This window comes from Bubalus bubalis, chromosome 16, assembly GCF_019923935.1.
Source record: "Bubalus bubalis isolate 160015118507 breed Murrah chromosome 16, NDDB_SH_1, whole genome shotgun sequence".
In the NCBI taxonomy this organism is placed as follows: domain Eukaryota; kingdom Metazoa; phylum Chordata; class Mammalia; order Artiodactyla; family Bovidae; genus Bubalus; species Bubalus bubalis.
This window is the reverse complement of record NC_059172.1, coordinates 1,338,000-1,398,947: the sequence shown is the minus strand read 5'-3', so window position 1 is coordinate 1,398,947 and position 60,948 is coordinate 1,338,000. Positions and strand designations below refer to the sequence as shown.

General features: G+C 40.5%; 2 protein-coding genes and 1 pseudogene across 2 annotated transcripts; all 3 read right to left on the bottom strand.

Annotated features, from left to right (window-relative positions):
• Positions 1 to 12,139: 12,139 nt before the first annotated feature.
• On the bottom strand, positions 12,140 to 13,725 carry LOC123329582 (olfactory receptor 5AN1-like). Its single transcript, XM_044928932.2, has one exon. It carries the CDS (start codon positions 13,485 to 13,487, stop codon positions 12,474 to 12,476), a length of 1,014 nt encoding a protein of 337 aa, XP_044784867.2. The 5' UTR covers positions 13,488 to 13,725; the 3' UTR covers positions 12,140 to 12,473.
• A 13,899-nt stretch (positions 13,726 to 27,624) lies between these two features.
• LOC102391811 (olfactory receptor 5AN1-like) lies at positions 27,625 to 29,732 on the bottom strand. Its single transcript, XM_044928930.2, has one exon. It carries the CDS (start codon positions 29,205 to 29,207, stop codon positions 28,269 to 28,271), a length of 939 nt encoding a protein of 312 aa, XP_044784865.2. The 5' UTR covers positions 29,208 to 29,732; the 3' UTR covers positions 27,625 to 28,268.
• A 24,860-nt stretch (positions 29,733 to 54,592) lies between these two features.
• Positions 54,593 to 60,948, bottom strand: part of LOC102396922 — a 13,603-nt pseudogene continuing 7,247 nt past the window's right edge.

Genomic DNA, 60,948 nt, shown 5'->3' with positions numbered 1-60,948 from the left:
ATTAGATTTGCCAAATATCAAAATGAATCCGCCACAGGTTTACATGTGTTCCCCATCCTGAACCCTCCTCCCTCCTCCCTCCCCATTCCATCCCTCTGGGTCGTCCCAGTGCACCAGCCCCAAGCATCCAGTATCGTGCATCGAACCTGGACTGGCAACTCATTTCATACATGATATTTTACATGTTTCTATGCCATTCTCCCAAATCTTCCCACCCTCTCCCTCTCCCACAGAGTCCGTAAGACTGTTCTATACATCAGTGTCTCTTTTGCTGTCTCGTACACAGGGTTATTGTTACCATCTTTCTAAATTCCATATATATGCGTTAGTATACTGTATTGGTGTTTTTCTTTCTGGCTTACTTCACTCTGTATAATAGGCTCCAGTTTCATCCACCTCATTAGAACAGATTCAAAAGTATTCTTTTTAATGGCTGAATAATACTCCATTGTGTATATGTACCACAGCTTGCTTATCCATTCATCTGCTGATGGACATCTAGGTTGCTTCCATGTCCTGGCTATTATAAACAGTGCTGCGATGAACATTGGGGTACTCGTGTCTCTTTCCCTTCTGGTTTTCTCAGTGTGTATGCCCAGAAGTGGGATTGCTGGATCATAAGGCATGTCTATTTCCAGTTTTTTAAGGAATCTCCATACTGTTCTCCATAGTGGCTGTACTAGTTTGCATTCCCACCAACAGTGTAAGAGGGTTCCCTTTTCTCCACACCCTCTCCAGCATTTATTACTTGTAGACTTTTGGATTGCAGCCATTCTGACTGGTGTGAAATGGTACCTCATAGTGGTTTTGATTTGCATTTCTCTGATAATGAGTGATGTTGAGCATCTTTTCATGTGTTTGTTAGCCATCTGTATGTCTTCTTTGGAGAAATGTCTATTTAGTTCTTTGGCCCATTTTTTGATTGGGTCATTTATTTTTCTGGAGTTGAGCTGTAGGACTTGCTTGTATATTCTCGAGATTAGTTGTTTGTCAGTTGCTTCATTTGCTATTATCTTCTCCCATTCTGAAGGCTGTCTTTTCACCTTGCTAATAGTTTCCTTTGATGTGCAGAAGCTTTTAAGGTTAATTAGGTCCCATTTGTTTATTTTTGCTTTTATTTCCAATATTCTGGGAGGTGGGTCATAGAGGATCCTGCTTTGATGTATGTCAGAGAGTGTTTTGCCTATGTTCTCCTCTAGGAGTTTTATAGTTTCTGGTCTTACGTTTAGATCTTTAATCCATTTTGAGTTTATTTTTGTGTATGGTGTTAGAAAGTGTTCTAGTTTCATTCTTTTACAAGTGGTTGACCAGAGTTCCCAGCACCACTTGTTAAAGAGATTGTCTTTAATCCATTGTATATTCTTGCCTCCTTTGTCGAAGATAAGGTGTCCATATGTGCGTGGATTTATCTCTGGGCTTTCTATTTTGTTCCATTGATCTATATTTCTGTCTTTGTGCCAGTACCATACTGTCTTGATAACTGTGGCTTTGTAGTAGAGCCTGAAGTCAGGTAGGTTGATTCCTCCAGTTCCATTCTTCTTTCTTAAGATAGCTTTGGCTATTCGAGGTTTTTTGTTTTTCCATACAAATTGTGAAATTATTTGTTCTAGCTCTGTGAAGAATGTTGTTGGTAGCTTGATAGGGATTGCATTGAATCTATAGATTGCTTTGGGTAGTATACTCATTTTCACTACATTGATTCTTCCAATCCATGAACATGGTATATTTCTCCATCTGTTAGTGTCCTCTTTGATTTCTTTCACCAGTGTTTTATAGTTTTCTATATATAGGTCTTTAGTTTCTTTAGGTAGATATATTCCTAAGTATTTTATTCTTTCCGTTGCAATGGTGAATGGAATTGTTTCCTTAATTTCTCTTTCTGTTTTCTCATTATTAGTGTATAGGAATGCAAGGGATTTCTGTGTGTTGATTTTATATCCTGCAACTTTACTATAGTCATTGATTAGTTCTAGTAATTTTCTGGTGGAGTCTTTAGGGTTTTCTATGTAGAGGATCATGTCATCTGCAAACAGTGAGAGCTTTACTTCTTCTTTTCCAATTTGGATTCCTTTTATTTCTTTTTCTGCTCTGATTGCTGTGGCCCAAACTTCCAAAACTATGTTGAATAGTAATGGTGAAAGTGGGCACCCTTGTCTTGTTCCTGACTTTAGAGGAAATGCTTCAATTTTTCACCATTGAGGATAATGTTTGCTGTGGGTTTGTCATATATAGCTTTGATTATGTTGAGGTATGTTCCTTCTATTCCTGCTTTCTGGAGAGTTTTGATCATAAATGGATGTTGAATTTTGTCAAAGGCTTTCTCTGCATCTATTGAGATAATCATATGGTTTTTATTTTTCAATTTGTTAATGTGGTGTATTACATTGATTAATTTGCGGATATTGAAGAATCCTTGCATCCCTGGGATAAAGCCCACTTGGTCATGGTGTATGATCTTTTTAATGTGTTGTTGGATTCTGATTGCTAGAATTTTGTTAAGGATTTTTGCATCTATGTTCATCAGTGATATTGGCCTGTAGTTTTCTTTTTTTGTGGGATCTTTGTCAGGTTTTGGTATTAGGGTGATGGTGGCCTCATAGAATGAGTTTGGAAGTTTACCATCCTCTGCAATTTTCTGGTAGAGTTTGAGCAGGATAGGTGTTAGCTCTTCTCTAAATTTTTGGTAGAATTCAGCTGTGAAGCCGTCTGGACCTGGGCTTTTGTTTGCTGGAAGATTTTTGATTACAGTTTCAATCTCCGTGCTTGTGATGGGTCTGTTAAGATTTTCTATTTCTTCCTGATCAAGTTTTGGAAAGTTGTACTTTTCTAAGAATTTGTCCATTTCTTCCTCGTTGTCCATTTTATTGGCATATAATTGTTGATAGTAGTCTCTTATGATCCTTTGTATTTCTGTGTTGTCTGTTGTGATCTCTCCATTTTCATTTCTAATTTTATTGATTTGATTTTTCTCCCTTTGTTTCTTGATGAGTCTGGCTAATGGTTTGTCAATTTTATTTATCGTTTCAAAGAACCAGCTTTTGGTTTTGTTGATTTTTGCTATGGTCTCTTTTGTTTCTTTTGCATTTATTTCTGCTCTAATTTTTAAGATTTCTTTCCTTCTACTAACCCTGGGGTTCTTCATTTCTTCCTTTTCTAGTTGCTTTAGGTGTAGAGTTAAGTTATTTATTTGACTTTTTTCTTGTTTCTTGAGGTGTGCCTGTATTGCTATGAACTTTCCCCTTAGGACTGCTTTTACCGTGTCCCACAGGTTTTGGGTTGTTGTGTTTTCATTTTCATCCGTTTCTATGCAAATTTTGATTTCTTTTTTGATTTCTTCTGTGATTTGTTGGTTATTCAGCAGCGTGTTGTTCAGCCTCCATATGTTGGATTTTTTAATAGTTTTTCTCCTGTAATTGAGATCTAATCTTACTGCATTGTGGTCAGAAAAGATGCTTGGAATGATTTCTATTTTTTTGAATTTACCAAGGCTAGCTTTATGGCCCAGGATGTGATCTATCCTGGAGAAGGTTCCATGTGCGCTTGAGAAGAAGGTGAAATTCATTGTTTTGGGATGAAATGTCCTATAGATATCAATTAGGTCTAACTGGTCTATTGTATCGTTTAAAGTTTGTGTTTCCTTGTTAATTTTCTGTTTAGTTGATCTATCCATAGGTGTGAGTGGGGTATTAAAGTCTCCCACTATTATTGTGTTATTGTTAATTTCTTCTTTCATACTTGTTAGCATTTGTCTTACATACTGCGGTGCTCCCGTGTTGGGTGCATATATATTTATAATTGTTATATCTTCTTCTTGGATTGATCCTTTGATCATTATGTAGTGACCATCTTTGTCTCTTTTCAGAGTCTTTGTTTTAAAGTCGATTTTATCTGATATGAGTATTGCTACTCCTGCTTTCTTTTGGTCCCTATTCGCATGGAAAATCTTTTTCCAGCCCTTCACTTTCAGTCTGTATGTGTCCCCTGTTTTGAGGTGGGTCTCTTGTAGACAACATATGCAGGGCTCTTGTTTTTGTATCCATTCAGCCAGTCTTTGTCTTTTGGTTGGGGCATTCAACCCATTTACGTTTAAGGTAATTACTGATAAGTATGACCCCGTTGCCATTTACTTTATTGTTTTGGGTTCGAATTTATACACAATTTTTGTGTTTCCTGTCTAGAGAAGATCCTTTAGTATTTGTTGGAGAGCTGGTTTGGTGGTGCAGAATTCTCTCAGCTTTTGCTTGTCTGAAAAGCTTTTGATTTCTCCTTCATACTTGAATGAGATCCTTGCTGGGTACAATAATCTGGGCTGTAGGTTATTTTCTTTCATCATTTTAAGTATGTCTTGCCATTCCCTCCTGGCTTGAAGAGTTTCTATTGAAAGATCAGCTGTTATCCTTATGGGAATTCCCTTGTGTGTTATTTGTTGTTTTTCCCTTGCTGCTTTTAATATTTGTTCTTTGTGTTTGATCTTTGTTAATTTGATTACTATGTGTCTTGGGGTGTTTCGCCTTGGGTTTATCCTGTTTGGGACTCTCTGGGTTTCTTGGACTTGGGTGATTATTTCTTTCCCCATTTTAGGGAAGTTTTCAACTATTATCTCCTCAAGTATTTTCTCATGGTCTTTCTTTTGTCTTCTTCTTCTGGGACCCCTATGATTCGAATGTTGTAGTGTTTAATATTGTCCTGGAGGTCTCTGAGATTGTCCTCATTTCTTCTAATTCGTTTTTCTTTTATCCTCTCTGATTAATTTATTTCTACCATTCTATCTTCTAATTCACTAATCCTATCTTCTGCCTCTGTTATTCTACTATTTGTTGCCTCCAGAGTGTTTTTAATTTCACTTATTGCATTATTCATTATATATTGACTCTTTTTTATTTCTTCTAAGTCCTTGTTAAACCTTTCTTGCATCTTCTCAATCCTTGCCTCCAGGCTATTTATCTGTGATTCCATTTTAATTTCAAGATTTTGGATCAATTTCACTATCATTATTCGGAATTCTTTATCAGGTAGATTCCCTATCTCTTCCTCTTTTGTTTGGTTTGGTGGGCATTTATCCTGTTCCTTTATCTGCTGGCTATTCCTCTGTCTCTTCATCTTGTTTAAATTGCTGAGTTTGGGGTGTCCTTTCTGTATTCTGGCAGTTTGTGGAGTTCTCTTTATTGTGGCGTTTCCTCACTGTGTGTGGGTTTGTACAGGTGGCTTGTCAAGGTTTCCTGGTTAGGGAAGCTTGTGTCGATGTTCTGGTGGATGGAGCTGTATTTCTTCTCTCTGGAGTGTAATGAAATGTCCAGTAATGAGTTATGAGATGTCTATGGTTTTGGGGTGACTTTGGGTAGCCTGTATCTTGAAGCTCAGGGCTGTGTTCCTTTGTTGCTGGAGAATTTGCTTGTTATGTCTTTCCCTGGAACTTGTTGGCCCTTGTGTGGTGCTTGGTTTCAGTGTCGGTATGGAGGCGTTTGATGAGCTCCTGTCAATTAATGTTCCTTGGAGTCAGGAGTTCCCTGGAGTCAGGGATTGGACTTAAGCCTCCTACTTCCAGTTATCGGTCTTAATTTTACAGTAGTTTCAAAACTTCTCCTTCTATACAGCACCACTGATAAAACATCTACGTTAAAGATGAAAAGTTTCTCTACTGTGAGGGTCACTCAGAGAGGTTCACAGCGTTACATGGAGAAGAGAAGAGGGAGGAGGGAGTTAGAGGTGACCCAAATGAGATGAGGTGGAATCAATAGTGGAGAGAGTGGGCTAGCCAGTAGTCACTTCCTTATGTGCACTCCACAACTGGACCACCCAGAGATGTTTACGGAGTTATACAGGGAAGAGAAGAAGGAGGCAGGAGACAGAGGTGGCCAAAAGGATAAAAGGGGGAAATGAAAAGGAGGGAGACAGATCCAGCCAGTAATCAGTTCCTTAAGTGTTCTCCACCGTCTGGAACACACAGAAATTCACAGAGTTGGGTAGAGTAGAGAGGGATTAGGGAGGAGATACAGGTGACCTGGTGGAGAAAATGGAGAGTCCAAAGGGAGAGAGAGCAGTCAAGCCAGTAATCTCGTACACTAGTGAAAAATGGGTCCTGAAGATTGGGTTCTTAAAGGTACAAAATTGGTAACAAATACATAAAAACAAAAATTAGAAATCTAGAGTAGAGTTTGGAATTTCAAAAATGCGATGTTAATGAAAAGGAGAAGGAAAAGAAAGAGAGAAAAAACGAACAAAGAAAAACAAACAAGGTCGTGAAAGTAATAAAGAAACTACAGGTACAAAATTGATAACTAATACCAAACAGCAAAAATTAAAAATCTAGAGTAGAGTTTGGAATTTCAAAAATACAACGTTAAAAAAAAAAAAAAAGAAGAAGAAGAAAAATAAAGAGAGAAAACAAACAAACCAACAAAAACAATGTCGCAAAAATTATAAAGAAAATACAGGTACAAAATTGATATCAAATACCAAAAAGCATAAATTAAAAATCTTGAGTAGAGTTTGGAATTGCAGGTATACGATGTTATATAAAAGAAGAAGAGAAAGAAACAGAGGAAAAAAAGAAAGTCACAGCAATTATGAAAAAAACTATAGGTACAAAATTGATAACATATATCAAGAGGCTAAAATTAAAAATCTAGAGTAGAGTTTGGAATTTCAAAAATGCAATGTTAAAGAAAAGAAGAAAAAGAAAAAAGAAAAAAAAAAAAAACCACGGTCAAAAAATTATGAAATGTATATATGAAGTTTGCTGAAGAAGAAAAGAAAAAAAAAAAAATAGGGTCTTTTTTTTTTTTTTTTTTTTTGCAAAGTAATAGTTATAAAAGTGAAAATTAAAGGACAATAGAGGACTTAAAAAAAATTTTTTTTTAATTAAAAAAAAAAAAGAAAGAAAGATTGATCGTAAAAATAGTAAAAATATATCTAGGTCTTTCTCTGGTTTTGTTGTGAGTATTGTGGGTTCATTTCATTTTTGGCAGTTCCTTAGTCTGACTTATATTTCTCAAGATCTATAGGCCCCTTCCTATGTAATCCGTAGTAACCACAGGGTTTTAATCTATGGCCTGTAGCTTCCAAGGCGTTTCCCTCTGTTATAGCTTCTTCTGTTTGCTGGTCTCTTCAGTGTCTGGTTCCCGCCCTGACACAAAGGGGACGGTGGAGGACACTATTTATTTTATTTTATTTTATTTAGGCTCACTTGTTCAGCCGCGCTGTGGGGAGGGAGGGAGGGATGCTGCAAACAGATAACACTGGCGTGCGCTCGCAGTGCCTCAGCCACACTGGGTCTGCCCCCGCTCACGGCGCGTGTAGCCTCCCTGCCCACACTGCTTGGGCTCTAGGTTGTTCCGCCGGGAACAATCAGAGGCCGGCCCTGGGCTGAGCTCCCAGGTCCAAGCCGCTCAGGTTCCGGCACTCAGGTAGTCCTCAGAGGTGCAGACTCGGTTGGGCCTGCGTTTTGTGTTCTTCCCAGATCCGAGCAGCTCAGGTGATGAGGTGTTTGGTGGGCGCCAATGCTGCGACTTATCGCCTCCCCGCCACTCGGTTATCTGGGTGTAAAACCGGCGCACCTTCTCAGGCAGATGTTGACCGTCCAGACCCGCAAGAAGTTTTAGTTAGCAAAGAAGCCTGCTTACAGTTTTATAGATAGCGTCTCTCTGGGGCTGCGATTGCCCCCTTCCGGCTCTGGCTGCCTGTCACCGGAGGGGGAAGGTCTGCAGCCGGCTATCTCTGTTCAGTCCTTTGTTCTGTGCGTGGGCCTGGCGGTGTCTTAGGTTAGGGCTGGCTTTTCGCGTGGTAGATATCCCACAGTCTAGTTTGCTAGCCCAAATTATTTCGCTCAGATAGCGCTCAGGACATTCGCCCGATTCTTACTCTAAGGGACACAGCCCGCGCCGCACTTCCCTGCCCAGCCCCCGCTTGCTAATGCCGTGTGCAGGCGTCTGCGCTGCTTCTCCGCTGGGGGAGTTACCGTAGGGCTCACAATCCTCGATTTTTAATTGTTTATTTTTTTTTTCCCCTCCCTTTTATGTTGCCCTCTGTGCTTCCAAAGCTCAGCACAGATTCGGCAGTGAGAGGGTTTCCTGGTGTTTGGAAACTTCTCTCTTTTTAAGACTCCCTTCCCGGGACGGAACTCCGTCCCTCCCTCTTTTGTCTCTTTTTTTGTCTTTTATATTTTTTCCTACCTCCTTTCGAAGAGTTGGGCTGCTTTTCTGGGTGCCTGATGTCCTCTGCCGGCATTCAGAAGTTGTTTTGTGGAATTTACTCGACGTTTAAATGCTCTTTTGATGAATTTGTGGGGGAGAAAGCGTTCTCCCCGTCCTACTCCTCCGCCATCTTGGCTCCTCCCCCTGATTATATTCTTTGTAGCCAAAGATGGAGACGCTCTATACAGTCAGCAAAAATAAGACTGGGAGCTGACTGTGGCTCAGATCAGGAACTCCTTATTGCCAAATTCAAACTTAAATTAAAGAAAGTAGCAAAAACCACTAAACTATTCAGGTATGACCTAAATCAAATCCCTTATGACTATACAGTGGAAGTGACAAATAGATTCAAGGGATTAGATCTGATACACAGAATGCCTGAAAAACTATGGATGGAGGTTCGTGACATTGTACAGGAGGCAGTGATCAAGACCATCTCTAAGAAAAAGAAATGCAAAAAGGCAAAATGGTTTTCTGAGGAGGCCTTACAACTAGCTGAGAATAGAAGAGATGTGAAAGGCAAAGGAGAAAAACAAAGATATATCCACTTGACTGCAGAGTTTCAAAGAACAGCAAGGAGAGATAAGAAAGCCTTCCTCAGTGATCACTGCAAAGAAATAGAGAAAAACAATAGAACAGGAAAGATTAGAGATCTCTTCAAGAAAATTAGAGAAACCAAGAGAACATTTCATACAAAGATGGGCATAATTAAGGACAGAAGTGGTATGGACCTAAAAGAAGCAGAGGATATTAAGAAGAGGTAACAAGAATACACAGAAGAACTATACAAAAAAGATCTTCACAACCCAGATAATCACGATGGTGTGATCACTCACTTAGAGCCAAACATCCTAGAATGCAAAGTCAAGTGGGCCTTAGGAAGCATCAGTATGAACAAAGCTAGTGGAAGTGATGGAATTCCAGCTGAGCTATTTCAAATCCTAAAAGATGATGCTGTGAATGTTCTGCAATCAATATGCCAGCATCTGGAAAACTCAGCTGTGGCCTCAGAACTGGGAAAGGTCAGATTTCATTCCAATCCCAATGAAAGGCAATGCCAAAGAATACTCAAACTACCACACAATTGCACTCATCTCACAAAGTAGTAAAGTAATGCTCAAAATTCTCCAAGCCAGGCTTCAACAGTACATGAACCGTGAACTTCCAATTTTAGAAAAGGCAGAGAAACCAGAGATCAAATTATCAACATCTGTTGGATTATCAAAAAAGCAAGAGAGTTTCCAGAAAAACATCTATTTCTGCTTTATTGACTATGCCAAAGCCTTTGACTATGTGGAGCACAACAAACTGTGGAACATTCTTAAAGAGATGGGAATACCAGACCACTTGACCTGCCTCTTGATAAATCTGTATGCAAGTCAGGAAGCAACAGTTAGAACAAGACATGGAACAACAGACTGGTTCCAAATCAGGAAAGGAGTATATCAAGGCTATATGTTGTCACCCTGCTTATTTAACTTATATGCAGAACACATCATGAGAAATACTGGGCTGGGTGAAGCACAAGCTGGAATCAAGATTGCGAGAAGAAATATCAATAACATCAGATATACAGATGACACCACCCTTATGGCAGAAAGTGAAGAAGAACTAAAGAGCCTCTTGATGAAAGTGAAAGAGGAGAGTGAAAAAGTTGGCTTAAAGCACAACATTCAGAAAACGAAGATCATGGCATCTGGTCCCATCACTTCATGGCAAATTGATGGGCAAACAGTGGAAACAGTGACAGACTTTATTTATTTATTTATTTATTTATTTTTGGCTCCAATATCACTGCAGATGGTGACAGAAGCCATGAAATTAAAAGACGCTTGCTCATTGGAAGAAAAGTTATGACCAACCTGGACAGTGTATTTAAAAGCAGAGACATTACTTTGCCAACAAAGGTCTGTCTAGTCAAAGCTACGGTTTTTCCAGTGGTCATGTATGGATGTGAGAGTTTTGGGACTATAAAGAAAGCTTAGCGCCGAAGAATTGATAATTTTGAAATGTGGTGTTGGAGACGAATCTTGAAAGTCCCTTGGACAGCAAGGAGATCCAACCAGTCCATTCTAAAGGAAATCAGTCCTGAGTGTTCATTGGAAAGACTGATGTTGAAAGTGAAACTCCAATCCTTTGGCCACCTCATGCGAAGAACCAACTCATTTGAAAATGCTCTGATGCCAGAAAAGATTGAAGGCAGGAGGAGAAGGGGATGAGAGAGGATGAGATGGTTGGATGGCATCAGTGACTCAATGGACATGAGTTTGAGTAAACTCCAGGAGTTGGTGATGGACATAGAGGCCTGGAGTGCTTCAGTCCATGGGGTCGCAAAGAGTCCGACATGACTGAGTGACTGAACTGAACTGAACTAATACATTTGTCAAAACTCAGTGAATTGTAATTTTTATTTATTTTTTAGGAATTTATGTATTTGGCTGTTCCGGATCTTCGTTGCTGCACTCGAGCTTTTTCTAGTTGCCGTGAGCGGGGGCTACTCTCTCACTATGGGGCACCGGCTTCTTATTGCAGGGAGTAATATGTACTTTATATCACTTTGTTGAAGTCTGGGAAATCTGGCAAGTCAACAGTCAGTACACATCTTGTTCTTATTTTTAAACAGATCACAAGGGCCACAAATTTACATCCTCCTACTGCAGATGAAAATTGGCCAGAGTTAAGAACCCTGCCTATCTTCAATCTATTTCCGCTTTTGCAACTTAAGTTTTCCTGGCAAATATCAGCATTAAAGTAACTCTAACCATTCTATTCCAACCATTATATCACACCATGCAACCACAAGTTTCTGGGACATAAAATGTTAAACACAGATAAAAGAAAAGAATTTATACCAGTTTTTCATATTCGTTCTTGGTCTACAGTATGAAATATTTAGTAACTTTATTATGTCCATGAATTCTCACAATTCTCATCACATCAAACATGTTTAGATGCTTGGAATAGCATAAATTATTTGGTAGCATGATCACACTGTCTATGTCCAACAAGGGTGTGCTCAGCTGCATCTGATTCTGCCGTCCCATGCACTGTAGCCCACCAGGCTCCTCTGCTCATGTGATTTTTCCAGGCAAGTATACTGGAGTGGGTTGCCATTTCCTATTCCAAGGGATCTTCGCAACCCAAGGATCACACCTGTGTCTCTTGCATCTCCTGCATTGGCAGGCAGATTCTTTATCACTAGCACCACCTGGGAAGCCTGCCATCCAGGGTGAATTTTCCAAATTTAATGAGAGAGAGAGAGATTTGAATCCTACAATATCAGAAATCTCTATTGACTGTGACATAGATTTTTTAATATCATCCCCGTGAGAACTCCCCATTGTACACTACAGGCAAGAAATTACATCATGGAACTCATGAGGAAATGGCAATGAAGGGAACACATGCTTCATTCCTTTCCTCTTTATGATTCACATCACCTCTGCCTTATTACAGTGGTGGAGCCTAGGATATACTCCCAAACTATTAGGTAATTGTCCCTGAGAACTACTTACACAAACATAAGCTATGTCATACTGGTCTTTCCAGGAGGCACAATCAGGCCAATGAAGTGAAGTGAAGTAAAGTGAAAGTCGTTCAGTTGTGTCCGACTCTTTGCGACCTCATGGACTATAGAGTCCATGGACTTCTCCAGGCCAGGATACTGGAGTGGTTAGCCTTTCCCTTCACCAGGGGATCTTCCCAACCCAGGGATCGAACCCATGTTTCCCGCATTGCAGGCATACTCTTTACCAGCTGAACCACCAGGGAAGCCCAATCAGGCCAATAGTACACCTTGTTTCTGCCCAAAGGTATGTTCCCTCTCTGCATACATTCTCATCAGAAACACAGAACAAACACTGGCCACCAGCACAGAATTGCACCAGAATATCTGGGAGACAAGGTTTACACACTCCTGAGGCCTCTGTCAGCTGTCTCTCCTTCAGGGTCAGAAGCCCGAGATGGAACAGGGCTCCCTCTCAGAAGTGAAAAAGAAGCAACAAAACACTAAACTCCAGTGTTTCACAAATACTTGTGGATGTATCAATAGATGGGGAGGCCTCATTTCATGTAGGCTGAAAGTAATGAGGCCCTAGGATGTAAAAATACTGTTTGTGTAGCATGATCCAACTGTTCATCCATTTGGGGATATTATGTGTCAAATTAAGCTTTCTTGGTCCAAAAGCAGTATGACTTTTGTTATACTTCATTCATAAGAATGTTATTGTGTAAGGTGACTCTGACAGGAAAAATCCATCTGAAATCTCAGAATCTGTGGCCTCAGCAATACCTGCTCTTCTTTTGCAACCTTCTCAAGGCATCTTTGATTTCTTGGTTCCTCAGACTGTATATCAAGGGATTCAACATGGGAATCATCACAGTGTAGAAGAATGACGCAAATCTGTCAAAGCTGGAGGAACCACCAGAGCTGGAACTCAAATAGACAAACATACCTGAGGTATAGAAGAGAGTGACTGCTGTCAGGTGGGAGGCACAGGTGTTGAAAGCCTTGGACCTGCCGCTTGAGGTCGTGATCTTCATGATGGAGATGACAATGTAGACATAGGATATCATGATAACGGAAACATTTATTACCCCAAAGATCATTGTCAATAAAGCAGTAAAGAGTTGTACAAAAAAAGTGTCAGTGCAGGACAGAACTAACAGCTGGGGCAGGTCACAGAAGAAGTGGTTGATGACATTAGGCCCACAGAAGTGGAGCTGGAGCATGAAACACAATTGGAATACAGTAGCAGAGAGTCCAGCCAAGTAGGATCCCAGCACCATCCGACCGCAGAGAGCGGGCGACATGACTGATGAATAGAGGAGTGGGTTACAAATGGCGGCATATCGGTCATAAGCCATGGCAGTCATGAGGCAAGACTCACTCAGCCCCATGGTGGAGAATACGAAATTCTGAATAACACAATCCACATAGGTGATAATTTGACGCTCCTGGAAGAAGTCATGGAGCATCTTGGGGGCTGTGGAGGTCACGTAGCAGATGTCCATGAAGGACAGATTACTGAGAAAGAAGTACATGGGGGTGTGGAGGTGGGAGTCCATTCTTATTAAGATGAGGAGCGACAGGTTCCAAGTCAGGGTCAAAATGTATATCACCAGGAACACGACAAAGAGCACTACTATGATTCTGGGGAAATCTGAGAATCCCAACAGGATAAAATGAGTGATCTCTGTGATATTTTCTCTCCTAATCATTGGTTTGGTGCTCCTAAAATTAGAAGAGAGGATGCATTGCTGACTCAGGTGAGATGGTAGCATCACAAATCTCATATTTCCCCACTTTGAGCCCTGGAAAAGGGGAAATGCTTTACTGTCCTGGGGAAAGACACAGCCTTTAATCTTGTCCAGAAGTAACGTCTCGGTGTTTCAGGTTCTCAATTATCTCGTGAGGTAGATCTCATGAACATTAAAAGACATATTTAAAAAGCTGAAAAGCCACTACAATATTGTAAAGTAATTATCTTCCAATTAAAAAAGATAGATTAATTTTTAAAAATTCAAATAAAAAAACTTTGAAATAAAACAACAGGAATCCTGTGATTGCTATATATAAATAAGAGATCATTAATTAAAATACTAGGTTTTTAAGAGACCTCTGATAACTCAATGTATAACTGCTGATTTATAATAACAAAGCATAAATGCCTCATTCAGCATAAGTTCAAAATAGCTATTCTCCCCCAGATGGCCATCTGGATAGATTTTTTAAACTTTCTTCTTTTACTCACAAAATAACTTGTAAAACTTTTAAAAGTATATTTAACACAGCAGCTCCTAAATAGCTGGAAACTTATATCACGATTTATAAATCGGATATTTTGATGGGACTTAGAAGGTATGCTTATTTTCAAAAATGTAAATGAACTTGGAGAGTATTACATTTAGTGAAATAAGCCAGATAGAGAAAGACAAATACTATATGATATAACTTACATGTGGAATCTAAAAAATAAAGCAAATGAATAAAAATAATAAAAAGACAGAATAACAGTTACAGAGAACAAGCTGAGAGGTGCCAGCTGGGAGAGTGAAAAAGCTGCCATAAAACTCAGCATTCAAAAAACTAAGATCATGGCATCTGGTCCCATCACTTCATGGCAAGTAGATGAGGAAGGAATGGAAATAGTGAAAGATTTTATTTTCTTGGGCTCCAAAATCACTGCAGATGGTGACTACAGCCATGAAATTAAAAGACACTTGCTCCTTGGAAGAAAAGCTATGACAAACCTAGACAGCGTATGAAAAAGTAGAGGCATTACTGACAAAGATGTGTCTAGTCAAAGCTATGGTTTTTCTAGTAGCCATGTATGGATATGAGAGTTGGACCGTAAAGAAGGTTGAATGCTAAAGAATTGATGCTATGGAACTGTGGTGTTGGAGGAGACTCTTGAGAGTCCCTTGGACTGCAAGGAGATCCAACCAGTCCATCTTAAAGGAAATCAATCCTGAATATTCACTGGAAGGACTGATGCTGAAGCTGAAGCTCCAAATACTTTGGCCACCTAAAGCGAAGAGTTGACATTAGAAAAGACCCTGACACTGGGAAAGATTGAAGGCAGAAGGAGAAGGGGATGACAGAGGATGAGATGGTTGGATGGCATCACAGAATCAATGGACATGAGTTTGAGCAGGTTCCAAGAGGTGGTGAAGGACAGAGCAAAGACACTACAATAAAGAAAATTACAAGCCAATAGCTTGATGAATATGGATCTAAAAACCCTCAACAAAATATTACCAAACTGAATCCAACAAGATATAAAATGGATTATATACTACAATCAAGTTGGAGTCATCCCAGGGTCACAAGGATGGTTCAACATAAGCAAATCAATCAGTGTGATACACCATATTTACAAAAGAAAAGACAAAAACCACAGCATCTCAATGGATGCAGTAAAAGCATTTGATAAAATTCAACATCATAAACACCATTTCACATGATAAAAAAAACTGTCACCAAAATGGATATAGAGGGAGCATATTTCAGCATAATACCTCTTATGACAAATCCACAGTCAATATAACACATAACAGTGAAAAACTGAAACCCTTTCTGCTAAATTCTGGAACAAGACAAGAAGGGCCACTCTCACTAAGACTATTCAATATAGTATTGGAAGTCCTACCACAGAAATCAGACAATGAAAAGAAATAAAATGTACCCAAGTTGGAAGGGAACAGGTAAAACTGTCTTTGCATGCAAATAAGTTAAAACTCTATACAGAAACCCCTAAAGACCCCACACAAAAACTTAAGAAAACTAATGAAATGGGTCACAAAGAGTCAGACACCACTGAGAGACTGAACTGAACTGAACTGAAGGTAGCAGGATACAGGATCATATACAAATATCTTTTACATTTCTTTGAACAAAAAGTGAAATATAATAAAGAGAAAGTAAAAAAGAAACAGTTCCATTTAAGTCATGTCAAAAAAATGATATACCTAACCAAGGATGTGAAAGACATACACAAAGAAAACTATAAAAAAAGTTAACGAAGGAAACTGAAAATAATTTAAAGGAAATTGAAAATGATATAAAGATATCTCTTGCTATTGAATTGAAAGAATTAATATCGTTAAAATAGCCATTCTACCCAAAGCAATCTACACATTTAATGTGATTTCTATCAAAATACCTGTGACTTTTTTCACAGGATTAAAACAATCATCCTAAAGTTAATATGCAACTAAAAAAGACCCAGAATTGCCAGAGTAGTTCTAAGGGAAAAGAGCAAAATTGGAGGCATAAAACCCTCCCAGACTTCAGACAATACTGTGAAGTTACATCAATCAAAATACACTGGTTTTGGCAAAAAAACAGACACATGGATCAAAGGAACAGAATCAACAGCACTGAAATATATCCATCCACTCACAGTCAATTAGTCTGCAACAGAGGAGGCAAAGATACACAATGCAGAAAAGACAGCCTCTTTAGCAAGTGGTGTTTGGAAAGCTGGACAGCCACATGTAAAGCAATAAAGTTAAAGCATACTCTCACACCACACATAAAAATAAACAAAACTACCTTGGTGATTAAACATAAGACAGGACACCACAAAACACCTACAAGAGAACAGAGGCAAACATTCACTGATAAATGGTAGTAACAGTCTCCCAAGGTAAAAGAAACAAAAGCAAAAATAAATAAATGACACATAAAAGTTTTGCACAGCAAAGGAAACCATAAACAAAACAAAAAGACACCCAAAACACTGGGAGAAAATATTTGCAAATGATGGAACCAACAAAGGCTTAATTTCAAAAGTATAAAGACAGCTCATAAAACTCAATAGCAAAAAGACCAAACAACTCAATCAAAAAATGAGCAGAAGACCCAAATCAACAGTTCTCCAAAAAAGACACACAGATGGCCAACAGGCACATGAAATGATTTTCCGTATTGATATTTATTAGAAAATGCAGATAAAAGTGAAATGATGTATCACCTGTTAGGGAAATTAGGTGGAGGAAGTCTTGTTCAGACTTCAGAAACAGGCCTCTCACCTGCTTCTGACCTGCCTGGACACTGCCTGGATTCTGTGCCCACTGGCAAGCACAGCAAGTCAGGTAGCACTTTAGATAAAAAAGGGAGTGGGTCTTGGAATTCTTGAGCCCCTGGAGGTCTGGCCAGTCCCCAAGGGTCCAAGAAGTCTTACGCTTCCCAAGGTGAAACAAACAGCATTGTAAAAGTTAAAGTGAAATCAAAGCTGCATTTTTGCACATAAACTGATGATATCAGTTTGCAGCCTTGGATTGCAAACAGGAGCCCCCCAAACTGAAATCGGAAGTCACCCTTGGGGTGGATGCACCATCTGGGACCCTTTCCCAATAGAGACTCCAGATTGCTAATACTTGGGACTTCCCAGCACTGTTCAAGTCTGGATGTAGGTTGCTGGCCCAATATGGTGATGTAAGGTTCGTCTAGTCAAGGCTATGGTTTTTCCTATGGTCATGTATGGATGTGAGAGTTGGACTGTGAAGAAGGCTGAGCGCTGAAGAATTGATGCTTTTGAGCTGTGGTATTGGAGAAGACTCTTGAGAGTCGCTTGCACTGCAAGGAGATCCAAACAGTCCATTCTGAAGGAGATCAGCCCTGGGATTTCTTTGGAAGGAATGATGCTAAAGCTGAAACTCCAGTACTTTGGCCACCTCATGCGAAGAGTTGACTCATTGGAAAAGACTCTGATGCTGGGAGGAATTGGGGGCAAGAGGAGAAGGGGATGACAGAGAATGAGATGGCTGGATGGCATCACTGACTCAATGGACGTGAGTCTGAGTGAACTTCGGGAGTTGGTGATGGACAGGGAGGCCTGGCGTGCTGTGATTCATGGGGTCACCAAGAGTCGGACACGACTGAGCGACTGATCTGATCTGATCTGATCTGACGCTGTTACTTCTCTCTATTGTTCCTATTTCCTTTCTTTTAATGACTGTATATTGAAATTAAGTCAGATAATCTATAAAAATTGGAATTATCTATTTGTATGTAACAAGTGGCTTCTTCTATTAAAGAATCCTTTGACCCTAAGCAAAAGTAAAATATTTTGCAGAACAATCATCTCACACTGGTCAGAATGTTGTTGCTGTTGTTGCTGTTGTTGTTCAGTCACAATGGCCATCATCAAAACATTTTAAAATAATAAGTGCTGGAACAGATGTGGAGAAAAGGGAACCCTCCCACATTGCTGGGTAGGACTGTAAATTGCTGCAGCCAATATATGATCTTACAATCCCATTCCTGGCCATGTATTCAGAGAAGACTCTAATTCAAAAAGATACACACACTCCAATGTTCATAGCAGCACCAGTTACAATAGCCAAGATATGGAAGCAGTATAAATGTCCATTAATAGAGGAATGGATGAAGACGATGTGGTACATATATACAGTGAAATATTACACAGTTGGGGAGGGAGAAGGTGAAATCATTTGAGAGAGTAGCATTGAAACATATACATTACCATATATAAAATAGATAGCCAGTGGGAATTTGCTGTATGACAAAGGAAACCCAAAACTGGTGCTCTGTGTCAACTTAGAGGGGTGGGATGGGAGGGAGGTGGGAGGGATGCTTAAGAACAAGGGGACATATGTATACCTGTGGCTGATTCATGTTGATGTATGGCACAAATCAATACAACATTGTAAAATAGTTATCCTCCAATTAAAAACAAAATGAAAAAAATTTTAAACTATGAGAATGAAATCAGAGAATGAGAAATGTTTCAGTGGTTGGAAACTAAATCTTAAATAAAATAAAACACAACTTCCCATTATTTTCTTTTAAAAAATATGTGAACATAAATCATTACTGGGTGCAAAACTGACATGGGAGCGTCAGGGCTGAAAAGAAAATAATACAGAGAAGCTAAACTTTTTTAAAGAAAGAAAAAGAAGACGTGGTACACATATACGATGAAATATTGCCCAGCCATTAAAAAGAATGAAATAATGCCATTTGTAGCAACATAGATAGACCTAGAGATTATCATATGAAATGAAATAAGTCAGAAAGAGAAAGACAGATATCATATGATATCACTTATATGTGGAAACTAAAAAAATGATACAAACAAACTTCTCTACAAAAGAGAAATAGACTCATAGAATACAAACAGAGGGATAGCAGGATAACTGGGGAGACGTAAATTAGGAGTTTAGGACTAATGCTTATACAGTGCTATATAAAAAATAGATAAATAACAAGAACTTACTGTACAGCACAGGGAAATATCTTCAATATCTTATAATAATCTATAATGAAAAGAATCTGAAAATGAATATGTATATATTTACATGTATGTGTACAGCTGAACCACCTTGCTGTATACCTGAAACTAATACAATATTGTAAACCAATTATATTTCAGTTTTTTTAAAGGATTAGCAAAATTAATAATATGATTTCATATAATCTTGGGATGAAAAAGAAATTTCTGAAGTAGAACAATGAACCAGAAACTATACGAGAAAAACTATAACAATCTGAAAGTTGATTATGACTGAAAATTCCACTTACCTAAAATAATTTTGAAATACACTTGATAAAATGGCAAATCTAATTGCAAAATATTTTTAAGAGGCAATGTGGTAAAGCCTGTAACATAAAAAGCATAAGCCAATAAGGGGTGGGCATACGTATGTATCAAAATCTTTTTCAAATCTGATCTACTAAGGACATGGTCACTTGCGAGTTTGTGCAGGTTAAGAAAGCCAAGAATGTCACCGGATAAAGAACGATGTAAGAAGGTTCAAAGGAGGCAGTGAAACAACCACTACGTCTGTTTGGTGGAGAAGGAAATGGCAACCCACTCCAGTATTCTTGTCTGGAGAATTCCACGGATGGAGGAGTCTCGGGGGCTCTAGTCCATGGAGGTCTTAAGGAGTCAGACACGACTGAGTGACTAGCACACACATGTGCTTGGAGAGGGGCACCTCTGATATCTGTGTCACCCACTCTAGCATCCTCAGAACCCCAGGATCTCCAAAGATGACAATGGAAAATTAGTGAAGTATAATTCAAAACGCCAGGGAAATATACATGCATAGTTCTGACATATTATTATGGAGTAACTAGTTTGGCTTTCCTGTACAGAAATTAATGATTCAAAGTGATATATTGAAGTGGATATCAAATCAATTATTATTATATGAGAACATCCTCAAGGGAACAAATTAAATTAGAAGTGCTCTTGGCCAGAATAAGTCAGACGTGTTTAGACCATAGTTAATTCCCATGAAGTTCAGTAAATGATTATTTTTGATTCAACATAATTCACTTTTACAAGACAGTAGGTTTAATAGACATTATCTCGTTTTATTCTAGATGATCCTTTACCCTCATTTTCCAGGTGGAAAAAAAAAATCAGAAGGTAACAAAGTTGAAGATCCCATCCTTAAGATATTGCAGAACTGGAACTCAACATCCATACGCCACCCCAGAGCAATACCTGATGTTTACATGACAGATTAATCTTTTCATTGAAGGTTAGAGAAGTGGTATAAAGGAGAAAGAAAACTCGAGGAAGAGCCAGAAGTGGAAGGTATGGACTTGAGAGGGGGGAAGAGTAGAAAGATGGGAGCTACTGGGGGCTATGAACGTTCTTCTGCAAAGGTCGTACTGGACGGTTCACACGGCTATAGAGACATCACACAGTCTACTAGCCTCTCTAAATTTTTCCCTCTCACCTTCACCCAGATACCCAGAAAGACAGACTTCTTGCCAAAGGTTGAAATTTTCTATTTCTTTTCCAAAGGAATTGTCCAGGTGAGTCCTATTGCTCTCTGAGATGGGAACCTTTAAACCATTATACACTCACAGCCAGAGAGATGCCCACACTGATAATCCTCTTAAATGTGTTACTAAGGGCAAAACGAGGTGGGAGGGAAGATAATCAGGGGTCAAAAACTACAAGTACTTGCTCTCTAGAGTCATGGTTGTCATGGAGTTTTTGTCCCTGCTAACATCATGCCCTATGTTACCAAGTCCCTTCTGAGTCAGTTCTCACTCTCCCTTGGGCCTGACATGATCTCATCACTATAGCTTTTCTTTTCATGAAATTGGAGTCCTATGAGCCAAAATGGACATGGCGATCCTCTAGTCCTATACCTATGATTTCCAAGTGAGGATCTGAATATATGGAGCTGGAATTTCCCCAAGATGACACAGTAGGCTGGAAAAATACTTTGAACACAACAAAATACATGTATATGAACACTTTCCTGTTTGCAAAGCAATTTCATTTTATAGATATACACATACCTATATGCATGCTAAGTCGCTTCTGTTGTGTCCTATTCTTTGCGACCCAGTGGACAGTAGCCCACCAAGCTCCTCTGTCTGTGGGGTCTTCCAGGCAAGAATACTGGAGTGTGTGGCCATGCCCTCATTCTGGGGATCTTCCTGACCCAAGGATCGACCTGTGTCTCTTATGTCTCCTGTGGGCAGTTTCTTTACGACTATGGAGAAAGAAATGGCAACCCACTCCAGTACTCTTGCCTAGAAAATTCCATGGATCGAGGTGCCTGGTGGGCTACAGTCCATGGGGTCACAAAGAGTCGGACATGACTGAGCGACTTCACTCTTCACTCAGCGTTACCTGGGAAGCCCATATACATACGTACATTTTCTCAAATACCAAACCTCAATCAATCAACACCTTGAGAGATGGACATGGCATTATTTCCTATGCCTAAATGAGAAATTTAAGCAAAAAGAAATGCAATAAAACTAATTATCATGGTTACAGCCACAGGCATTGGTATTGGCCAATTGGGTTGAATTTTAGCTCTTCTACTTGATGAGAGTGGGACCTCCAGCAAGTTAACCTATCTGAGATTTAGCAGTATCACCTATAATATAGGACTGATAGTAGATTCAAGTTAGATAACACTCATAAAATATTTAGAGTGTGTAGTATGCAGCATGCCTTCTGTTAATAGTAGGTATAACGGGGATTTCCCTGGGGTCCAGTGGTAAAGAATCAAGCTCCCAATGCGTGGTGCATGGGTTCCATCCCTGGTTGTGGAATTTAGATCCTGCCTGCTGCACGATGCAGCTTCCCCACCCCCCGAAAATAGCAGGCATAACTAATATGTTCTAAATTGGAGTTCTTTCCAAAATATGCTGAATTACGAATCATTCACTAAAAATATCTACTTAAGATGATTCTCACAAACTTTTTTGGGGTTTTTTTGTTTGCTTGTTTGAAATGGAGCTCATCTATCCCGTCATTCCTGGGGATATAGAGATATTTTAGGAAGGCCCCATTCTCAGTTTCATCTTCTTCACCTAATCTTACTTCTAGGGAGAAAGAGATGGGTGGGTAATGAGTTAATTATGTGATTTAACTCTTGATAATAGAGACCCAGGCTCCCTGGGTCAGGGATGGTAAAGCTCAGATGGTAAAGAATCTGTCTGCAATGCAGGAGACCCAGGTTCGATCCCTAGGTCAGGAAGATCCTCTGGAGGAGGGAATGACAATCCACTCCAGTATTCTTGCCTGGAGAATCCCATGGACAGAGGAGCTTGGTGGGCTACAATCCACGGGGTCGCAAAGAAAAAGACACAACTGAGCAACTAACACTACTACTACTCACTGAGGCTTCTGGCTTCCTGAGAGCTCAGTCAGTAAAGAATCCGTCTGGAATGCAGGAGACCTCAGTTCGATTCCTGGGTTGGGAAGATATGCTGGAGAAGAGATAGGCTACCCATTTCTGAAACCTTGGGCTTCCCTTGTAGCTCAGCTGATAAAGAATCTGCTCACAGTGTGGGAGACCTGGGCTTGATCCCTGGGTTGGAAGGATTCGCTTGAGAAGGGAATGCCCACCCACTCCAGTACTCTGGCCTGGAGAATTCCATAGACTGTATAGTCCACGGGGTGGCAAAGAATCAGACACACTGAGTCACTTTCACTTTCAATTTGTTAGTAGTTATATACCCTTGTGATAAAAACCAATGATTTAACCATTTAGACTGAACAGACTGTTAAGACAGATTTAAAAACATGAGGCAATCTTGATTCCAGCTTGTGTTTCATCCAGTATGGCATTTCATGTGATGTACTCTGCATATAAATTAAATAAGCAGGCTGACAATATACAGCCTTGACATACTCCTGCTTCAATTTTGAACCAGTCTGTTGTTTCATGCCTGGTTCTAACTGTTGCTTCTTGACCTGCATACAGGTTTCGCAGGACACAAGTAAGGTGGTCTGGTATTCCACCTCTTTAAGAATTTTCCACAGGTTGTTATGACCCACACAGTCAAAGCCTTTAGCGCAGTCAATGAAGCAGAAGTAGACGTTTTTCTGGAATTCCTTTGCTTTTTCTATGATTCAATGGATGTTTGCAATTTTCTCTCTGGTTCCTCTGCCCTTTCTAAATCCAGCTTGTACATCTGGAAGTTCTAGGTTCACACACTATTGAATCCTAGCTTGAAGGATTTTGAGCATGACCTTGCTAGCATATGAAATGAGTGCAATTGTGTGGTAGTTTGAACATTCTTTGGCATTGCCCTTCTTTGGGATTGGAATGAAAACTGACCTTTTCCAGTCCTGTGGCCACTGCTGAGTTTTCCATATTTGCTGGCATTTTGAGAAATGTAAATCAACACTACAATGAGATATCACCTCACACTGGTAAGAATGGCCATTATCAAAAAATTTACAAACAATAAATGCTGGAGAAGGTGTGGAGAAAAGGAATGTTCTGCACTGTTGGTGGAAATGTAAATTGATACAATCACTTTGGAAGATCTCTTTACATACACAGTCATTCATTGCTATGAATTTCCCTCTTAAAACTGATTTTGCTACATTTCATAACTTATATGTTGTATTTCTACTTCCTTTATCCCAAGACATTTTTTAAATATTCATTTATTTATTTATCTGGCTGTATTGGGTCTTATTTGAAGTATGTGGGATCTTTCATTGTGCTGCACGGACTCTCTAGCTGTGGAGTATGGGCTCAGTCATTGGAGTGTGCAGGCTTAGTTGTTCTGCGGCATGTGTGACCTTAGGTCCTCAACCAGGGATCAAACTCATGTCCCCTGCATTGCAAGGCAGATTCTTAACTGCTGGACCACCAGGGATGTCCCAAACTTTTTTAAATTCTGAATTTGATTTCTTCCATGACGCATGATGTTCAGTAGCATATTCTTTAACCTCCTCATATTTGCAAATTTTCCAGTATCCTTTTTGTATTTAATTTCTAATTTTACACATTTGTGTCTGGAAAAGATGTTTGATATCGTTTCAATCTTATATTTCTTGAGACTTGTTTTGTGGCCTAACACATGCTCTATCTAGAGGATGATTTCTATGCACTTGTAACAAGAGTGTGTTTTACTTCCTTTCTGTGTATGTTCTGTGTCACTTAAACGTCTCTGTTTTAATGTGTAGCTTAATCCCTATGTTTCATTATGGATATTTTGTCTGGAAGATCTATCCATTGTTAAAAGTGGGATATTGAATTTCCTTGCTATTATTGTAATGCTATCTGCTTCTTCCTTCAAGTCTGTTAATATTTTATTTGTATATTTACATGTTCTATGCTGAGTTTATATATATTTACAAATGCTATATCCCTTTGCGGGATGATCCCTTTATCACTGTGTAAAGACTTTCTTTGCCTCTTCTGATACTTTTTGTCTTAAAGTCTAATTTTTCTGATATAAGTATAGCTTAACCCTGCTCTATTTTGTCTTTACTTACATGGAATTACTTTTTCCATCCCTTTACTGTCAATCTATTTCAATTTCTTTCAGTTCTTAAAGCTGTAGTGAGACTCTTGTAGGTACATATAGCTGAGCTCAACGTTTTTATCTGTTCCCCACTCATTCTGTTTGATTGGAGAATTTAGTATTTATATTTAAATTATTATTGACAGATGTGAATTTACTATTGCCATTTTGTTTATTTTTCTGTTTTGTAATTCCTTTCTTTCTTCTTCTGCTTTCTTTATAATTTGCTGATTTTGTGTAGTGGTATGCTTAGATTCATCTCTATTTATCTTTTGTGAATTGACTATAGATTGGCTTTGTATTAACCATGAGGCTTACATTAAAGATCTTATCCTAAAACAGTCTGTTTTAACATGAAAACAACTTTATATTCAAATGCATGCAACAACAGTTTCTACCTTGCTCTCTCACATTTTACTTTTTTGATGTAATAATTTACATTATTTTATCTTGTATATCCATTAACAAATTATTGGAGTGTTAGTTATGTTTTCCTCTTCTGAGTTTCATCTTCACACCAGATTTATAAGTGACATGCCAGCATGGCTGCTCTAGCATCGTCAGAATCCCACATTAGTGACTCCTACCACAGAGATGTATGTCTTTATATGTTTTGCATTGCTAATTAGTGACCTTTTGTTTCTGCTTGAAAAAGTCCCTTTAACATTTGTTGTAAAGTCAACCTAGTGTAAAATCATCAGATTCATTTTTCTGGAAAATTACCTATCATTCCTTCAATCCTGAAGGACAACTTATCCGGATAGACCACTGTTGGTTGGCAAGTTTTTCTTTCAGCACTTTGAGTATAGAGTGCCACTGCCTTTGGGCTGAAACGTTCTAGTGAAAAAGCTACTGATAGCCTTAAGGACGTTCTCTTGTATGTAACAAGTTGCTTTTCTCTTGCAGCTTTTAAGATTCTCTCCTTGTCTTTACCTTTTGACATTTTATTTGCGATATGCTCAGTTTGGTTCTCTTTGTATTCAAATCACTAATCATCAGGGAAACGTAAATCAAAGCCACAGTGATACATCACTTCACAGCTGTTAGAATGGCAATCAGTAAGAAAAAGGGAGAGCACAGGTGTTGGTAAGGAAGTGGCGATAAGAACATGCTTGTACACTGCACTGTGGGTGGGGATACACAAATGGGCTCGGCTGCTACAGAAAACACTATGGAGATTCCTCAAAAATTAAGAATACATCTACCATATGATCCAGCAATCCCACTTATGGGTATATATCCAATGGAAATAAAAATAGGATATCAAAAAATATGTGCTTCCATATTTATTGCCACATTAATCACAAAGCCAAAGTATGGAAACAAGCTAAGTGTCCATCAACAGATGATTCGATGATGAAGACAAGGTGCATTCAAACAATGGAAAAAATGTTCAGCTTTGATAGGAGCAGGGGAACTGAAGAGGTGAATTTAGAGGGCACAGACTTGCAATTGGAGGATGAATAAGTTCTGGAGGTGTAAGGCACAGCATAGTGACTATAATCAACACTGTATTGTCATCATGTAGCAGATGTCTCTCTTCTACTGAAGACTTCAGAGACTATTAGAAACAGATTGTGCATACACTTGTACACATTTTTAAAAAGCAATGCTTAAGAAAATGTACCTATGTTTGGATGGGGGTGAAGTGGGCACAAATCCTTTATTTATATTGCACTATTTCTTTGTCATGGGGTAGCCCTAATTATAGGAGAAGGCAATGGCACCCCACTCCAGTACTCTTGCCTAGAACATCCCATGGATGGAGGAGCCTGGTAGGCTGCAGTCCATGCGGTCGCTAGAGTTGGACATGACTGAGCGACTTCACCTTCACTTTTCACTTTTCATGCATTGGAGAAGGAAATGGCAACCCACTCCGGTGTTCTTGCCTGGAGAATCCCAGGGATGGTGGAGCCTGATGGGCTGCCGTCTATGGGGTCGCACACAGTTGGACATGACTGAAACGACTTAGCAGCAGCAGCAGCAGTAGCAGCCCTAATTATACTCTAGCAAAAGTTCAACAGTTCCCCTTCTCTCAGTCCTATTCATGTGTGAACTAATGGAAAATTGTACAAGGGCTTTGAATACTTCTTCACTTACATTTGTTAATTAAGTAGGATAATTCATGGGACCATCGGCATTGACACCCTAAAACAGCATTAAGAATCCAATGACTCTGTGAAACAGATGGCCAGTCCAGGTTCGATGCATGAGACAAGATGCTCAGGGCTGGTGCACTGGGATGACCCTGAGGGATGGGATGGTAACGGAGAGGGGAGGGGGGTTCAGGATGGGGGACACATGTACACCCATAGCTGATTCAAGTCAATGTATGGCAAAACCTCTACAATATTGTAAAATAATTAGCCTCCAGTTAAAATAAATAAATTAAAAACAAAACAACAAGAACAACAACAAAAGAATCCAATGGCTCTCTAAGGATAAAATATAAATTAATGCTACAATTTAATTAGTTTTTCAAGTCTGGGAGATCTGGAAAGTCAACAGTCAGCATAGCACCTTGTTTTTCTTTTTAATCAGACCATGGGACCACAAATTTACATCCTGCTTCTGAAGACAAAAATTGGCTACAGCTGATAACCCTGCTTATCCCACAAACTAGTTCCTTTCTTGCCCCTTGAGGTTTGAGGTTTGCAGGAAAATATCAGCATTAAAGTACTTCTAGCCATTCCATCTTGGTGATTATATTGCCTGCATACAACCATAAATGTCTCAGACATGACATGTTGAACACAGACAATAGAAAGGAATGTATATTGGTTTTTCCATATTGGCTCTTACTCTGCAACATTGAATATTTGGTGACTTTATTATTGCCATGAATTCTCACACAATTCTCATCACATCAAATATGTTCAGATGCTTGAAATAGCAGGAATTATTTTGACAGTATCATCCCACTAGCTATGTCAACCAGGGGTAAATTTTCCAGACTTACTGAGGGAGGGAAAGAGGGGCTTGACTTCCATAATATCAGAAATTGCTACTGACTGTGACATGGATTTTGAATATCATCCCCGTCAGAAATTCCCACTGGGCGCTAGAAGCAAAATGTTACATCATCAGAATCATAAGTTAACAGCCCTGAAGAGGCCGCACACTTCATTCCACCTCTCTTTGTAGTTCAAATCGTGTCCTCCTATTTAGACTACAACTGTGGAACTAGAATCTGATCAATAACTTATCAGATAAAAAGCACTGAAAGAGGTATTACTCGAACCTTAGCTGTATCAGACGAGTCTTCCGGGAAGGACAACCAGGCCAACTGTATACCTTGTTTCTGTCCAAAGACACACCCTCTCTGTGTGCTCGTTCTCACTCCGGCCAGAAGCACAGAGTGGACGTCGATGACCACCACGTCTGGATTATGCTGCATCAGAATATTTGGGGGACAAGGTTTACCCGCTCCTGGGGCTTCAGCCAGGTGTCTCTCCTCTAGGGTCAGAAGGCTGAGATGGAACAGGGTTCCATCTCAGAAGTAGAAAAGAAGCAGCACGTTCTGAACCTTGGTGTTTCATGAATAATAGTTGATAGATTAATAAATAATGAGGCCACTCCACATGGAGGATAAAACAATGGGTCTCTAGGACTTAAAGATACTGTGTTTGTGTAGTTCGATTCAGTTGTTGGTCCATTTTGGCATATTATCTGGGTCAAATTAAGTCTTCTTTGTCAAAGGCAGAATGAACTTTGTTGTAGTCCATTCGTATAAATATTACTGAGGGTTAAGGTAGGTCATTCTAACAAGACAAATCCGTCAGAAATCTCAGTCTCTGGCCTCAGCAACACCGTCTCTTCTTATGCAACCTCTTCAAGGCATCTTTGATTTCTTTGTTTCTCAGACTGTAAATCAAAGGATTCAACATGGGAATCACCACCGTATAGAAGATGGATGCAAATCTGTCAAAGCTGGAGGAACCACCAGAGCTGGAACTCAAATAGACAAAGATACTTGAGGTATAGAAGAGAGTGACTGCTGTCAGGTGGGAAGCACAGGTGTTGAAAGCCTTGGACCTGCCGCTTGCTGAAGTGATCTTCATGATGGAGATCACAATGGAGACATAGGATATCATGATAACTAAGGCATTTATTATCCCAAAGATCATTGTTAATATGGCAGTCAAGAGTTGTACAGAGAACGTGTCAGTGCATGATAGAACTAAAAGCTGGGGCAGGTCACAGAAGAAGTGGTTGATGACATTAGGCCCACAGAAGTGGAGCTGGAGCATGAAACACAATTGGAATACAGAACCAGAGAGTCCAGCCAAGTAGGATCCCAGCACCATCCAACCGCAGAGAGCGGGCGACATGACTGACGAATAGAGGAGTGGGTTACAAATGGCGGCATATCGGTCATAAGCCATGGCGGTCATGAGGCAAGACTCACTCAGCCCCATGGTGGAGAATACAAAGTACTGAACAGCACAAGCCACAAAGGTGATAGTTTGCCGCTCCTGGAAGAAGTCGTGGAGCATCTTGGGGGCTGTGGAGGTCACGTAGCAGATGTCCATGAAGGACAGGTTACTGAGAAAGAAGTACATGGGGGTGTGGAGGTGGGAGTCCATTCTTATTAAGATGAGGAGCGACAGGTTCCAAGTCAGGGTCAAAATGTATATCACCAGGAACACCACAAAGAGCACTACTATGATTCTGGGAAAATCTGAGAATCCCAACAGGATAAAATGAGTGATCTCTGTGATATTTTCTCTCCTAATCATTGGCTTGATGCTCCTAAAATCAGAAAAGAGACAAGAGAATGCATCGCAGGCTCACCAATTGAGATTGTAGCATCACAATTCTCATATACACCATACTTTTCCTCCACTGAGCCCTGGATAAAAGGAAACGCTCTGCTGCCCTGGAGAAAAGTTCTCAGCTTTTTGTCTTGGAGTGTCAGGAAGTGCCTCCTCAGTGCTTCAGGTTCTCAATTATTTCATGATAATTAAAAGATATATTTAAAAAGTTGAAAACTTTTTTAAAAAGCAATAGAAATCTTGTGATTATTATATATAAGGATGAGATCATTGATTAAAATGGTGGTTTTTTTGAAGACCTCTAATAATGTATAACTGCTGCTTTATAATAATATAGCATAAGTGGTATCATTTCAGGATAAATTTGAAGTAGCTTTTCTCCTAGATGATCATCTAGAGAGATTTTTATATTTTCTTCTTTTATCCATAGGAAAGTTACTCCGTTTATAATAACCTCTCGATCTTTTTACAAATATATTTATTACAGTGGCTCCTAAACGGCCTAGAAAAGTATATCATGATTTGGAATCCTGAGTTGTTGGAGAGATACAGCATGTATGCCCAATTAAGTTACATAGTAAGTGTTCTTAGGGAGGCCTTCATGTAAAATATTTCAAAAATTAGCTAGTACAACTCACTACTGGCCCCCATTATTGGCCTGTTTTTATGATATTTTTCTTCTTAGGAATAGCAGAGAACTGTGGTTAAGGTTTCAGACTTTGGAGTTTTAGTTTTGAGTGTCATAATCAGTATAGATCATTCCTAATTTCAGTTCCTCTCACTTAAAAAGTAACTAGCAACTATTCATAGGAAGAATACCAGTGTGAAAATCCTAAAACACAGAGATGAATGTGAAGCACCCCTCTGGACCACATTGACCAAGAAGAACCACATCAGGGGAGTAGAGAAGCTCCTCTCTGACAGCCTGGCCCTTCCCCACTACTGGCTCAGTGTCACACCAAGAGGGCTCCTCTTGGTCTATGGTTTTCCTGCCAAACTGGACAACCTAGAAAAAATGAATAAATTTCTAGAAATATGCAACTTAGGAAAACTGAATCAAGGGGAAACAGAAAGACTAAACAGGCCAATAATGACTAAGGAGATTGAATCAGTAATTAAAACCTCCCAGCAAAGAAACTCCCAGGACCAGAAGGCTTCATGATGAATTCTATCAAACGTTTAAAGAAGATTAATGCCAATCATTTTCAAAGTCTTCCAAAAAGTTAAAGAAAAAATAACATTTCCAAACTCATTTTACAAAGCCAATATTACTTTGATACGAAAGTGAGATAGGGAAATTACAAGAAAATAAAATCACGGTCATTACCCTTGATAAATGGAGATTTTTAAACTCTCAACAAAATACTAGCAAATAAAATTCAGCAGCACATAGAAAGGATCATACACTGTGATCTAGTAGGGTTCATTCTTGAGATGCAAGAACAGGTTGATCAATCAGTGTGATACACTGCTTTAATATAATGAAATGTAAAAATCACATAAGCCTCTCAATAAATGCACAAAAAGCATTGGACAAATTCAACATCCAATCATGACAAAAATTCATGAGTCAAGTATCAAAGGACTTCATCTCAACATAACAAAGCACATAGTAACATGCCTTCATCTAACATACTCAGTGGTGAGTGATTGAAAGCGTCTCTCTAAGATCAGGAGTAAGACAAGTAACTAACCATTCCTAGTCAACATAGCTCTAGAAATCCAAGCCAGGTCAATCAGGTATGAGAATTGGAAATAATTGAAACTGTTTCTGTTTATATACAACATGTGTTTTTTTGACAACATGATTTTTAATACAGAAAATCTTAAAGATTCCACCCCAAAATGGTAAGATCTTATGAACAAGTTTAGTTACCTGCAGTATACCAAATCAACAGATGGAAATCAGTTGCATTTCTATTACCTAGAACAAATTATCTGAAAAAAAGAAATAAAACAATTCCATTTACAGTATTATCAAAAACAAAAGACTCAGGAATGAATTAACTGAGGAGATGAAAGATCTTCAAAATGAACACTCACTATAATACACTGACAAAAGAAAATGACAAGACACCAGTAAACAGAAAGATCTTCCATCTTCATGGATTGAAAGAAAGGATATTGTTAAAGTGTCCATAATGCCCAAAGCCATTGATAGATTCAATGCAATATCTATCAAGATTCCAGAGACATTTTTCACGGAAATAGAACAAAAATCCTAAAATTGGCCTGGCACCACAAATACCCTGAACAGATGAAGCAATCCTGAGAAAGAGACCAAGGCTGGAGACATTATGCTTCCTGATTTAAAATTGCATTACAAAGCTGTATTTTAAAAAAAAAAAAGTGAGATTATATCAAACTAAAAAGCAAAAGAAATAAACAAAAGGAAAAGGCAATCCATGAATTGGGAGAAAATATTTGCAGAAACACATCTAGTGAGGAGTTCAGGTCCAAAATACATAAAGAACTCATGCTCACTAGAGAGTTATTTACAATTGTTACAATAGCCAAAACATTGAAACAACTTAGATGTCCACTGAAAAGTGAATGGCTACTATGGCCATACTACCCTGAATGTGTCTGATCTTGTCTGGAAAGTGAATGAATAAAACAAAATTACACACATGCACATACATACATACATATATATATATACATGTGTGTATATATATATATATATACATGTATACATATATATGAAATATTCAGACATGAAAAAGAAAACCTTGGCATTTGCAACAGCTTGGGTAGATCTCAAGGGCATTCTGCTAAGTGAGATCAGTCACACAGAGAAAAACAAATACTGTATAATCTCCCTTTATGGAGAATCTAAAAATAAATCTCATTTTTTAAAAAAAAATCAGATTGTGATTGACAGAGGCAGGAGTAGAAGATGGAGGAACTGGTTAAAAATGATCAGAAGATATAAACTCCCAGTTAGAAGATAAGTTCTGGGGATACAATGTACAACATGATGACATTAGTTAATAATACTGTATTGTATACTTGAAAGTTTCTAAGAAAACAGACCTCAGAAGATCTCATAATAAGGAATAACATTATGTCTATAGCAAGTGATGGATGCTAACTATTTTATCGTGGTGATCACTGGGCAGTATATACATGCATCAAGTCATTATGTGTGCACCTTGCTGCCTTCATCCGGTTGCCAAGTCCCAGCTGACTCTTCGGGACAGCAGCACACTGGGCTCCTCTGTCCTTCACTGTCTCCCGGAGCTTGCTCAAACTCATGATCATTAGGTCAATGATGCCATCCAGCTGTATCATCCTCTGTCACCCTCTTCTGCTCCTGCCCTCAGTCTTTCCCAGCATCAGGGTCTTTTCTAATGAGTCGGCTCTTCACATGAGGTGGCCAGTGTATTGGAGTTTCAGCTTCAGCATCAGTTCTTTCAACGAATATATTTAGGGTTGATTTCTGTTAGGATGGACTGGTTGGATCTCTCTGTAGTCCAAGGGACTCCCAAGAGCCTTCTCCAACACCACAATTAAAGTGCATCAATTCTTCAGCACTCAGCCTTCGTTATGGTCCAACTGTCACATCTATACATGACTACTGGAAAACCATAGCGTTGACTATACAGACTTCTGTCAGCAAAGAGATGTCTCTGCTTTTTAACATACTGTCTAGGTTTGTCGTAGCTTTTCTTCTGAGAAGCAAATGGCTTTTAAATTTGTGGCTTCAGCCACTGTCTGCGGTGATTTTGGAGCTCAAGAAAATAAAATCTGTCACTGTTCCCACTTCTTCCCCATCTATTTGCCATGAAGTAATGGGACTGGATGCCATGATCTTCATTTTTTGAATGTTGAGTTTTAAGCCAGCATTTTCACTTTCTTTTTTCACCCATATCAAGAGACTCTTTATAAAGTTTCTTTTCTCTTTCTGCCATTAAAGTGATATCATCTACATATCTGAGGTTGCTGATATTTCTCCCAGCAATCTTAATTCCAGCTGGTGATTCATCCAGCCCAACATTTCACATGATGTACTCTGCATATATGCTAAATGAGCAGGATGACAGTATACAGCCTTGACGTACTCCTGCCTCAATTTTGAACCAGTCTATTGCTTCATGTCTGGTTCTAACTGTTGCTTCTTGACCTGCATACAGGTTTCTCAGGACACAAGTAAGGTAGCCTGGTATTCTCACCTCTTTAAGAATTTTCCACAGGTTGCTGTGATGCACACAATCAAAGCCTTTAGCGCAGTCAATGAAGCAGAAGTAGATGTTTTTCTGGAATTCCCTTGCTTTTTCTATGCTTCAACAGATGTTGGCAATTTGATCTCTGGTTCCTCTGCCTTTTCTAAATCCAGCTTGTACATCTGGAAGTTCTCAATTTACATGCAGCTGAAGAAAGCTGAGCACCAAAGAATTGATGCTTTTGAACTGTGATGTTGGAGAAGACTCTTGAGAGTCCCTTGGACTGCAAGGAGATCCAACCAGTCCATCCTAAAGGAGATCAGCCCTGGGTGTTCTTTGGAAGGAATGATGCTGAAGCTGAAACTCCAATACTTTGGCCACCTCGTGAAAAGTTGTCTCATTGGAAAAGCCTCTGATGCTGGGAAAGATTGGGGGCAGGAGGAGAAGGGGATGACAGAGGATGAGATGGCTGGATGGCATCACCAACTTGATGGACGTGAGTTTGGGTGAACTCCAGGAGTTGGTGATGGACAGGGAGGCCTGGAGTGCTGCGATTCATGGGGTCGCAAAGAGTCGGACACGACTGAGCGACTGAACTGAACTGAACTGAAGCCAAGCTTGAAGGATTTTGAGCGTTACCTTGCTAGCGTGTGAAACGAGTGCAGTTGTAAGATAGTTTAGATGTCCTTTGGCATTGCCTTTCTTTGGGATTGGAATGAAAACTGACCTTTTCCAGTCCTGTAGCCACTGCTGAGTTTTCCAAATCTAGTGGCATATTGAGTGCAGCACTTTCACAGCATCATCTTTTAGAATTTTAAATAGCTTAGATGTAATTCCATCACCTCCTCTAGCTTTGTTCATAGTGATGCTTCCTAAGGCCCACTTGACTTCACATTCCAGGATGTCTGGCTCTAGATGACTGACCACATCATCATGCTTAACTGGTCATTAAGAGCTTTTCTGTATAGTTCTTCTGTGTATTCTTGTCACCTCTTGTTAATCTCTTCTTCTCTTGTTCGGTCCATAGCATTTCTGTCCTTTATTGTACCCATCTTTGCATGAAATGTTCCCTTGGTATCTCTAATTTTCTTGAAGAGATTGCTAGTCTTTCCAGTTCTATCGTTTTCCTCTATTTCTTTGCACTGTTCACTTAAGAAGGCTTTCTTATCTCTCCTTGCTCTTCTCTGGAACTCTGCACTCACTTGGGTATACCTTTCCCTTTCTCCTTTGCCTTTCACTTCTCTTGTTCTCTCTGCTATCTGTAAGGCCTCCTCAGAAAGCCATTTTGCCTTCCTGCATTTCTGTTTTTGGGGGGAGGGGATGGTTTTGGTCACTGATTCCTGTACAATGTTATGAACCTCTGTCCATACTTTTTCAGGCACTCTTGCTGCCAGATCTAATCCCTTGAATCCATTTGTCTCCTCCACTGTATAGCTATAAGGGAATTGATTTAGGTCATACCTGAATGGCCTCATGGTTTTCCCTACTTTCTTCAGTTTGAGCCTGAACTTTGCAATCAAGAGCTAATGATCTGAGCCAGAGTCAACTCCCAGTCTTCTTTTTGCTGACTGTATGGAGTTTCTCCATCTTTGGCTGCAAAGAATATAGTCCATCTGATTTCGATATTGACCATCTGTTGATGTCTATGAGTAGAGTCATCTCTTGCGTTGTTGGAAGAGGATGTTTGCTATTACCAGTATGTTTTCTTGACAAAACTCTGTTAGCCTTTGCCCTGCTTTATTTTGTACTCCAAGGCCAAACTTGTCTGTTACTCCAGGTATCTCTTGACTTCCTACATTGAAATTTGAATCCCCTATGATGAAAAGGACATCTTTTGGTGTTAGTTCTAGAAGGTCTTGTAGTTCTTCATAGAACCATTCCAATTCAGCTTCTTCAGCAGTAGTGGTTGGGGCATAGACTTGGATTACTGTGATGTTGAATGATTTGCCTTGGAAAGGAACCAAGATCATTCTGTCGTTTTTGAGATTGTACCCAAGTCCTGCATTTCAGATTCTTTTGCTGATTATGAGGGCTACCCCATTTCTTCTAAGGGATTCTTGCCTACAGTAGTGGATATAATGGTCATCTGAATTAAATTTGCCCTTGACCATCCAGTTTAGTTCACTGATTCCTAAAATGTCAATGTTCACTCTTGCTGTCTTCTGCTTGACCACATCCAATTTACCTTGATTCATAGACCTCACATTCCGGGTTCCTATGCAATATTGTTCTTTATAGCACTGGAGTTTACTTTCACATGCAGACACAGACACAACTGGGAGTTGTTTGCACTTTGGCCCAGCCTCTTCATTCTTTCTGGAACTATTTCTCTGCTCTTTCCAGTAGCATATTGGGGCACCAACCGACCTGGAGAGTTCATCTTGCAGTGTTCTGTCTTCTTGTCTTATCATGTTGTTCACGGGATTCTCAAAGCAAGAATACCAAAGGGGTTTGCCATTCCCTTCTCCAGTGACCCACGTTTTGTCAGAACTCCCACCATGACCTGTCCGTCTTGGGTGGCCCTGCATGACATGGCTCATAGCTTCATTGAGTTACACAAGGCTGTGGTCCATGTGATGGTTTTGGTTAGCTTTCTCTGCTTGTGGTTTTTGTCCTGGAGGCTGTGGGATCACAGTTCTTGCTTCTTCTGTCTGCCCTCTGGTGGATGAGGATAAGAGGCTTCCTGACGGAAGGGACTGGCCTTGGGGGAAAGTAGGTCTTGCTCTGGTGGGCAGGGCCATGCTCTGTAAGACTTGAATCGAATTGTCTGCAGACGGCTGGGGCTGTGCGCCCTCTCTGTCAGCTGTTCAGCCCGAGGCAGCCCAGCCCTTGAGTCTGCAGGCTCCCTGGTATGGCTGATGGAGACCTCCTCAAGAAGACTTATGCCAACATACCCGCCTCCCAAGACTGTGGCTGCCAGCACCTCTGTCCCCAGAACAGGACCCTGCTGGCTGCACCTCCGCAGGAGACCCCCAACACTCATGGGCAGGTTTGGCTCAGTCTCTTCTGGGGATCACTGGGGGTCCTGGTGCACACAAGTTTTTGGGCCCTCCAAGAGTCTCTACTTCCCTCAGTCATGTGGAAGTTTTGCAACCAAACTTTGCAGTTTTGCTATGCTACACTGCCTTCCCTTGTGATAAAAGAGAAAATTAATAATAGCAAACAAAAAAAAAAGAAAATTTAGAAAAAAGTAATTAAAAAGGACTTGAAATTTCAGTTATTTAGAAGTCTTATAAACACCAATATTTCATTATTCTTATAGAAATGGGCATATGTCAAAAGAATAAATAGAAGTTTAAGAATAAATTCAAATATGGATAAGAAATTAATATATGACAAAGTTAGTAGTTTTAAATTGATAGAAAAGCCCTTCCTAAGTGTCCTGTCAGTCCTGGCTTATTGTAAGTAAAAAGCATTAGGGAAATGAATAGATACACATTTGTATAATCTTGGGATGAAAAACAAATTTCTGAAATACAACAATAAACCAGAAACTTTAAGAGAAAAAATATGATATAACAATTTGAAACTTTTATGGCTGAAAAACCCACTTATATAATTTTGAAATACACAATGAAATGGGAAACATAGTCCAAAAGGACAACATGATAACACCTTTAATGTGAATACAAAGAGCATATGACTAAGAGATGGGAGCCCATACATAGTGCTGATGAGTACACAAAATAATTCTACCATTTCTGGAAGAAAAAAATTATATAACTGCTCTCTCTCCACTTCTCTCTCTCTTACACACATGCACACAACATGTGTTCCAATTACAAATGCCAAGAGTAATGAGTGATATCATTTTGATTTTCTTCTTTATACTTATCTGTTGGTTTTCAATTTTCTACAGCTCATATTTATAAGAACAACTTATTAAGATATGCAAATCTCTACTCCTTAATTGTTAGGATAGAGAGAGGAAGAGGGGAAAAGACAGAGAATTACAATAAGAGAATGACAGAGAAGAGACTTTCAGACTTTCCTTTTATTGATGCCTCCTGGCTCTGTGACCCCTGGCAAGTTATTAATGTTTCTGTGCCTCAGTTGCCTCATTTATAATGGGATTAATAATACTTACCACTTCACAAGGCTGTTGCAGAGTCTGAATAACCTAAAGAGCTTATTAAAACCTTGTCCAAGTGTGATCTACTAAGGACATGGTCATTTGGGAGAGTGGTACAGGGCACAAAATCAGGGAAGAAAGGCAAGAATGAAGGAGATGAAGGAAGTTACTGGATGAAGAACAAGGTTAAAAGGGATAGTTATGTCCACCCTCCCCGTGCTTGGAAGGGGGGTGCTTCTCTGATATCTACGTCACCTACCCTAGAGTCTCCAGTCCCCCAGGGTCTCCAAAGATGATGCTGGAGATCTACTTGATGTATTTCAAAAGACCAGTGGAATCAGAAAGAGAAAAACAAATATCGCATAGTAACACATATGTATGGAATCTAGAAAGATGTTACTGATGAATTTGCAGGGCAGCAGTGGAGATGCAGGCATAGAGGACAAACTCGTGGACGCAGGCAAGGGGGGAAGGAAGGAGGGGTGAGGTGAATGGAGAGAGTAGCAAGGAAGCAGACACCACCACACTTGCGTATGAATCAGAGAACTCAAACCGAGGATCTATAACAACCTAGTGGGGAGGGAAAGGGTGGGAGGTGGGAGGGAGGTCACACACGCATACCTATGGCTAATTCACGTTGATGTATGGCAGAAACCAAAGCAACATTGTAAAGCAATTATCCTTTAACTTAAAATAAATAATTTTTTTAAAGACCAGTGGAATTGTACACGAGTATTTATTAGAATCATTGTTAGTAACCAACTTGGCTTTACTCTTCAGAAATTATGACTCAAAACTATATATTGAAATGGAAATCCAATTGTTATTATATAAAAGCAGATCCTCAAGGGAATAAATTAAAAGAGTCTTTGTGAAGAAGAAGAAAAGAAAGAAAGATGGTTAACATAGACAAACACATTTGATCATACCTTATTCCCCTGAAATTCAGGAAAATATGACCTTAATTCAGCATTCATTTAACTTTTCAGTTCAGTCCAGTTGCTCGGTCGTGTCTGACTCTTTGCGACCCTGTGGACTGCAGCACTCCAGGCTTCCCTGTCCATCACCAACTCCCGGAGCATTTAACTTTTACAGTATGTTAAACTTTGCAGACATGTCATTTGATTCTAAATGATAATTTACCCCAATTTTACAGGTGAAAAACCAGAAGACAACAGAGTTCAAGACAGTATCCTTAAAAAATCGCAGGACTGCAATTCAACATTCATCCCTCACCACAGAGTAACACCTGAAATTTTAGGTTACAGATTACAAACCTTGCTCCACAAAGGTCCAACTGAAAGAAATCATGTGGCCATAGAGACAGCACAGAATTCATTGCTCTTTATAAATCATGCCCTCTCACCATGACACAGTATCCAGGAAGACAGAGTTCTTGAGAAAGGTTGAAACTCTGTTTTGCTTTTGCCAAGAAATTTTCCTATTGCACTTCAGGACAGAAAATGAGGGCCATGGAATTGGCTGTCTACTGCCAGTCAGAGAGATGGCCTCACTGGGGAGCCTCTTAAATGTGTTTTTAAGGGCAGAAGTGAAAGGAAAAAGACCACTAGGAGGTGAAAAATCTCCAGGAACTTTCTCTCTGGAGTCAAGGTTGTCATGGAGTTTTGTCCCTGCTAATTTCATGCACCACTTTGCCGTGTCCCTTCAGGTTCAATTCCCCCTCTTCCCCACATACCTATGATGATCTCATAATTATAGCTTTTCCTTTAACAAACTTGGATTCATGTGAGCTGGAAGAGACGTAGTGACCATCTAGTGCAGTAACTTCAGTTTCCCAGCTAGGACCTGAAGCCAGTGGAGCTAAGAGATGCCCAAGGTGGCACAGTTGGTATACCTGTCTAAAATGAATGTGCTTTGTAAACAGGGTGTGTCTATGTATTCAATTTATTGTATTGAAGCTATTACCAGTTAGCTGTGCCATCTTGGGCAAATCTCTTAGCTAAACTGGCTTCAGATTGAAGTTACTGGACTAGATGATCACCATGTCTTTTCCAGATCAAATGAATCCAAGTTTGTTAAAGGAAAATCTGTTTTATATATGTGTTTGTTTATATACGGGCTTCTCTGATAGCTCAGTTGGTAAAGAATCTGCCTGCAATACAGGCAACCTGGGTTCGATTCCTGGGTTGGGAATATCCCCCAGAGAAGGGAAAGGCTATCCACTCCAGTATTCTGGCCTGGAGAATTCTATGCATTGTAAAGTCCATGGGGTCGCAAAGAGTCAGACATAACTGAGAAACTTTCACTTTCACTTTTATATATATAAATATATATATATGCATCAGTTCAGTTCAGTCACTCAGTCATGTCTGACTCTGTGCCCCCATGGACTGCAGCACGCCAGGCCTCCCTGTCCATCACCAACTCTCGGAGTTCACCCAAACTCATGTGCATCAAGTCGGCGATGCCATCCAGCCATCTCATCCTCTGTTGTCCCCTTCTCCTCCTGCCCCCAATCCCTCCCAGCATCAGAGTCTTTTCCAATGAGTCAACTCTTTGCATGAGGTGGCCAAAGTATTGGAGTTTCACCTTTAGCATCAGTCCTTCCAAAGAACGCCCAGGACTGATCTCCTTCAGAATGGACTGGTTGGATCTCCTTGCAGTCCAAGGGACTCTCAAGAGTCTCCTCCAACACCACAGTTCAAAAGCATCAATTCTTTGGCACTCAGCTTTCTTCACAGTCCAACTCTCACATCCATACATGACCACTGGAAAAACCATAGCCTTGACTAGACAGGCCTTTGTTGGCAAAGTAATGCATACATCTTCCTAAATATCTGACCTGAATCAATCATCACTGTAGCCCTGTGATGCAGATGTGGTATTATTTCCTATGCATTAAGTGGGGGGGATCAAGCCAATAAGGAATACAAAAAAGCTATTCATGAGATGTCCACAAATTATTATGGTTGTAACTGTGGGTATTGGTATCAGCAAATCTGGAGTGAATACCATCTCTTTCAAGTGAATGTTCTGTGATCTTGAGCAAATTAACTTCTCTAAGCCTCTTATTACCACCTATAAAATAGGACTGATAATAGAATTAAATTTGAGAACACTTATTAAGCTATTATGGGCTTCCCTGGTGGCTCAGACAGTAAAGAATTTGACCTGCAATACAGGAGACCCAGGTTCCATCCCTGGATGGGGTAGATCCCCTGGAGAAGGAAATGGCTACCCACTCCAGTATTCTTGCTGGAGAATTCCATTGATGGAGGAGCCTGGAGGGCTACGGTACATGGTGTCACAAAGAATCAGACACAACTGAGCAACTAACACTTTTACTTTCATTTTCATTTATTATAGGAGTATGTAATCCATACCTTGCCTTCGGTTATTACCAGGTGTAAGTTTTGTGTTCTGAACTGGAGTTCTTTCCAATATATTAAGCTGTATTACTAATTCTTCATTTAAAATATCTAATTAAAACCATTCCCATAAACTTTTTTGGTTTTTGTCTTTTTTATATTGGGGCTCAGTCATTCAGTTCAGTCACTCAGTCGTGTCCAACTCTTTGTGACCCCATGAATCGCAGCATGCCAGGCCTCCCTGTCCATCACCAACTCCCAGAGTTTACTCAAACTCATGTCCATCGAGTCAGTGATGCCATCCAACCATCTCATCCTCTGTCGTCCCCTTCTCCTCCTGCCCTCAATCTTTCCCAGCATCAGGGTCTTTTCCAATGAGTCAGCTCTTCACATCAGGTGGCCAAAGTACTGGAGTTTCAGCTTCAGCATCAGTCCTTCCAGTGAATATTCAGGACTCATTTCCTTTAGGATGGACTGGTTGGATCTCCTTGCAGTCCAAGGGACTCTCAAGAGTCTTCTCCAACACCACAGTTCAAATGCATCAATCCTCCAGCACTCAGCTTTCTTTATAGTCCAACTCTCACATCCATACATGACCACTGGAAAAATCAAAGGGCATTAGCGGAGCACAACTACTCCTGACTACTCTCAGAAGTCAGCAGGATGTCCACTATTAGCCTCCAGGAGACCCTCTGTAAATAATCTCCCCAGCCTGATCCTCAGATCAGGTGAGCTCCCAACCCCCCAAGGCTAAACACACATTCCCCTCTCTGCAACAGGCTCCGTGTGCCTATTTCCCAAGTGCGGTAGTAAGAGCAAGTCTGTAAACCAAGTGTTCTCAGAAAAGCAGACCTGGGTCAGTGGGCAAAGAGAGAGAAAAACCATAAACACGAGCTGCAGGCCCACCTTCTGGGGAATAGTTTCCAGTAACCAGTCAGTGGAAACAGTGAGAGACTTTATTTTCTTGGGCTCCAAAATCACTGCAGATGGTGACTGCAACCATGAAATTAAAAGATGCTTACTCCTCAGAAGAAAAGCTACGACCAACCTAGACAGTGTATTAAAAAGCAGAGACATTACTTTGCCCACAAAGGTCCATCTAGTCAAGGCTATGGTTTTTACAGTAGTCATGTATGGATGTGAGAGTTGGACTATAAAGAAAGCTGAGTGCTGAAGGATTGATGCTTTTGAACTGTGGTGTTGGAGAAGACTCTTCAGAGTCCCTTGGACTGCAAGGAGATCCAACCAGTCCATCCTAAAGGAGATCAGTTGTCCTGAATACTCATTGGAAGGATTGATTTTGAAGCTGAAACTCCAATACTTTGGCCACCTCTTGTGAAGAGCAGACTCAATGGAAAAGACCCTGATGCTGGCAAAGATTGAGGGCAGGAGGAGAAGGGGATGACAGAGGATGAGATGGTTGGATGGCATCACCGAATCAATGGACATGAGTTTGAGTAGACTCCGGGAGTTGGTGATAGACAGGGAGGTGTGGCATGCTGCAGTCCATGGGGTCACAAAGAGTCGGACACAACTGAGTGACTGAACTGAACTGAAATAGTCTGGTACATGTTAAAAGAACCAGAGAAGACAAAGGAGCTTAAGGATTCTGACACAAGAGGGAGCAAAGAATGGAGCAGGTGTACCCATCCATCAAAAGCTAAGCAAACCCCAGAAAGCCCACCAATGACAGTCCACTTCATCCGAAGGCAACAGGTAAAGATTTAAGGAGTGTCTGCTGCTTCAAGGGCTTCTCTGGTGGCTCAGTAAGTAAAGAATCCGGCTGCAATGAAGGAGACCCAGGTTTGATCCGTGGGTCAGGAAGATCCCCCAGAAAAGGAAATGGCAATCCATTCTAATATTCCTGCTGTGGAATCCCATGGACTGAGGAGCCTGACAGGCTGCAATTCATGGGGTTGCAGGACTTAGTGATTAAACCACCACCACCACCTGCTATTTCAAATACAAGAGCAGCAACACAGAGCTTCAGGGAACATGAAGAAGAGAAACATCTCATCACCTAAAGATAACAATTCTCCAATAATTGAGCCCAAAGGCATAGAACTTTGTGACTTAGCTAATAAAAAATCAAAAGTACCTGTTTCAAAGAAAGTCAATAATCTACAAGAAAGCACAGAAACATGATTCAATGAGATAAGAAAAAGTACCTGTGAACCAAATGAGACATTTACCAAAGGGACAGAAATTATAAAAAAGAACCAAACAGAAATTCTTGGCAGTAACTTTTTGGATATGACACCAAAGAACAAGTGACAAAAGCAAAAATCAACAAGTTGTACGACATCAAATTAAAAAGCTTCTGCACATCTGAAGAAGCACTTAACAAAATGAAAAGGCAAGCTACAGAATGGGAGAAATTATTTGCAAACCACATGTCAGTAAGGGATTACTGTCCAATATATATTAAGAATTCATACGAGTCAATAACAAAAACCAAACAATATGATTTAAAAGTGGGCAGAGGGACCAAGTAGACATTTTTCCAAAGAGGGTATGCAATGGCCAACAGGTGCATAAAAAGATGCTCAACATTAATCCTCAGGGGAATGCAAATCAAAACCACATAGAAATACCACCTCATACCTGTTAGAGTGGCTATGATCGACACGAGGAACAGCAAGGGATGCTGAGGGTACGTACACTGTTGGTGAGAATGTAACTTGGTTTAACCACTCTGAAAACAGTATGGAGTGTCCTCAAAAAGTCTCAAAAAGAACTTCTGTATGAACTACCAATTCCACTGCTGAGTATATATGCATAGGGAACGGTAACAAGATATGGGAAGAAATCTGCACTCCCGTGTTTATTCCAGTGTTAGTCATGACAGCCAAGATATAATCCAAGCGTCTGTCACGGAGGAATGGATGGTGAAGCCCCAGTGTGCGTGTGTGTGTGCTTGTAAACGACGGAATAGTACTCAGCTGTGAGAAAGAAGGAAATCCGCCTACTTGTGATAACATGGATGGACCTAGAGTAAGTTACACTAAAAGTCAGGCAGAGAAAGACAGTGAGATAGCACTCAAATGTGCATTCTAAGAAAGCCAGGTGGCTAAAACAGCTATGGAGCCGCAACGATCAGAGGCTAAGGGCTAAGGGAATTGGAGATATGTTATTAAAGGGTACAAAATGTAATTACTAGGCAAGTCCTAGAGATCTAATGCACAGCATAGTGAGTATAGACAACAATACACTACTATAAACTTCAAAGTTCCTAAGAGACTAGATCTCAATTGTTCCCACATGAAAAAGGAAATGATAATTATGTGATAGGATAGGTCTGTTAGCTAATGCCATAGTGGTAAGCATATTGCAATACATAAATATGTCAAATCAACACATTAACACCTTAAACTTATAAAATGGTTTAGGCCAAATTTACCTATATAAAAATAAAATTTTTTTAAATTATCAGTTTTTCTCTTCCTCCCAAACTGAAGTCCCTGTTTTTAGTGGCTTGGGAAGGGCTGTCATCTCTAATCCAACCACAACACATGCAGTATGTTTTTCTCTAGCCTTCATACACATGCCAATTAAACCTCAGAACGTAGGCTACCAGGGATAGATGTCTCCTGGGGAAATGCTGGCCCTAGCCAACCACCCTCTGAGGCTTATGTTTTTTCTTGTTATTTCTGTTATGTTGAGAAATTTATTTGCTTTCTGAGTGCCACAGCCCAAAAAAAAAAAAAAAAAAAAAGCTTTTATTTAGCATTATTGATTTCTCTGAACATGTTGCCCATAATATTACCAGAGATGAGATACAGAAATATCAACACAGAAACCCTTGCAAGTTTTATCTCATTTTAATTTATCCAGCAAGATGATGAGAGATGTACTTCTACTATTCCCTTCTTACAAATGAGAAGACTGCAGGTCACAGCACTAAACAGCCCAAGGTCACCCAGCCTATGAAGGGCAGAAAAGTGTTAGTCGCTCAGTCATGTCCAGTTCTTTGCAAGACTTCTCCAGGCAAGAATACTGGAGTGGTTAGCCATTCCCTTATCCAAGGAATCTTTCTGACCCAGGGACCGACCCACATCTCCTGCATTGCAGGCGGATTCTTCACTATCTGAGCCACCAGGGAAGCCTAGGAAGGGCAGAACTGGGATTCAAATCCACTCAATCTAACTCCAAAGCCACATCTTAAAGCCTGCTCTCGTCTGCTCAGTGGAATGATGCTATCTGCTGCACTAATCTTATTTCTAAACAACTCAAGAGCAAGTAGCTTCCCTGGTGGCTCAGATGGTGAAGAGTCTGCCCAAGTGCAGGAGACCTGGGTTCGATCCTTGTGTCGGGAAGATCCCCCTGGAGAAGGGAATGGCTACCCACTCCAGTATTCTTGCCTGGAGAAGTCCATGGACAGAGGAGCCTGGTGGGCCACAGTACATGGGGTCTCAAAGAGTTAGACATGACTGAGTGACTAACAGTTTTACTTTTTCATAAAGTGCAAAGCACTATACTTGGTGGTTTGAATGATGTAAACAGTGGGTCCCCAACCTTTTTGGCACCTGGGACCCGGTTTCTGGAAGACAATTTCTCCACAGACCGGGGGTGGGGGATGGGTTCAGGATGATTCAAGCACGTTGCATTCATTGTGCCCTTTATTCCTATTATTATTACATCAGCTCCACCTCAGATCACTAGGCGTCAGATCCTGGAGGTTAGGGACCTCTGGAGATGGTCCAGTAAGGAATATAGAGCTCAGGAAATGAGATGAGAAACATGTCCTGCTGCTGCTGCTGCTAAGTCGTGTCCAACTCTGTGCGACCCCATAGACGGCAGCCCACCAGGCTCCCCTGTCCCTGGGATTCTCCAGGCAAGAACACTGGAGTGGGTTGCCATTTCCTTCTCCGAGAAACATGTCCGTATAAGCATAATTCAAAGCAAGAGATAATAATACGTGGCATGATAAAGACATAAAATTTTGTGGGTGATCACCAGCCAGATGTAGGCAGAAAGTCAGAAATCCAGGAGGACCCCTGTATGTTCTTTGCAGGAATCTCTCACAAAAGATCTCTAGAAAGGCAGAGACTATTTCAGACGCATTATTGTTGTACAGGGGAATGACAATGTAATTGGACATGCTGTCAATAACATGAACACAGCATCTTTTCACATAGATATCCTCTCAGGAAATGAATAGCAAAGATGTAATGCTGACACCTTGCCAATTAACTGATGGCACCCCACTCCAGTACTCTTGCCTGGAAAATCCCATGGATGGAAGAGCCTGGTAGGCTACAGTCTGTGGGGTCGCAAAGAGTCGGACACGACTGAGTGACTTCACCTCACCTTGTCTTCTTTCAGGAGGAAGATATACAGAGAGAAGCATTAAATCATTTTGCTGGCATAACTGAAGGAGAGAGAAATCTCAGCCTTCAGACAGCAACCACTGCAAAGCTTGTGTCCACAGGTGCCTAAGAGATAAAGTTACCCCAGCAAACCCCACTGCGCAGAGAGAACAGATAATCCAGCGATGCTGTTATTAATCTCAGCGCACCTGTGATTACCATGTCCTTTTTCTCAGCCACCACCCCAGGGTCCATCATTTCTAATCAAACCTTAGTTTTAGTTGCCTCTTATCTATCAAGGACACCTCAGCTATCTTTTGGTTTGGATAAAAATTCACTAAAGATAATGTTTTGTCATCTCTCTTCCTTCACCTTTTTCTAACACCATTTTTTTCTTTTTCCACCATTCTTGATTACATGTTGTGTATCCCCTTCCCCATACTTCTCTCCACCTGACTCTGCTTACTGAATAAAAAAAAGAGCAAATGTAAAGAGGACATGAAAGAGTGGTCCCTTTCAGATCTTCCTTTAAGATGCTTCATCAATAGCCCTTCCTACTATTTACTTGGTTGACTTTTTAAAAGTTCAACATATTTGCCAGCCAAGAAACAAACTGAACAGCTTTGTTTATCAAAAACAGTTTGGACAGAATTACTCTCCAAAGACCAAATATTAATTTATTTTTGAATAAGAGTCCGTCACTTCCTCTAGATCCTGACTTGTTCATCAAAGCTGCATTGGATTCATTCAGTTCGGGAATATTGCCCTCCACAGTCTGCTGTAAACTACTTAAATCTGACCTTATAAATGTAGCAAATCATGTAATAACTCACAACCCTTCCTCTGGATCTGGGTTTTCTCATTTGAACACTGATCAGGTGAGTCACAGATTTTTCCATCCTTCACTACTTTATGCTAAAGTGTAAGGACACACCTATATGTTTAAATCATCACTCAACAACTTTGCTTTTCAAGTTGAATGAAATGCCACCAAAAAGGACCCCGTATGAAACTTAGCCCTCCAGGACCATGACATCGATCTATTTGTAAGCCTTTGAAATTCTCCCTGCATCCTTTGAGATACATTAGAGCAACCTTTTGCTCCGTGGTGACCCAGGCATTCAGAAATGGTCAAAAGATGCTTCACCTCCCAGCTTCTGAGATTATCCCACTCATCCGTATTCTGTTTCTGTTAACAGTGTTTGATTTTCTTCAGAAATGGTCCGGCTGTGAAACAAGAGGGCCCTAAATGCTTACACTCCTTCTCCATCACAGCGAAGAGAGGACTTGAGAGTACAGCCCACAGTGAAGAAGGAGCAATTGAAACCAGGCAAGCTGTACATCAGCTCTTTCCTGGGTAATGGATGGAGACCAACCCTGTTCATTGGTCCCCTGCTTGGGTTCCAAGACCTCCCTTCATGGCGTTAATCTTTTGAGACATTTTGACAGCAAGGAAACTTCCTCTCTCTTTGCAAGAACCATGGGACTAGTATAGAGGTCCCTTCCATCTTGTGATCTATAAAATAAATTACACCACCAAAGCATAAAAACAATCATCAGAGACCTCTGTCTGGCAAAAACAAACACCAGGACATAGGAAACCTCCAGAAATGCTGAGTCTGACTGTGTACTGCAGAAGGAGTCTCAACTCTCTAATGTCATATTTGGAACCAGTTTTGGGGGGTTTTTTCCCCCTTCTGGATGGGACTTCGTAGATGGAGCACATTCAGAAAGACCTTCCAGAGATTTGGAATCAGGAAGAAGAAAGATAAACAGTTCTCTTTCCTCTCCTATGGCTCTATCTGTTTGGTTTCAAGGAATGAAAGAAGAGGAAAGGGAAAATGAGAGGAAAGAGAAAATGATCATATGAAGAAGGGCAGAGAAAAGGAGGAAAAGGGATAACTGGGCACAGTGTGCTGGGATGTTTGCAAAGGTAAATGAGCCAATCTCCCCAAAGTATATACCAAGATGCAACTCCTCCTCCTCCTTTCACCCCACTCGCTGTCACCTGTCTCCAAATGCACTAGCAGAGAAGCAATTCTTGTTTTGTAGCCAAGACACTAGCATGGACTAAGCCCTGTTCTTTGGCCCTCAAGGTCTGGCTTTTCTGTCCCCAGGCACTGCCTGGGAAGGATGTCTTAGAGGGGACAGAAGAGGCCCGGGTTATTTCTATTAGCTGTGATATATTAGAATTAATATCTGGTCATGCTTCTGCAAGTCTTTAATGTCTTCTTTTATCCCCATCCAACCCTCTTTTTAAATTTTTCACTTAGCTGTATGTGACAGCTTAAAAATGGTATTTTTGAAATACTATTCAAGCTTTTACCTAATATATTCTTCTGCATATATCTGATCGCTCCCTTCTTTCAAGCAGATAAGTTGTTAGGTTCTTGAGCCGAAGAGAAGAGGTGTAACAGCAAAAGGAAGCCAAAGACTCGCATAAGCAAGCCTTCAGGATGGCTTACGGACAGAGGCCTTCACCATAAAAGCACAAACTCCAAAAAGCTTAGAGACACCAAGAAGAGAGAGACCCTGAACAAAAGATGGTTAGCATCTGAGTTGACAGAAAAAAGTTAAGGGAATATGATTCCAATAGAACGTGGGTCCTTTACATTTATAATACTTTGAACATTTACTTATGTCAATCTAAATGACATTTTTGTTACCTGACTTTTTAACCCTGTAGTGTTTATAGCTGCAGTATTTAAATAATATAGTTGACTCACTTTTAATGTGTCAGCAAAGGAATATTATTACTAACACTGAAAATGTGTTAACATTTTCTACATCTGGGAGTGTCTTTCTGTTTTGTATATACATTCATCTGTTTTGCTTTTAGATTCCACATGTAAGGTATGTCAGATAAAATTTGTTTTCTTCTGACTTACTTCAGTGAGTGTGATATACTCTCTAGGTCCATCCATGAGCTGCAAATGGAAATATTTCACTGTTTTTTATGGTCCATCTTAAACCAATCTTCCGTTGATGGGCACTTGGGTTGTTTCCTTGTCTTGGCTATCGGAAATAGTGCTGCAATGAGGTGCATGTATCTCTTTGAGTTAGAGTTTTTGTCTTTTCTAGATATATGCCCAGGAGTGGGATTGCTGGATAATAAGGTAACGCTATTTTTAGTTTTCCAAGGAAATCCCATACTATTTTCCATAGCGGCTGCACCAATTTACATTCCCACCAACAGTGTAGGAAGGTTCCTTTTTCTCCACACCCTCTCCAACATTTATTATTTATAGACTTTTGATGATGGCCATTCTGACTTGTGTGAGATGGTATTTCATGTGGTTTTGATTTGCATTTCAGATATTTTCTAATTATCTTGAACTGGTCAGGGTTCAACCCTGAAACCCATAGTTGGAATCAATTCCACTCCAGCAATGACAGCTGAGAATAAAAAAGGTTATTTTCCCCTCAAACTAACAAATATTTTTTTTTCCTTCATGGTGAGTTACACCTAATTGTAATTGTTAAATAAAATTAACATAGAGTGCTAGAGTTTCCATCAAAGATGTTTAACTGGCTAACACAGGAAAGTCTCACATATGACCTTCTGTTGAAAAACTACCAGGGATGGTATGCATGAAAAACATGCACGAAAAACAATTCCAGAACCTTCCGAGATACATAAGCCGTGGACACCAAAAGTGTTAAACAGAGAAGGAATATTTGCTTTGCCTTCTGGTAATAAGAGGGACTGCAAAAGGTGTCACCCAGAGAAACAGTGCCGATAACACAGCAAATTATAAGCAGGGTGTGTTAGAGAATACACGAAATAAGTGAAGGAAAGATTGGACTGGCAGGTGTGCTGAGATGAAGGACTTCTCAGAACCCACCTCTTGTTGATTAGGTTCAAGGACACCTCAGCTGCATCTTAGTCCCAGAATGAGTCTTATCCCAGTTGTATCTTATAATTGGGGGTCAAGCCCAAGAGTGAGATGATCCCTGCCAAGCTATTTCTTTAACTTCTAGTTGTTAGAAAATGAACTATGAGTTTTATTGGGTCTGATATAAGGTCTTACTCCCTCTGAGCTATACTGATCAATTTTGTTCCTTAAGGGTTTCTTAAGATGAAGACAGGGCTTCCCAGGTGGCACTAGTGATAAAAAGAACCCACCTGACAATGCAGGAGACGTAAGAGATGCAAGTTCGATCCCTGGGTGAGGGAGACCCCCGGAGAAGCACATGGCAGCCCACTCCAGTATTCTTGCCTGGAGAATCCTCATGCACAGAGGAGCCTGACAGGCTACAATCCATAGGGTTGCAAAGAGTCAGACATGACTGATGCAACTTAGCATGCACACATGCATGCAAGATGAAAACAACCTAATCTCCCTTTGCAAAAGAAGGAGGTTTTATTGTAGTAACAAGAATATACCATACAATATCAGTGTGATGCTTTAGACATAGTGGGTTTTCTATTTATCTTGACACTAAAGTCCAGTCTGATGTCGTGATTCTATTTCAGAAAACTTTATTTTGAGAGAGAGGAAACCTCTGCTCTTCCTTGAGGGCTCCCTGGGTTCCAGGGGCCTGTTTATTTCTAGAGTGTGGTCCCTCCAAAGAGTGTGGTTTGTCTGTCTTCCAACCAGATGGTGCCAGCCATCTAGTCTGGCAACACTGATGCAAGATCCTGCCACGTCCAGTTTCTAAAAGTGCCAAGCCACGGCTATAAGAGCCTGCCATGGCTACTTTTTAACTTGTGGAAAAGAGGGCTATCTCATTCCTGGTCAGACCCATAAGCAGTATTGCACATAGGAGATCTTGGCCAGCATTAGAAAGGGGGAAGGAAGCAAGAAGAGCAAGGATGGGAAAAAGCAGCAAAGGTCAGATATTACCTGACCAGTTGGCTTTTCTTTCCCAGTTATTTGGAAGATGTTAGGGACAAGGAGACACAATAAGAATTCAGGGAAAGTAGCTGTATGTCAAAATGATGGAAGAATTCTCAGATACATGGTTTATCTCCTTCCATGTAAGACTCAGACTGTTCCTGTTCAACTGTAGGTCGTGCTAAGTCGCTTCAGTTGTGTCCAACTCTTTTGCGATCCCTTGGACTGTAGTCTACCAAGCTCCTTTGTCCATGGGATTCTCCAGACAAGAATACTAGAGTGGGTTGTCATATGCTCCTCCAGGGGGATCTTCCCAACCCAGGGGTCAAATCTGTGTTTCTTGTGTCTCCTGTATTGCACGTGAGGTCTTTAACACTAGCGCCATCTGGGAAGCCCCATCAGGAAGATTCAAATCAGCTATCTGGACACAGGAAGGGGAATGCAAATATGATCTTATTCATGTGGGTCATCACAGAATAAGCAGGCTCTAGGTTTGCCTAGGTTTAAGGCCAGAAACATGAGACAAGTGATCTTTAAGGGAAAAATATTTAAAATCTCATCAGAGCTCATTTAATGCATCAGTCACTAATTTGAGAGTCAGTGTGTGTGTATGTGTGCATGTGTGCATGTGTGTATCTGTGTGTGATTATATATACCTACCAAAAATTAGAGAAATGTAGGTGATACACACGGACAGTAATCAGATTTCTGGAAATGCTAAAAATCAAAGCACAAAGTAAGATCACGATAGGTAACTAAAATGTGTGAAGGAAACATTTTAGAGACAAAACATTTCTTGGGCCAAAAGAAAGAAAACCTGTTAGTTAATGAATCTGTAAATAATATTTTGATTAAAAGGGAAGATGGTCACTTAGAAGAGAGGAAAATGAATGTTTGGGGAGGAAAACTGGTAGTACTCTAACCCAGGGTCTCAGCCTGCTTGGACCCAGTACCTGCTGTTGATAAACATTATCCACTTGGCTTTGATTCCTTTCTCTCCAAATAGACTTTCAATTGTAATTTGCCTTTTCATGTGGTTTCTTTAACAAGACGAAGAATGGTGCCACTGTCCCAAGAACAAGCTTGGCGGCTTTGCTCTTCCCTGAAAACTAAAAATGGTCTTCCAGCTTATGCAGGCAGCTCTTCTGAACTTGGTTAACTTCAGGCCATCTGGAAAAGATTTTGGGTTGTTGCGAAAGGAGCACCACACCCTGGATTGCGGTAATTTTAGTAAAGTAGATTTATCTCCATCTGGCTAGCTGCTCCCTGGAGTCAGATGTACCTCGTCCTATTTCAAATAGCTATAAAACGCCTGATTCTCTTAGAGCCAAAAATATTCTGTTTGATGTATATCTGCATATAGACTCCATAATGAATGCACTACTTTGGGAAGTTTCATTTAACATGTGGCTTACTTACCAGACCATTTTTGCTTTATTCAAAATTTGTGCCAATTCCTGTCTTAAGAACTAGATTTTTTTTTTTTGGTCATGCCATATGGCATGCAGGATCTTAGTTCCCCAAGCAGGGATCAAACCCACATCCCCTGCAGTGGAAGCATGGAGTTTAACCTCTGGAGCACCAGGGAAGTCCCTAGATTTCATTATTACTAATGAATGAGCATTACTTTCTCCTGGGTAGTTGGATCAACTGAAGAAACATCTATCTTCTCAATGAAAAAAGAAAATTTCCATTACTAGCAAATATATATATATGGCCAAACAAAAGAAATTTTTATAAAGATCTTATAGTCAGAATCTTTGTTCAGGAAAAAAAATAGAAATAATAATAGACCAGTGGCAGCTCCACATAAATCCAAATCATGAGGCTTGCATCCTGACTCCGGCAGTAGGAGAATTGGTGAAATGGAGCACATATAAAGAAAGGCGGAGGGAAACGGCCACAAGGAAAAGACAAGGTGTCCAGGGAGCAGATAGAATTAGCACAGAGCTATGACAAGACTAGACAGCATATTAAAAAGTAGAGACATCACTTTGGCGACAAAGCTCTGTCTAGTCAAAGCTATGGTTTTCCAGCAGTCATGGGCAGATGTGAGAGTTGGACCATAAAGAAGGTTGAGCACTGAAAAATTGATGTTTTTGAATTGTGGTGCTGGAGAAAACACTTGAGAGTCCTAAAGAAAATCAGTCCTGAGTATTCATTAGAAGGACTGACACTGAAGCTGAAGCTCCAATACTTTGGCCACCTGATGCAGACAGCCAACTCATTGGAAAAGACCCTGATGCTGGGAAAGATGGAAGGTTAAAGGAGACGGGGGCAGTAGAGGATGAGATGGTTAGATAGCATCACCGACTCAAGGGACATGAGTTTGAGTAAACTCAGGGAGACAGTGGAGGACAGAGGAGCCTGGTGTGCTGCAGTCCATGGGGTTGCAATTGAATAACTTAGCGACTGAACAACAACAAATTGATACCATGTATAAGATAGATAACTGACTGTGTATATAGCAGAAGGACCTCTATTAATGCACTGTGGTGACCTGAATGGGAAGGAAGTCCAAAAGGGAAGGGATATATGTAGCCACGTGGCTGATTCATTTTAATATACAATAGAAACTATCACAACATTGTGAAGCAACTAGACTTCAATCAAAATTAATTTTAAAAAATTAGCACAGTGATAGGATTTCCACACGTGGGCAGTGCTATGAGCTTAAGTTCTTTCTTCTTCCCAAAGAACTGCTTCCTAATATGCAAAAGAAGTGGCAAAGGTGAGAAATTATAGGCATGCCTTTTACTGAGACTATTATGGCCCAATTTGAGTAGACATTATAAAGCTATGTACTTTGTCTCTTTTTAACACATTAACCTGAATTTCTTCTGCTGTGTTCAAAACTGACTAATAATATTGACTAAATGGCTGACAATAGGAGCTAACATTTGTTAAATATTATTATATACCAGGCACGGGCTTCCCTGGTGGCTCAGCGATAAAGAATCCACCTGCCAATGCAGGAGATGCATGTTCAATTCCTGGCTTGGGAAGATCCCCTGGAGAAGGAAATGGCAGCTCACTCCAGTATTCTTGCCTGGGAAATCCCATGGACAGAAGAGCCTGGTGGGCTACAGTCCAAGAGGTCAGAAAAGCTGGACACAACTCAGGGACTAATGAACAACAAGACAAGCATGTACCAGGCACTTGGCTAAGCCCTTCTCATATACATTCTCACTTAATTGTTGCATCAATTCAATGAGGTAGATACAGTTACTATTCCCATTTTACACATGAGAAAAATAGAGCTTGTAAGTAACTTGCATAAGGCCACAAATATAAAGATGGCATATTTAGATTAATAACCATAGGTTTCATGATTTAAGAACACCTAGCAACTGTATAGTGCTTCCCTGGTAACTCAGCTGGTAAAGAATCTGCCTGCACTGAAGGAGAATCATGTTCGATTCCTGGGTTGGGAAGATCCCCTGGAGAAGGGATAGACTACCCATGCCAGTATTCTTGGGCTTCCCTGGTGGCTTAGTCAGTAAAGAATCTGCCTGCAATGCAAGAGACCTGGGTTTGATCCCTCGGTTGGGAAGATCCCTGGAGGAGGGCATGGCAACCCACTCCAGTATTCTTGCCTGGAGAATCCCCGTGGATAGAGGAGCCTGGTGGGCTACAGTCCATGGGGTCACAAAAGAGTCCAACATGTCCTAGAAAGTAAACAACGACAATCCCCCTCCTCAGGTCACAATGCTATGTTCCGGACCTACCTGAAGAATCTCCACCTTAAATACTGGACTAACATTTTTTTCAATGTCTTCCACCTACGGACACAAACTCGTATTTTGATACTCCAAGTTGATCGGCCTTCCTCATGGTGAAGTTTTCTGCTAATCTCAATCTATGCAATGTTATTCATTCTAGAAACAAGTAATGGCCAAACTTTTTCCCAATAAGCAATAGGAAACTGGTTAGAGAGATATTGAAAAAAAAAAAAGGCCTGGTCAGCACAAATTATGCAGATCAACTAGTCCAAAACAACATGAGTCTGAACAAGTGACCCAGCTCACAGCTTCATTGCAAACATTATATTAGGGTCAGAAAAAGCAATGCCCATGAGAAATTACATAGTCCCTTTGCACAGCTTTCCTCATGGCATTTTTAATGTCCCTGTTCCTAAGACTGTAGATGATGGGGTTTATCATAGGAATCACCAGAGCAGAGACTATGGACACCACCTTGTCCTGGTCCAGGGAGTAGCTGGAACTAGGTCGCATGTACATGAAGAGACCAGAACCATAGAAGAGGGTCCCAGCAGTCAGATGAGAGGCACAGGTGCTGAAGGCCTTGGTCGTCCCTCTAGCTGACCTGATAGGACGGCAGCAGCCATGCAACCATCAGAGATGAGGATCACAAGGACAGACAGCACCACAACGCCCACACCCACGAGGAAGGTCACCACCCGGCTAGCGAAAGTATCAGCAGGACAGAACCAGGACTGGAGGAAGGTCACAGAAGAGGTGGTTGATCACGTTGGGCCCGCAGAAATCGTGCTGATAGATAGATCAGGTGTCAATCAAAGAACTGAGGAACCCACCCATGTAGGCTCCGGCCGCCTTCTTTAAACAAAGGGTGTGAGATACGAGGACCGTGTAGGGCAGCGGGCTGCAGATCGCAGCACCGCGATCAGGTGCCATGGCCGCCAACAGGAAGCACGCAGCCAGCCCCAGCCCGCAGAAGACAAAGCACTGCACGGCACAGCCCACCGAGGAGACGGTTTTCCGCTCTGGGATGATGTCCGAGAGCGTCTTGGCGGCTGTGGAGGACAGGTAGCAGACACCCAGGAAGGACAGGTTACTGGGGAAGACGGACACGGGCGTGTGCAGGTGGAGGCCATCCTGACGAGGGCCATGAGGCTCGGGTTCCAGGCGAGGGTCAGGAGGTAAATGCCCAGAAATAACGCAAAAAGGAAAAGCTTCATTTCAGGCTGCCCTGAAAATCCCAGGAGGATGAATTCTGTCACAATGGTGCTGTTCCTTCCTGCAGCCGCAGACCTGCTTCCTGAATAAAGGCGGGAAGCAATCCTGTGATCTGTTAGACTTTGTTACAAGTGGATATTTCCTATAATATCATACAGCTGATACCAGGTTTAGCCACCTGCTAGGCAAAGTCTTCTCGGAGCAAGTCAGCCTATGATAATCTCTTCATACTATTTAAAATCTGCGTGCTCTATACTTTGCTGACAAGAAGAGAAGCGGTCTAAAAGAGGAGAGAGAGACTGGGAGTCAGAAATGTGAATTTTGTTCACAACTCTATTCCCAACTCCCTGGAGACGGTGGGAAAGTCATTTAATCTCTTTGTTTCCTCATTTTCTCAGTTGAAAAATGAAAGTTTGAGTCTCAGGGCTCCTTTAGGTTTGGGTTTCTTATGGCTTTTTTAGACTTTCTGACTTGAAAATATCAACCCAAATTAACAATAAAGTTAGGAATTTCTTCTATTTTATGTATATTTAGTATAAGAATCCAAAAAAGGAAGTAAATACAACTGGTTACAATATTTTGCATGTTCCGTGTTGAGGGAGGAGATTCAACCCATAATGAAAACAATCCATTCTTTTAGGTAGCAAAATTAAAGGGAAAAGGGATTTATATATACAAACACATATATGTGCAGTATCAGTAAATGCATGCTTAGAACTAGACATTTTTTCTAAATATATAGGTTTTCTAAATATATATATTTATTTGGCTGCCCCGGGTCTCAGTCGTGGCATGTGGGACCTTCAGGTGCAGCATGTAGGACCCAGTTCCCCCACCAGGACTCAGACCCAGGCTCCCTGCTCAGCGAGTGTGGAGTCTTAGCCACTGGACCACCAAGGGAGCCCCTATAGTAAGTTTTTATACAAATCACTGCATAAAATCATAAAATTTTCAAAGTTTGGACTAGAAGGAAGCAACAGCAAAGTTGACTGAAATTGGCCAAGTCATGGTGGTCGTGGAAAAGCAGAAACCAGTACTTCCTGACCAAGAGAAGTTGAGAATGATTCATTGTATATTTGAGGATAATATTTAGGAGAGGCAAGGGGAAATTTCCCAAACAAAGGCAATGCCAAAGAATGCTCAAACTACCACACAATTACACTCATCTCACATGCTAGTAAAGTAATGCTCAAAATTCTCCAAGCCAGGCTTCAGCAATATGTGAACCGTGAACTTCCTGTGTTCAACCTGGTTTTAGGAAAGGCAGAGGAACCAGAGATCAAGTTGCCAACATCCACTGGATCATCGAAAAAGGAAGAGAGTTCCAGGAAAACATCTATTTCTACTTTCTTGACTATGCCAAAGCCTTTGACTGTGTGGATCACAATAAACTGTGGAATATTCTGAAAGAGATGGGAATACCAGACCACCTGACCTGCCTCTTGAGAAACTGGTATGCAGGTCAGGAAGCAACAGTTAGAACTGGCCATGGAACAACAGACTGGTTCCAAATAGGAAAAGGAGTACGTCGAGCCTGTATATTGTCATCCTGCTTATTTAACTTATATGTAGAGTACATCATGAGAAACACTGAGCTGGAAGAAGCACAAGCTGGAATCAAGATTGCCGGGAGAAGTATCAATAACCTCAGATATGCAGATGACACCACCCTTATGGCAGAAAGTGAAGAGGAACTAAAAAGCCTCTTGATGAAAGTGAAAGAGGAGAGTGAAAAAGTTGGCTTAAAGCTCAACATTCAGAAAAGTAAGATCATGGTATCTGGTCCCATCACTTCATGGCAAGTAGATAGAGAAACAGTGGAAACAGTGTCAGACTTTATTTAGGGGGGCTCCAAAATCACTGCAGATGGTGACTGCAGCCATGAAATTAAAAGATGCTTACTCCTTGGAAGGAAAGTTATGATCAACCTAGATAGCATATTAGAAGCAGAGACATTACTTTGCCAATAAAGGTCCATCTAGTCAAGGCTATGGTTTTTCCTGTGGTCATGTATGGATGTGAGAGTTGGACTGTGAAGAAAGCTGAGTGCCAAAGAATTGATGCTTTTGAACTGTGGTGTTGGAGAAGACTCTTGAGAGTCCTTAGGACTGCAAGGAGATCCAACCAGTCCATTCTAAAGGAGATCAGTCCTGGGTGTTCTTTGGAAGGACTGATGCTGAAGCTGAAATGCCAATACTTTGGCCACCTCATGTGAAGAGTTGACTCATTGGAAAAGACTCTGATGCTGGGAGGGATTGGGGGCAGGAGGAGAAGGGGGCGACAGAGGATGAGATGGCTGGATGACATCACCGACTCAATGGACATGAGTTTGAGTGAACTCCAGGAGTTGGTGATGGACAGGGAGGCCTGGTGTGCTGCAGTTCATGGGGTTGCAAAGAGTCGGGCATGACTGAGTGACTGAACTGAACTGAACTGAAGGGGAAATTTGGATGTCATCAGGCCAGACCAAATTATCATTTTTGAAACATGAGGTAAGCCCATAAACACTCTGCATTAAGAAATACAGGCTAGCACTGATAATAGCATCAAAATGAAGAAATATAAATGGATGTAAAAAGGCAGAAGTGTCCTGGGGGAGACTTGATGGTAGAATTAAAGTTGATGTATTTTATTACTTTATGGAATTTGATTGCCCAGGCATGTTTGCAACCATTGCAACCAGATTGAACAATGATTGTGTTCATCATTCATCATATTAAAAACTGTTTTACATGAATAGATTCTCAACATCACTAACTGTCAAGGAAATGGAAATCAAAACCACAATGACATATCACCTTCCACCTTTTAGGATGGTTATTATTAACAGGTGTTGGTGAGGAGGCAGAGAAAAGGGAACCTCTGCACACTACTGGCGAAAATGTAAATGAGTTCAGCCTCTGTGGAAAGCAGTATGGAGGTTCCTGCAAAAATAAAAACAGAACTACTGCATGACCCAGCAATTCCACTTCTGGCTATATCTCCAAAGGAAATGAAGTCAGTCCCTTGCAGAGATGTGATTCCATGTTCACTGCAGCATTATTCACAATAGTCAAGATACGGAGACAACCTAAACATCCATTGACAGATGAATGCACAAAGAAAATTTAAGACAGATAACGGAATACTGTTCAGCCTGAAAAACGAAGGGAAAATCTCGTCGTTTGTAACAATGTAGACAAACATGAAGGACACTTTGCAAAATGAAATAAGCCAATACAGACAGTCAAAGTCTGCGTGATCCCACTTACATGTGGAATCTTAAAAAGTCAAATTCATACAAGTAAAGAATAGACCGATTGTGGCCATGGGCTGGGATGGGATGGAAGGAAGAGCGAGATGCAGGTCACAGGGTACAAGGTTTCACTCGTACAGGATAAGTTGTGGAGGTCTAATGAACAGCATGGTGGCCATAGGTAACGTTATTGTATACTTGAAAGCTTTCCAAGGGGATCAGTTCAGTTCAGTCGCTCAGTCGTGTCCGACTCTTTGCAACCCCGTGGACTGCAGCATGGAAGGCCTCCCTGTCCATCACCACCTCCCAGAGTTTACTAAGAGGATAGATCTTAAATTAAATCTTCTCACACTAAACAGTCACACAGACACACAAACACACACGGGTAACTATGTAGAGACGATAGATAAGTTATTTAACTTGATTGAGTTGATCTTTTTATAGTGTATGCATATATATGTGTATAAACATCAAGGTGTACACTTTCAGTTCAGTTCAGTCGCTCAGTCGTGTCCGACTCTTTGCGACCCCATGAATTGCAGCACGCCAGGCCTCCCTGTCCATCACCTGTACACTTTAACTGTATGCAGTTTTTGTCTGTTAAACATATCCCTATCATGTTGTTAAAAATAAGGAAGTACTATTCCTAGCTTTGTATTTTCTAAAAATTTTAAATCTCCCCACAATTATCCACTGAATGAACAGTCAAAACCAAGAAGACTAACTGTGATCCAGATAGTCTTGCAACTGGGTCTGATTTCACCACAGAAGAGTGATTGGGGCCAACTTATGCTCTGAACACTAGACTTCCATCCTATGGACCCTATGCACCTTTCACTATAGTTTGTTCTTATTATGATTATTAAGTCCCTTTCTTTAAAGACATTAGTTCAATAAATGCGTTGAAGCTGATTTTCATATTTACAATTGCGATGTATTTACAAAGTCCTATGGTGTATAGGACTTTCATATTTATATATAGTGTATAGGATTATCATATTTACAATTACAGTGTATATACAAAGTCCTATTGACTTCCCTGGTGGCTCAGATGGTGAAGAATCTGCCTGCAATGCAGGAGACCCAGGTTCAATTCCTGGGTTAGGAAGAGCCCCTGGAGAAGGGGATGGCTACCCACTCCAATATTCTTGCCTGGAGAATCCCATGGATGGAGGAACCTGGCTGGCCACAGTCACAAAGAGTTGGACACGACTGAGTCACTAACGGTTTCACAAAATCCTAGGCTAATAATAAATATACATTCTTTTATTAAAGAAAGATCTGGGATGCTAATTAAAAAAAAAAAAAAACAGCCGACAATTCTTCACTATAATATTGATCTATTCATCCTATCAAAGAGGAAATTAGATGAGTTTGGTGTTTCTTATCTTAATGAAATCTTCCCTACCAGAACTTAAGCTACTCAAAGGCAGGCAAAGAGTTGTATTTGTTCTGTGTATTTACCTATCCTGAGTCCTGGAACAGTGTCTGGGACATAGGCTCAGTAAATATTTGTTTAATGGATGAATTTTCTTCACTGTTTATTCATGGAGTTTAGCAGAGTGTTTGTTTTATAATAAGTGCTCAATAATAGTAATATAATATGTAACTGGGGATTCCCGCGTGGTACAGTGGTAAGGAATCCGCCTAGCAATGCAAGAGGCGCAAGAGACTGAGGTTTGATCCCGGGATTGGGAAGATCCCCCAGAGGAGGAAATGGCACCTCACTCCAGTATTCTTGCCTGGGAAACGTCATCAGAAGAGCCTGGTGGGCTACAGTCCGTGGGTCACAAGAGTTAGACACGACTGCGTGACTGAC

Bases quoted from the DNA above. Each gene is read 5' to 3' on its own strand.
- LOC102391811 (XM_044928930.2), bottom strand. From the start codon at position 29,207: ATGATTAGGAGAGAAAATATCACAGAGATCACTCATTTTATCCTGTTG.
- LOC123329582 (XM_044928932.2), bottom strand. From the start codon at position 13,487: ATGAGATTTGTGATGCTACCATCTCACCTGAGTCAGCAATGCATCCTC.